The sequence below is a fragment of the Cupressus sempervirens genome, chromosome 9 (assembly GCF_028749045.1).
Source record: "Cupressus sempervirens isolate cs-2001-9-10 chromosome 9, ASM2874904v1, whole genome shotgun sequence".
Lineage (NCBI taxonomy): Eukaryota > Viridiplantae > Streptophyta > Pinopsida > Cupressales > Cupressaceae > Cupressus > Cupressus sempervirens.
The window spans coordinates 525,439,501-525,511,589 of NC_143126.1; the positions used below are offsets into that span (position 1 = coordinate 525,439,501).

General features: G+C 34.5%; 1 long non-coding RNA gene across 1 annotated transcript; it reads left to right on the top strand.

Annotated features, from left to right (window-relative positions):
* Positions 1-20,948: 20,948 nt before the first annotated feature.
* On the top strand, positions 20,949-47,327 carry LOC149539661 (uncharacterized). Its single transcript, XR_016356282.1, has 2 exons — positions 20,949-21,384; positions 46,916-47,327. It is a non-coding gene; the product is annotated as an uncharacterized LOC149539661 (long non-coding RNA).
* Positions 47,328-72,089: the final 24,762 nt, after the last annotated feature.

A 72,089-nucleotide genomic window follows, 5' to 3' on the forward strand; every position in this document is an offset into this window, starting at 1 on the left:
CATAAGGAATAAGGCAATATTAGTTTGTAAAGGATATGCACAAGAAGAAGGGATAGAGTATGGAGAAACATCCACTCCTATTGCAAGATTGGAAGGAGTAACAACTCTACTTGCTTACTCTGCATACAAAGGTTTCAAAGTTTATTAAATGGATGTTAAATTTACATTTCTAAATGGTTTATTAGAAGATCAGGTTTATATAGAATAGCCAAAAGGATTTGTTGATGCTAACAACAAGAACATGGTATGTAGACTACACAAAGTTTATATGGTTTGAAGCAAGCACCAAGAGCATGGTATGAAAGGCTTCATAATTATCTTGTGAAGATTGGATTTGAGAGGACTGATGATAACAAAAATTTATACTTGAAGATAGAGAAAGGAAAAGGTATTTTTCTATGTAAAAATTTTGTTGATGATATCATATTTGGAGGTCAAGATACTTTATGTAAAGCTTTTGCAAATGAAATGAAGAAAGAATTTGAAATGTCTATGTTTTGAGAGATCACGTTCTTTGTGGGTTTGCAAGTACATCAGATGAAATATGGTATATACATCACTCAGTCAAAATATGTAAAGAAGATACTAAAAACTTTTGGATTGGAAGATTCCAAGCCAATAATCACACCTATGGTGATAGAACATAAATTATCAAAGAATGATGATTTAGCTTAGGTGAATCAAACATTGTACAAGTCTATGATTGAAAAATTACAATATGTAGTACACAAAAGACCTAATATTGCATTATTTGTTGGGATAGTTGCAATATTCTTTGTTAATCCCAGGGAGAATTATTTGATGGTTGTTAAGAGAATAATGAGATATTTGAAAGGCACAAAAGACTATGGTCTATACAATAAGAAAAATGAGAAATTTTAATTGAGAGACTATACTAATGCTAAGTGAGATGGAAATATTTATGCTAGAAAGAGCACTAGAAAAGGAGCATTTTTCTTATGAAAAAGGCTGGTTACATGGACTAGCAAGAAACAAAACTACATATCTCAATCTACTGCTAAAGCTAAATATGTTACTGTTGCAGTAAATTGTACAAACATTGTATGGATCAAACATCTAATCAAAGGTATGAAGGAGGAAATCACTAAACCTGTGATAATTTATTATGATAATACAAGTTCTATAAATATATCAAAGAATCATGTGTTGCATAAAAAGACTAAGCATATTGCAATCAAGTATCATTACTTGAGAGAGTTAGTTTAAGATAAAGAGGTGAAGATGGAATATGTTAACAAAAAAGAGAAAATAACTAATATCTTCACAAAAGTATTTCCTAAGGATCTTACTTTAGGAGCTACCTAAAGTAATCAAAGAGTTGGAGCTATAAATTAGTCACAAGCTAGGTGACAGAGGTAGAAACTGAAAATGTTCATATCTACATACTAAGATGACAATTTTTTTGCGTTATTGCCAAAGAGGGAGAAAGCCAAAGAAAGAGAGAAATAAAAGAGAGATATAATATCTACTAAGGGGGAGATAGTGCTAAGGGAGATATAAGAAGTAATCAAGAGGGAGTCATAAGGATAAGTTGATTGATTGTTTGTTGAATCAGAACAGAAGATGAAATTTGTCGATAGAGGGAGAAACTTCAATACAAGGAATTATTTTCTTTTTGGTATTATTTTTGGTTGTACTGATTAAGTTTGGTTTTCCATCAATGTCAAAGAAGGAGATTGCTGAAAATAGATTAATACAAGTATGAGAATATGTTTCAACCATTGTTTTGTCACTAATATCAAAGCTGCTACTTTTTGGTAAGACAATTGCTTAGATGATTTAAGTACTATCATTTATTTCATTGATAAAGAAGATTTGATCAAATGAGGTAACAATAGCACCTAGAGGAAAGGTTGAGTTATGATATGGAAAAGGAGTACAAATATTAGTTAAGACAATGAAATTATAGTGAGTTGATTATCTACTTAAGGTTGTAAAAGATGGATACATTGATTAAGTTCAAAAGAACAAGTAAAAAAAATGTGTCTGTCAAACTTAACAATCTACATAGTAGGTGCCCAGAAAAGTTAGTGTAAGCTGAGCAAAAAATTAGTTGGAGCTAAGAAAATTCAAATTTCAATTTATGCCAAGTGATACAGTGTTAGCCGAGTAAAGTTTAGTTGATGTCAAGCACTAGTAAACTTTAGTTTGTGCAAAGTGATTTGATAATGGATGTCGAGCAATGTGGTACGTGTCAAGAATTAGAAGCAAGTTAATGTTGAGTGATGAAATTATGAGAAAGATCATGAATTTGATGAATTTGAGCTAACAAGTTTGATTTCATAAATTGTGTGAAAAGTGTGGAAGATAAGCTCGATGAGTTGGTGGCACAGAATTCGAGATGAATTGTTTTGAGATGAATTCAAAATGGATTGAAGAAGAAGCTTCTAGAAGGGAATAAAATAAAAATATGGGTAGATTCATTGAATCCTACATAATCCTACCTAACCCTAAAATGGATGATAAAGGATGAATGGCAAAAGATCTAAATTTTCTATTTATAGAGATGGTTGGTCAGAAGCAAATGTTGTCATGTGCGATAAACTAAGGAAGACATGGAGTCTAAGGTATTGCTTCATTCAATGACCAAAGAGAAGAGATTTCTATTGGAAAGCAAAGCAAGAAGGCTTAAGGTTATAGATGCTTGAAGGGTGGACAAGCTATCATAGCTGAATTGTGTGAAATCTAAGTAGAATAAAGGATTGAAATAGAGATCTGTAATCTACAAAATGAGTTGGTTGGCCTTTCATAGGGAATCATTTCAGAAAAGTGAGAATGAGTAGCATGTTACTGGTGGTTTTTTCCAAATTAGGTTTTCACGTAAAATCTTTGTGTCAAATGTGATATTGAAAATATTGTGTTTCATGCTTACATTTTTGCAAAGTTGATTTGACCGTAACCTACAAAGTTTAAGTGATTGTATGATCTAATGGATGCATGCATGATAAATATGTTTTATGGATATGGGTACACTAAGCTATAAAATTTTTTATTTTTACATTTGGACCTTGGATAATTGATTACCCCCCTTCTTAGTTATTCTAAAGAATTCCAATAGGCAAGAGTTGAGAGGGACAAGGTTTGACAAGTTAGCCAAGGGAGCATTTGTGAAGATTGAAAGCATGACATAAGATGTGTGGATTCATGCTTGTTCACATGGATTTCCTGGATGTAGATATGGCTTTAAAGGCTTCCATGGTTGTATTGCAATGGTATTTGTTGAATAATACATGGTGATGGATGCTTTTGGAGGCTTATTTTTTTCCCTCAATAAGGGTTTCCCAGAATATATCTTGTGTCATATTTTTTGTAGGTATGTTGTCTATTCTCTCGTATGTGGATTTTGTTTACATATTTATTTCAGATCTATATGGGTTATATGGAAATAGTTATATTCTTTGTTGCAAGTTTCCTTATAGGTTTTCTAGTTTTAATCTAGTCAGTAAAGATATAGTCTCTCAAAAAGCAGTCACATTTCATTTGCCAAGATACCATGACTTTGGCTTGTAACATATAGAATCCTTCCTCCCACCTACGTTTGGCACTAAGCATCCTCTGATTTGAAATGACAAAGCCCTTAGCTTTCCCATGTATATTCTTCACTACACAGTACTTGGAGAAAACTAAGAAAGCAACACAACTTCTCATCTCTTTTACTGTAGCTTGTTCACCATTGATCTTAACTCCATACAATGATTATTCTTTGTGCACATTGAGTTTGGAAAAGAAAATACTATTCCATCTCATTAGGAAACATCCTTAGAATTTGATTTGGCATAACCATGTTTCATGTTAGTCTAGCACATGAAAAATTCAACCATAGTTATATGCAATACCTCCACTTTTCATTGCACATAAGAAGTCAACAAACATCTTAGTTTTAGCTCATATAGTAGCATTTGCAAAAAAGGGTAAGATGGCATTAGAACATTGATTGTTTCCTATATCTGTCGAGCACTATATAAAACACTTCATAGATATGGCTTATGCAATCTACAATGGTGCTCAATATACTAAATAATGTCTTTAACAAACAATGTTTGCATAGCCTGAACTTCAACTGATTTGGTGACTTGCCATTTCATGGATAGTGCATTTGTTTAAGGTTGCATATGAGCACAAAACACTTCTATCATTAAATAGTGGTAGTCAAAATGTATAATGTGGATCTAACACCTCAATTCCAATTGGAAATGTGGTACCTTTTGATCACACAATATTTATGATTAGAATTTACACCTGTTTGTCGACCTTGACCACATGAGAGAAAATTCATCTTGTTTAGTAATGGATAGCCACCAATCAAATGCATCACCATTTTTCCTCAATTATGTTGTCATCTTCTTGTTCCATATAATTGTTGACATTCAAAACCATCCATTTGTCTTCCTGAGTTATTGAGTGAAGAAATAATTTCCTATTCTAGTTTGTCATTAAAATAATTTACCCACTTTTGAATCTTCCCATAGCTTAATATTGCCCTTCTCATCATCAAAATCATTTTACTATTACCTTTAAAATGACTCATTCACAAATTTGGGGAATTGACAATTTAACAAATTTTCATTTCTCAAACCATTTACTAAGGCAATCTAAAGCTTCATTTTCTTCTTCAAAACCTTTTTTCTTTCTTTTTGAAAGATACGAGCATTTTATTTGTGCAGGCCAACCAGGCTTTTCTTCATAAGAATGGATATATCTATGAGAGGCTTGTTCACTTAAACTCATTTATGGTGCTCATCTCACAACTTTGGATAGGTAGTACATTTCACTCTAGAAAAGATAATAAGGATTCATCGAAAAATCACTCAAGACTTCTCATCGATAGTGAAATTTCAAGGATAATCATCTATCTAGCATTTGTCTATGAGATTTGACTCCACACTTGTAATTTAATTTAACTAACTCTTGAAACCAACACATTGAGCTTCTTACATTAGTTAAATTCAAAAAAAAATCATTGTCTGAATGTTTGAAAGTCATCTTTTATCTTATCTGTGAACTCATCATTTCGTGTTAGGAGGCCCTAAAGTTGGCCTTAAAAATTGACAAAAATAAACAACCAAGCCATGAAACTTTTCACTCTTGTTCTCTAGTATACATACTCTTACTCTACATATTTTTAGTTGATGAGGAGTTCCCAATCAAAAGATATCAACTATCAAAGTTCTCATTTTCAAACTATCATTCAAATGAATATGTTAGAAATATAAAAGTGCATTTGGTTTTAGCTTTGAAAATAGGTCAAATGACCACTCAGAGAAATGAAACTTGGGTTGTAGGTTTAGTTTAATATTGTAAGAATTTAGTATAGCTCTAATACCATGTAAGAATTTGCCTGGGGGAAAAATGATGCCAAGTTCAAGAAGCACGAGACAAAGCACAATATGGACCAAATGATGTATGATTGTAATAATATGAGAATGGATAACTGATTCTTTGGATATCAGATTATTCAATGATAGATAATTTCCTCATGTATCAATGTTTTTTTACATACACTAGAAGTGCTTGTATATAAAGGCCTCTAGAATGACTAGGAGTTAGTGAAGAGATAAGCTCAACAACTAAGCACACGTCCACTAGAAGTGGATTATCCTCCATTGAGCACATAAGTATGTGCGATGATGAGAGGATAAGTATGACAAGGTGTATCTCGTATAGGGATGTTGTAGACACCATGTTCTTAAATTAGATGCTAACTCCTATGTTGTCAACAAGACAACTCATATGAGTACACATACTCCTAGTTAATGCATTAACCTAAGTGAACTCAAGTAAAGTGTAAATAGTAATTAATTGTGTATACTAACAAATATGGAGAGAATGGATGCTCAATTTGCGCTCATGGCCAATAATTGGGAAAATTTGGAAATTTCTCAAATTTAGGCTGTGGGAAATGCAGAACTAGGTACACTAACAAAATAGTGATTTTTGCAAAAGGAATAAGCTTGGGAAAGTGTGCAAATGGATTGTCAAGACTTACAAATTAGCACAATTAGTGCATTTTTAGAGTAGATCATAGTGGTGAAATCTATTTGGCTTCATCTATAATGGTCTCAAAGTTATAACATCCTAAACATGCCTCTTGATCAATCTATAAATCTGGTTACCAGTAAAACTTTAAGAAATTGTATTTGGAATCACGTTTGAAAACTAGTGAAATGGATTCCTCATAAGCTCAAATTTGAAACATAACAAGTCTTGGACCCCTAGAATGTAGCAAAAAAAGAATTTATTCAATAGGGTCAATTGAGTCAAATATTTGATCAATCAAATATGGCTACTGATAAACTATTGCAAAGGACAACTGGGCAAATTTGAGTTTACAAATTGAATCAGCTTAGAAAACTCATCAGACTAATTCATTAGAGCTTGAAATTTCAAAGATAGTATTTATTCATAACTAAAACACAATGGTATGACTATTTCTTCAAAATTCTTAATAGGTCACAAAATATTCACTATCAAACAGGGCTTCCTAGAATTCTAGACAAAATGCAAAATCATGATAGAGATGAACAACCAACTTCGAAGGATTCAAAACCTTGTCAAAACATATCAAAACAACTTGACATCTAGAACATAGGTTCTTTGATATGCATATTGAGAACTCTCAAAGTGGTGAGTCATGACACTTTAACAGGTGCAAGATGTTCAATCACAAACTAGGCTTCCCATGGTTGTTTGACAATTAGAAAGAAAATACATATTTCTCAAATGCTCAAAATGACACTTCACAAAATGACTTAGAATTGCAAATTATCATCATGGGATACATGCATATACTAAATGAAAGGTGACAACCATTTGAAACTCACCATAGGCCTCAAAATGATAGTTGGGCATATATGCATGAATGCTTCTATAGGGATTCATTTAGCAAAGTTTCTCAATATGGTACTCAAAATCCTATTGCAATTTTGAGTCCCAACAATATAACGTACATTGGGCAAGAAAATCAACAACCAAGAACAATGTCCAATTACAAAAAACATTGTTATACCAAAAATCATTACATAATAGCTCTAAGACCATCTCTACACCGTGAGGCCACTCGCCCTAAGGAGCAATACCAAGCATCGCATCTAGATGAATAAATGTGCTCTGAATATATTTACTAATGTGTATTTGCATCAATTAATTTTCATAGGGTAGGGCCATAACCCCAAGCATACCTATGAGGTAGTTAGAGGTGTCCTTAGCCAAAGGCTTAGTAAATATATCTACTACCTTCTCTATTGTGGTCACAAATTCCAATTTTATTTCCTTCTCAGTAAATTTATAACTCAGAAAATGATATTCAATAGAAACATGCTTAGTGTTTGAATATAAAACTAGAATCTTGGACATGTTAATCATACTTATATTATCACAATGCATGGATGATAGGTTCAAAGAATGTTATACCAATATCTTTTAGCTTTTATTTCATCTACATTAAGTGATTATATTTATTTGTTGCTACTAAATATTCTACTTTTATTTTAGATTGTTATATTTAATCTTGTTTCTTGCTCAACCATGAAACTAATCTTCCTCCAAGGAAAAATTCTCCTCTACTAGTACTCTTTTTGTCATCAACATTTCTTGCCCAGTCATTATCAATATAGGCATATAATGTGAAATCATTTGAACTATCATACCATAAACCAAATTCTAAAGTTCCCTTCAAGTATCTAAATATTATTTGTACTACTATTAAATGTGATTCCCTAGGATATGCTTGATATCTCTTTGCAATACCAACTACACTAGCTATGTTAGACCTATTATGGGTCAAATATCGTAAGCCACCACTTTTAATATTGACCATTCATTCAAATGTTGAGCTTCCCACACAATCTCCTTAATCATTTGATTTATCTTCATATCTCAATAATATTTACCTTGACCACATTGACCTTCAACAAATTCTTTTCTATTCATTACTTAAGATAGTCAAAATATATTATCTTTCCCTTTGCACCACTTTAAATTGCCTTATATCGGTCCAATTATCCAATTGATGCCAACTTAATATCTAATTTCCTTCACTCTTTATCGTCATATCCTCTAATAGGATCTCTCATACTAAACCTTTTGAAGATCTTATTCTAACTATCCTAGAGTGTTCTTCCTTTTCTTGACATTTGTGATAATGAAAACTCTTTACACTAGTCCACCAAGTAGGTTTTACTTGTCACTATCCAATGTGATAATCACTTGGACTTGATTTATCTTCTACCTCAACCACTACAAAGGCTATTTTTATATTGTCAACTACTCTATTGTAATCATTGATATCATAGGCTTATTTACTAGTCATATTCCTGCCTTCATTCATCGTGTTCCTTTCTTCACCAATCATGTACTTGCTATGACTTTTATACTATAGTTTTCATAGTTTCTATCAATGATGACTATACATCTTCATTATGCTTTAAACTAATCTTCTACCATAATTCCAATAATATCTCCATTTGGTATTGATAAAAAAACACCTTAATCTAAACAAACTATGTTACTTTTCTTCTTTTTGATGTACTCTTCCTTAGCTCATTATCCCAATCTCTTTAAGCTTATTCTTCCTTATCTTATTTTGAACTTATTCTCCCCTTTCATTTCTTCTTCTTTCTCTTTCCTTTTCTTATTCCCCTCCTTTCACAATGATGCTAAAGGTTTAATACTTGAAAATATGTAAAACTGATTTACAACCTATCAAAGATTACCTTATAGCTCATCCTTGTTTCTTCCATATATGTCTCCTATATCGTTTGTAAGGTGACTCATAGAAATAGTATTCTCATGTAATTTTGTAGTTGTCTTATCCAAACTATCTATGGACTCAATATCTGAAAATGGAAGTGTTTCTTCAGCCTTCTTCCAGTTCTATTGCATGAAGTCCATAGTTGGGGATAGATAGGATTGTAACTCGAGTATATTTACCACTTTTTTACCTTGTTCTTATTTTATTTGCCTAAAATTTGTATAATCTTCTGAACTTCTCCAATACATGTAGTTGAGATCGAAACAAATCAAGCTAACTACCTAGGTTTTTCAACTCCTTTTTATTTATTTTCCTTTATTCAGTTCTAGGTCCTCAACAAATTCTAATATGTTTGATAAATTTGTGAATAATATTTCATTTTCATTCAAAATAATTATGATATCTTTCCCTAGATCTAGTAGCTTCTCCTAATTAGTAGTAAATTTCTCAACTAGTCTTCCTATCAATTTTTTCTCTAGACGAGACTCAACAATGTTCATTGCAACTGTTGTCATGTCCCCTAATTAGGGAAATATAGGTGAACAAAATAAAATAGTTTTAATTATTATAAATAAATAAATATTAAATTATTAGAGTAATATTGTTATAATTTCATGATGAATAAATAAGATTATAAAAATATCTTTAAATAATATAAATATATAAATATATAAATATATATATATGCACACAAACATATTTATTTATTTATTTTTGATCAGTAAACGACCGAAGCCTTGAATGATTTTATTAATTTAAAAATAAAAAATTACATGAGCTTGACTCCGTTCAAATAGGCACTGGTAGGAAAGAATGGAGAAGAAAACCTCCAATCTTGCCCAGGATATATAGTCCTATATAATTACATCTTAAAAGGGGCATACCCCAATGAGATCATGACCTATTAAATACAATTTCAAAATAACAACATAGCGAGGGGCATACACCTACCAACATAGTGTCTGTTATAGATATAAATTTTTAATAGAAATATCATAATTCATATAATTTGATGTCCATAACCACCTCTAAGTGCATAGAACTTTTGACTAGAGTAACACTCCTTCCATAAAAACTTGATTGGTTAATAGGTTAGTGTACGAAATAAACAATCATTAGAAAAAACCACCCCTATGAATCTGAGAGTTGGATAATCTTGTACTAAAAAATGGTGGTTAGCTAAGATAAAATCAGAGTGCTTAATATTTAAAGTTCATTTGAGCCTATGCATTTACACAAAATAGAGTACTGATAATCTCATGGAGAAATAACAATCAACTCTAATCCAAATGATGCCTCGAACCCTAACCTCTAGTGGAGATCTTCGTAAGTCTACAAAATGAATACAAATTGAAGTCGGGTTACCCCTAACACCAGTTTCAAATTCATATTCAAACTACTCACCATACCGAGTCTACTAAATAAAGATTAGACAATCCTAACAACCTCTTTTTTTCATTCTCAACACTGATCATCAAGGGAGCCCAATAAAGATTTAGTTCTAAATAATGAACTATAGAGACAATTTGAACCAATACTAAACCCTAGTCTTATGGGGACAAACCCTAATCTGAGACTTTAAATAAGGAATAACGAATCTGCCATCAAGCTGGGGAAATGAGACTGAAGCTGAAGTTGTATCACCTCCTCTAGACAAGCATAAAACCAAGAAAACCCCTAGCCACCATCTAGCACCACAAATTCAAATGATTACATCATAGTCAAGTCTTAAAATTTCTTAGAACTTGCCCTAACAATAGAGCATCACAAAATTGAGACAAAATTCCTGAAGAGCTCTAAAATCCTAATCCAACATACAGTAAAAAATGAAGGAGAACTTGTAAAGCATAATACTAGCTAAGAATTCTGAATAGATAATTTAAATCCAAATTTAAATTTTAAGCAATTACAGACATAAAGGGAAATATGCATTCGTAATTAAGATTTAGAATGGAAAACCAAACAAATTTAAATCCTAAAGCATTCGTGTTAAAGATTAATAGACAAACAATAATAGAAAACATACATCTTATATTCTGCCAAGTATCAATACATATTTATATAAGAGGGTATAACTACTATTGTTTACAATATAGAGCTACATACATAGACTGAGCTTATAGTATAGAAGGTATATAAGCCATGCTCAAAAATCTTAATATCTTTGGATCAGATTATAACCCACCCAAACTATACATAGTACCTTATCTATCTGCTTATAAACTAAACCCTAACTATACTTTATCAAAACCCACAAAAAACAACAAAGGCCACACCTTATTTCCAGACCACCATGATGACTTCAAATATGTCATTGGGGTTCTCAACATGAAATTTAGGAGGGAATTCGAAACTAGTCTTAGCCCTGCTAGACTTTTTCGAATTCGGTGTGCAAAACTCTAGAGCATCCAGGTTGTCAAAGTTCACTCCCAATTGTATGTAGGCCTTGGATAGAGTAAGTTAGTTCATTAACCATTCCTTGTTATCATTAGCTATGATTCCTCACTAGTGGAGAAAAAATGGATACTTGTGTCCATTTTAGGCCATTCACAATAAAAAGCCAAGCTCTTCCGAATTACTAGAGACAGACGGCAAAAAGTAGTTTCCAAGTTAGGGGCCCCCAACGGCAGTTTCATATACTTCTCTAGTAATAGAATACATAATTTGTCATCAATGCTTTTGACGGCTTTCTCCAATCCCTTCCTCCACGTTGGGACAAATATATCAGAGCAAAGTCTTATAATGGCCTTAGCATCCACCTTTGCCCTTACCATGCATCTGATGAAGGACTCGATGATGTCGTTGTCGGTCCTCCAAGTGAATTGGTAATTGAAAACCCCTTCTCCGATGGCTTTGCTAATGGTGAGTCATGACATGTTGTCCATCGGGTAGAGGATCCTATTCCATCGCTTTGGTTTTATGTTTCCACAAAAGGCCATAGTTTGATTTTTGGATGCATGAAAGAGACAGATATTTGTTTCCATGTTTAAGAAATGAGGTCGACAAATGATAGTGTGAACAAGAGATCCTAGATATAGACAAATGAAGCCTTTGGAAAGGTCTCAGTAGTGATGTCATCAATGATGTAAATTGCTCTAGCTCAACATTATTTGGCCTTAGCTTCACTATGATGGGAACATCACTGAAGTGACCAAAGCCAGCAATGCACATAAAGGCTAATGAAGGGCCATCCCAATTCATGACGGGGAATAAACTCTACAAGTAGACCCTTGCATCAAATGAGTTGCTAAGAAAACTATAACAAAATCAAGACATTCTGCATGGAAGTGAATCAATAAGATTGATATTACTAAGATAGACATATCACGAGAGGATGAGGTGAGACATATATATATATATATATATATATATATATAGAAGAAAAAATATATGTGTCTATATATATATATATATATATATATATATATGAGCCTAAATCAATAAGAATGCTACTATCTTATACCTTTGAAAGATCATAGACGAGAACAATAAATGTGAGCTAATGAATATATATATATATATATATATATATATATATATATATATATATATATATGAGGGAGTATCAAAAAAGGCATTTATAGATATAGATGAAGACAATTGAAACTGAGAAAATACTTGAAGAAGAAGATAAGATGAGAGGATAGGACACAAACCAGAATGAGAAAACCATCAATATTCTGGCAAAGGAAAATGGTCCTTTATGATTAAAGAATTGGCCCCATCTACCCCCAAATTTGCTAAACTATCTGCTATATGATTTCCTTCCCTATATATGTGACAGATCCTACACTCTATTAACTTATCTACAAGAGAAAGGGCTTCTTCTAGATTGGAGTTGAGTACCCAATTGGGGGTTGTTCATTTTCTAATCGCATTTAATATGATTTGTGAATCTCCCTCTATAATAACTTTGGTTAATTTCAATTTGTGGCACAATTGAAGTCCTTACTTCAATGCTTCTAATTCCACAAGATTATTAGTAGTAGGTTGAATAGAAATAACTTTTTTGGCTATCCAGTGATCATCCTCATCATTAATGATGCATCTAATGTGCTAGGATTGCCTCGGGCAACACCATCAAAATTCAATTTAGTCCACCCATTTGAGGGAGGGACCCATCTACAGTTAGCTCTAGCCTCCTTAATATTCTTTAGATAAAAAAGTGGGGGGTTGATCAATTTAGACCAATTCTTCTTCATTTACTCATCCCATATGGAAAAGGAGACTTCCTCTTTTCGGGTATTTATGAGATGTGAGTTATTAGTTTCCACAATACTAGCTTCGATATTTATAATTAATTCTTCAGGTTCCAATTTTTGGTTGTGGAAGATACACTGATTCCTTTCCTTCCAAATTTCCCATTTCATAATGGAAGGACAAATGTTCCATAGTTTCTTGTAAACACCCTTGACCTAACTAATGGGCCATCCCTTGAGCAAGTTAAGCAAAGAATTCGGGAATGGTGTCAACCATCCTAACATAGTCCTTAGCCATTCCCAACACTTTTGAGAAAAGGGATAACTAAATAGGATGTGATTAGAGTCTTCATTGTTATGCTTACATAAGACACATCTAGATGGACCTTGCAAACCAAGCTTCCTCAACCTATCCATGGTCAGAATTCTATTTTGAAAAGCTAGCCATAAGAAAAATCCTACTTTAGGAAGACACGAGGGGTCCCAACACAGCTTGAGCAAAATATCCACATTGTCCCATCTATGAGAGAGGCTAAAATGGCCTTATATCCATTTTTCATGCTATAATTACCATTGTTAGAGGTTGCCCATATAAGTTCATCTTTCTTCTTGGATTGCCTAATTCTTCTACCTTCTAGCAACTTTTCATAGACTTTAATTGATTCGACATCCACATCTAAGCCATCCAAAGATTTTCACACCCATTTTGGTTTACCATCTTCATAAACCATGGTCCTATAGTCACGAACTTGAATTCCCCATAGAGAAATTAATTTGTCTTTGAGATTCATAATAGTGCAACTAAGATGCAAAGGGGGGTGACCATCCCACAAGTCTTCCCAAAACAAGGCCTCTTCGCCCTTACCTACAACCCAAGTCAAGTACCTTGAGATCAAATGTTGACATTTTAGCATAAAGTTCCAATATTCTGACCCTTTCAGAGGGTATTCCATTCTAAAAATTGATAGATGATCCTCCTCATTTAGATATTTATTGTATATAATCTTGGCCAATTTGTGATCTCTAACCTTATAAAGTCACCAAATGAGTTTTGCCCCTAGAGCTTCATTTTGCCATTGTAGATTCTTGATCCCTAAAGCACCCAAGTCCTTTGGTTTGCAAATTTTCTCCCATTTAATGAGTGCCAGTTTTTTGTCCTCTTCACAATCTTTCCAAAGAAAATTCCACATTTTGGATTTGAATTCAAGGAGGTTCCGTTTGGACAATGGCAAGCAAGATGATGGGAAGGTCGGAATAGCTGATAATACTGATCTGCTCTTTGTACATTTTTCAGCCTTTGTTTGCCATCTATCCTTCCAATAGCCAAATTTGGCATCCATTTTTTCCAAGGTATTACACCACACCTTGCTAGATTTCAGCCCTTTTTCTATGGAAATTCCAGATACTCGCTAGGGAATTGACCTTTTTTGTATCCCATGATTTTGTAGATTTGTTGTTCCAATTGAGGTTTCGTATTCATAAAGTAAATCTCAGATTTAAGCTCATTATTTTTGACCAAAAGCTTCCATATATGCTTTAATAATGGATTTTAGACCCAGAGCCTCATTAATCCTACTTTTTCTCGACAAGATGGTTTCATCAACATATTGTTGGTGAGTGATATTGGGCATATTTTTAGTGACCGAAATACCTGACATTTTTGGCTATTGTATGCATCAGTCACCGCTCTCCCAAATGTTTCAGCCATGATGATGTAAAGGGAGGGGGATAATGGGTCTCCCTATCTAATGCCTCTAGATATATCAAAGTAACCTTCCGGTGTTCTGTTAATGAGAATCGAGATTTTGGCCGTAGATATGAATTTGTAAATAAGGTTGATCCATTGATGAGAGAAGCCAAAAGCTTCCAAAACCTTATAGAGAAATCTCTAATCAACCATGTTGTATGATTTTTGAATATCCAATCTCATGAATATACATTGCTCTTTGTTGATATGTATTGAGTGGATTGTCTCTTGAATGGTAATAATACCATCTAGAATAGATCTGCCTGGCATGAAGCTCATTTGTTCTTCTGAAATAATTTTAGGAAGTATATCCTTTAACCTGTTAGCTAGAATTTTAGAGAAAATTTTATACACCGTATTGCATAACACAATGGGTCTGAAGTCTCCTAGAATTTTAGGTTCTAACTTTTTGGGAATCAAAGTGAGGAACAAATGATTGATCTCCGATAAAAGAGCACCCCTATTTCTAGATGCTTCAATTACTTTCTAGAGGTCTAAGCCTATGATATCCCAACATTTTTGGTAAAAGAAGGCTTGAAAGCCATCAGGGCCTGGGGATTTATCCAGATTCATATCAAAAACCACTTTTCTAACTTCTTCCAATGAAATAGGTTTGTTTAGAACCTTATTATCTTTTGGTGTGACAATTTTAGGAATCACTTTAAGTAGATTAGTTTGTGCTGATCTATTAGACCCTTCATAGTTGTTTAAAGTATTCTAAAAATATTTAACGAAGTTTTCCGCAATTTCACTCAATTTATCTATTATAATGCCCAAATGATTCTTAATAGAAGTTATTTTACTCTTTGATTTGTTAAATAAGGTGGAATTATGGAAGTATTTCATGTTTTGATCTCCTTCATCTAACCATTTTTCTCTATATTTTTGCCTCCATAAAATTTCCTCTTTGGTTAGAATATCCTCTTGCCTTGCTAATAGATCTTTTTCTCACATATAGCTAGCATTGTCCATCCCTTTCCTAATCACTTCTGAGTTTAAATCCTTTAGTTGTTTTTCTATATCTAATTTTTCTTTAAAAATGTTATTGCAGTGTTCCTTATTCCATTTGAGGATTCATTCCTTTAGTATCCTCATTTTGGCAACAAATACAAACATCTTAGATCCTTCAAAGTTGTCCCGAGCCCACCATTCTTTGATATTATTAATAAAGCCAAAATCTGAGAACCACATTTTCTCACACTTAAATGGATTCCTAGTAGGTTTATGCAGTTTTGAAAATTCAAAAACCAAGTGACTGGTAGCATGGAGGAGTGAAAATTTAGGTTATTAGCATTAGGGTTCTTTTTTAATAGGAACCTATCCAATTTTTTAGCTATGTATGCAAAATCTTGTCTCCTATTGTTCCATGTATGAATACCATTATTGATTGGTATATCGATCAAACTATGAGAGCTCCACCATAACTTAAAGTCCTTAGAAGCTTGCGATAATTGCTAAATACCACCTATTTTTCATTAATATCTAAAAATGTGTTAAAGTCTCCTCTTAATAAAAATAGATTATCTTTAAAATTATTCAAAAAATAACCAATTTCTTCCCAAACTAATTTTTTACTGAGGTTGGTAATAGGCCCATAAACATTAATGAGGATGAATTTGAGATCAGATTTTAGGCTCTGAACCTAGCCACTCATCCAATTGTTACTTATATTAAGGATATTTATGTATACCTTCCTTGGGTTCTAGAGGATCCCTAAACCCCCAAAATCCCCTATTGATCCTTAAAGTACTGAATTCCAGAAACCTAACATTTTATCTAATTTAGAAATTTCTAACTTATTTAGTTTAGTTTCCCGAATGAGAACAATGTTAGAATCAAAGGATTTGAGGTTATTTTTTAATAACCTCTTTTTTCTAGGGGCATTAAGTCCCCTAACATTCCATGTTGTGATCTTCATACCTCCTCAGGAAGGCACTTCCCCTTCCCAACATTAAAAATTTGGTCGATCTTTTGTTGTTCTTTGTTGTGTTCGTCTGCTTCTCTGAGTTCTTTTAGTGATCGTCTACCTCTTTTGCCTTTTGCTTTGCCACAGATAAGAGATTTAAGCCCTTCTTGGTTCAAGTGAATCCCCAGCTAATCTAGGTTAGATTCTACCATGTTAGCTACATAAATCTTTTCTTTAGGGCTCCTTTCTATTTATTCCTATACTAGTTCTTTAAGAAACTAATTCACAAGGCCAGATTGATTCTCTAAGTCTGCATTTGATCCCACTTTGTTTCTTTTGTTGATATCTTTGTCCTTTTCCTTTTGCACTAATCCTTGCTCTTTCATTTGAGATTGGCTCAGATTATTATCTTCCTTCTCAATATTTGATAAGCCTTTCCCTAGATCTTCATATGTGTAGTTATTCCCTCCTAATTTGAGGATTTCTTGAATTAATTCCTCTTTTTGTGCATCTGTGCTTTCATCAGTATTTTCAACACAAAAAAATTGAACCAACTGGTCGATAAGATGGTTCAAAGTCAAACTGGCTTCTTCCGATTTTGATATGCTCAAATCCCCCATCACTGGATCCAAGATGCTATCCTTATTTAAAAATCTTGAAGTTCTTTTAATGGTACCTTATCTGTTGTCCTTGTATTCATATCTATGCTCTGATTGTTGCTGCTAGGGGTGAATGGAGAACTCTTTAAAGATGTTGGTGTTTTCCAGAACTTGTAAAGCTTTTTGGATGCCAGAGATGGTAATCTGTCTTCCATATCTTGAAGTTGAATGTGCTCTAGCTCACTTGTTTCCTTCTGTATTTTAGAATCCTCTACAATTTTCTCTTCAAAGTTGAATAGCAAATGATTCTCAATATCCTCTATATTACTCCCTTTATTATCCCTTTTGATTTTTGCTTGTTTGATACTTGATATCTTTTCCTGCTCAACACCTTTATTTGCAAGGTTTGAGTTAAGTTTAGGATGCTTTTCCTTTGGTGCATTCTCTGTCTTTTTCAAATTTGCCATCTCGAGGGTTCCATTTTCTTTTCCTTTATTTATTTGCTGCTGTTGAGGAAGTTAAGGCTCTTTATTTCTACTCTTGAGTCTTTGTTGCTATCAAATGTTTTCCTTTCCCTTTTTCCTTTCTATTTTTTGAGGGGCTAGCCATCAATTACTGCATCTGCTGTTTCCTTATGATCAGCCACTATTATTGATTTAAGCCTTCCTTTGTCTGCTGGAGGTTCCTTTATCCTTTTGGTGTTTGTCTCTTTTGTGTGGAGTGGCTCTGTCTGAAATATATACTCCTCCTAAGTTTGCATGAAGATGGTGCTTTATATATTTCTAATTCCTTTTTTTCTTCATTATTCTCATCCAAGGAAACTTACTTCTGAAATCAAATTACTTTCTTTTGAATCTTTGTTGGATGATTGAATTTGGTTTTGATAAGCAATTTAACATTATTGCAGCAATGATAAGAAGAATCAATATCGATGATTTCCCCCAAAGACGATCCTATAGACTTAAGAATATCTAATTGAAGCAATTCCAGAGGAAGAGAAGGCATATTAAACCAAATTGGAACCGTACATTCTAACTTTTCTATGTAGAAATCATGAGACCATTCTATGAATTTGATTATATGACCATTAAAAAAACACTCAGAGACTGAAATGAATTCTTTCTTTACAGATTCTTCCTCACATTGTAAGTACAGAATCCTATCAGAGTAATGAAAGATACTTACCTATTCCTCGCAGTTTTCTTCAAGCCAATTAGATAGAAGAGGGAAATCTCTCAGGGGGCCATTCCAAATCGTGAAGATTCCTCCCTTTTGGCATTCCACCAGGTCTCTTTGACTTCTTTATTGTTAATTATTATGAGATTATCTGTGGGTTTAATTGGGGAAAACAAACTAGACAGTACTTTGGGGTTTGGTGGGGGGAGACATTCGAAGGTGCTTTTTGATGATGTGGAGGAATGTAAGAGGTCGAGGATTTCAAATCAGATGGAGACTGACTCCTTGAATTTCCTAGCTGGGGCGTTGCGATAGAAGTATGACAATCTGATATGAGGGAAGACTTTCGTAGATGTGGACGCACATACTTGGTTAAATTAAAGATCCTAAATTGGTTGTCTAAATGTTTAATTGTGAAGAAAAATTGGTCGATGTGGGTACCTGAAAGGTTTGAGCATGGGGGAGGACTTTTGGGTGCGGCTTCCTAGCAGCTGTTTATCATTCGTTGTGTTTGAATCCCCTCTTTCCATTGATGACTATGAAAATCACCCTCAGATTTTTCCAAAATGTCGAACCTATTTGCAATTTCTACTGCAAATCTAGTTTTATGCGGATCTTGGACAGCCATGGTGGACCATCTACGACTATTATATGTAGATGCATTTTGCCATAGATTACCATTCGAAAGTGAATGCCCGGGGTTTTTCCTTCTTATTTTTTATGAAAAGTCTACCCTATATTTTTTGTGGGTTTGTAGAAATTCGGCATTTTCGCTGAAATCTTTTTTTAAAAAATGATATAAATATTATTAAAGAGTAAATAATAATATATTATTGATATAATAATAATATGTTACTAAGGTAATAACTGATAAAATAATAAGGTCAAAATTAATATTAATAAATAAAATAGTAATAATAATATCATAGCAATAACGTTATAGTAAAATTTAGTATCATATTATGATACTACATTAATCTGAGAATTAAATATAATATTTAGATTAATAATCTAAATATATAAAGTAAATATATAATGTAGTATAGGAAATAATATTGATATTATAAATATATTTGACTTTATCTATATTATTAATATATTGTAATCATATTAATGATTATATTATCAATATAATACAATTATCATTGGAAAAGACACAACTTTTCTTATTTTGAAATATATAAAGGAGTACTGAATCCTATGAAAAGATATAGAAGAATATATTAGAGGAAAATATAGAATAATATATGCAAGAGTTAGGATTTATAATTTGTGGACATTACAACTGTCTACAAATTTGGACCTTGATTAGAAACCACTTTGATTAAAGTGTCTAACTAATCTATTACTAAATCTTCTTCTATGTAGGATGTATCAGTAACTAATTCTGATAATATATTTTTCGTTTGTCATAAGAATCTTGCTTTTTTCTTTTTGAGTTTTTCCTTATCTCTTATGACCTTCTACTTTACCTTATTTGAATATTCAAACAGTTTTTCATAATTCAACTCAGTGATGTCTACTGGGGTAGGAATTTTGTCTTCTTATCCTAAATCATGTTCTTCTTCCTCTAACATCCAAACTAATTTGTGCCTTTTCTATGTATTTGGCTCAAACATTAACTTTATTTTCACAAGATACTATTCCTTAACTTTGCATGCTCTCTCTTCTTGCTAACGCTTTGCAATCTTATATTTCTTCTTCTTAGGTAACATTGCTTCTCTTGTACCATAGGGGATTATTGTTGGCTGGTTATGTCAACAACTTCACCTTTAGTTGTACTAGTTGGTGGGATCTCTTTACTTTCAATCTCACTTACCTATTTAGTAACATCATGGATAAAATCATCAGCAATTATCCATTCAACTATGGATGTATCATTTACTTCAATAGGTGAGGATTGATACTTTCAACCTAGAAATGAATTTGATCTAACAAGTTTGAATTTGAGCAGAGCTGTTTACCAGATCTTCCTTTTTGATATTTCTCCAGAATACAAAACTGACTCTTTGGATGATTGGAGTTTGTCCTGGCAAAGTTCTTCGCAGATCAAAACAGGTTAGAACATAGGAGGGTAAAGAATGGTGAACAGATAAGATATACTTCTCTTCGAGAATTGAACAATTTCGAACGCGAGGTCCGAATCTCCTCCAGTAACTGAGTTGGGCTTCATGGACTCTGATCATGGTCCATCTTAACTCAAACACATTAGTCCAAATTCTCAATCTACTGCGTGAGTCATCCTCAATATGCATATGAGCTGGACAGCCAAGAAAATGATACAAGAACTCAACATCTTCTAATTGAGTGGAGTGAATGCTATACAGAAATACCTGATGTTTGAAAACATTGAATTCACAGACATTCCCGAATTGTTGATTCAAGAATGTAACCAAATCTTCTGGAATTGGCTGGCTTTCTATTCGAGAGTTGAAATTGGCACCGAGCTGATGGTTCATATTTCTTTCCCATGGACTGGCATTGGGAAATTTTGCAACTATCTTTCTGTGGATGAACACGGCATCGCGCTGGCTTTCAAGCTGAGCGGCCATCATACAGATTCTTCCTTTAGCTGGGAGTTGCATCTCTTCTTTTAGCAGATGAACAGCACCTTTGCGACTGAGGAAATCTGCAAGCACATTCTCCTTTCCTTCGATAGGAAAATGGTTGATGAGAGTGGCCCACCTCAACAGTCTATTTCTTTTTCACTTTATCCTCCGACTCATTCTTCAGGAAGGATCCTAAGTGCTTTAGATCAGATCGGGCAATGAACTCCCTATCTGCAATGAACACCTGGAATCCGATTAAAGAGCGCACTAAGGCCAAAAGCTCTTTATGTGTTGAGTGGTAGTTCTTTTTAGATCCTTGAAATATGCCACTTTCATATCGGCAGACAATTTCCTTATCATCTGCTCTTTTCTCTTTCAGTACTCCTCCCCAACAACATTCGCTGGCATCTGTTTCAACAATCTTCTTACCATCTCCTGGTAGGTGTAAAGGGGGTAAAGTGGAGCACCATCTTTTGATTTCAGCAATGATGTCATTGTGTCGTTCCGTCCATTTCTCTTTGTCATTTAGCAGAGGTGTCAGCTTGGCTTTAGCTTCAGCAGCATGCTGGTAGAATTGGCTGCCATAATTGATGAGACCAAGAAATCTCTGGAGAGACTTCTTATCAGTAACTTTCACATTTTGAATTTTTGACAAGATATGATCTTGTGGAGAGATCTTGCCATCTTTTTGGATACGCAACCCTACATAAATAACTTCTTCAACTGCAAGCTTAAACTTGTTAGGGTGCAACAGTATTCCCCATTCTTCACAGATCTTTCGAAACTTATATAAACAGTGAAGATGAGATTTGTAGTCTTTTTAGAAGATAAGAATGTCATCTATGTAAACAAGTAGCCATTTATCATAAAGCCTAAATATCTTATCCATAAAAGACTGAAAAATACTAGGAGCAGTTTTCAATCCAAATGGCAACACATTCCATTCGTACAGACCTTGTGGTACCTGAAAAGCTGTTATGTACTTATCTTCTTCTGCAATTCCTATTTGCCAAAAACCTTTCAATAAATCAAACTTGGAATATACCTTTGAGTAAGCAATCTTAGTTAAGATGTGCTTAAGGTTTGGCAATGGATGCTGATTGCTTAATAACAACTTATTTAGTGGCTTGTAGTTAACTACTAACCTCTCTTTTGGCTTTAAGTTCCCTTATTCATCTTGTTTGGGAACGTACATTGCAGAGCAGGCGAAACGAGACTGGCTTTCTCTGATAATGCCTAGCTGGAGTAGTTCTGCAATTTCTTTCTTTAAACCTTCTTGCTCTTCTGGCGTCTGTACAATGTAGTTTGTTTTAACTTCTGGTAGCTTGGCTGAGTCAGCTAGCTTGATTCTATAAACTAATCCTTTATCCCTTCTCTTCTTCTGACTGACAGTAAGGTCCTTTGTCATGACAGGGTTAGGATGAACTTTCTTCTTGTTGCAGACATGATCATAATCTTTATCTGGGAAGGTTTGCAATTCTTTTGAAATACTATCAGGCTCCCCCGCCCCTAAAAGTTGATGAAGGTATGAATCAAATGAGTGAAAAACATCTGATTGCGTATGAGCAAGTTTAACAGCTGGGGCTGAAGTAGGATACTGGAAAGGAGCATAGGTGACACAAGTAGCAGGTTGATGGGTGTAAGGTGCAAAACCAAAAGGGAATTCTATACCTTGGTTATGCAACTGAGTTGGTAACCATTCAGGAGGAAGACCTCGACCGATAATACCATCAACACCAGAGTTAGCAAATTGGTAAAACAAAACATTACTTTCAAAGACATGACTGCTGTTAGGATAATGATATTGAAATGGAATAAGAGCAGCAGTAGTAATGGTGGTAGATGTGTCATTATCAAAAGTGATTACCATATTTGTGTCGATGTTCCAGTAGTCTTCTGGAAATACTTCTCTGCGGGCTGTGTTAATTGTGGCTCCTGTGTCATACAGAAACTTTAACTGGTAGTGCTTGAGATGCGGCAACTTGATTGGCAGCATTATGGTTGTTTCACGTTTTAACCATACTTTGGATCTTAGCAGCAGCAGCTTCTTCTTCATATTGAACTCGTTGATGCATTGTGGTAGCGAAGCTTTCTTCCATGGCCGGGCCAGAGTCGGGACATTGAAGTTGTTGAACTGAAATATGTCCTGCTGGTCCATGCAGACTTTCAAAACTTTCAATAGTATGATGTTGGGCTTCACCATAGGCTTTCTCCTCTTTCCTGAGAAGACTGATTTCTTCTGATGCATCTGAGATTACCTTCTGCAAGTAATCTACTCTGGAATTCCGCCAATTGGCTCGTTCCTTTGTGTGAGTAATTGGAATGAAACATTTATGCCAAGGAGTTGGCACAATCTGATTACTAGACCTATTATGTGGGACAGATATATGGTCTTTGTGTTGACTGATGGATTCCTGTTTCCAAGCTGGCTGATCAACAGATAATTCTGAAATATTTCATTCCAACTTCTTGTTCTTGGAAAATTGCTGGTATGGCTGATAAGCTTCTTCTGGTTCAAAGATACTGACCCTTGGTCGTTCTTTATTCTTCTGTGGGTTATTGTGCCCACCTGCTTCTGCCATAGTCTTGACAGGTTCTTTTCCTTTTGAGAGCTGATGTTGAGCAATAATTAACTTTGCCTGAATTTGTTCTTCCCTTTGATTCAACCAGATCATTTGAGTATGATCTATGCAACATTGCTTAGCTTTAGCAATTAGATCCAAATGTTGCTGTAGAGAAGTATCCTCATGCTTTTCAGGATGGAAAACTGTATCGGTTTCCTTTTCTGTCAACTGTCTTTTCTTTCTATCCTGAGTCAGATTAGGTTGAGGAGAGTAGGTAACGAAATTTGTGTCTCCTTCTGATCTCAGGCCTAGAGACTGCATTGTCTCATCTATTAATTCATCATCCCATTCTTCTAAAATCTGAGAGTCAAAGTTGAAAGGACTCAACTCTTCTCCTTGTTCTTGATTATTCATCATACGAATTTTCCCTGAGGTGGAAAACATGAATGGGTGATCTTGTTCCGTATCACTGCTTAATGATATATTTGTTGTTCTTGAGTAGTGATGACATTGCAACATCCTTGTTGCTCTTCTTCTTCTGCTTCTGCAGAATGTGAACATTCTGAATCTGTATCTGATATTTCTTCTTCAGTTGATGATTCTTCTGAGACATAGTATTGTCTCCATATGATATCTTCTGGATATGTCAAAGATTTTCTCCTCTGAGTTGATAAGCTTTTGCTTTCCTCTTCCTTTCTTTAAGGAAGGTCTCTGGGGACATTGATTGGCAAAATGTCCTTTCCTACAGATATAACACACAGGTTCACTGGTATTTTTTCTTTTGACCCTTGTTTTCCTGAAGGCTTGATATCTTTTCTGCCTCTTAGGCTTCCATTGTTTCTGCCTTCTATATTTTTTGAAACCTTTTCTTTCTTTCATGGTTTCAGAACATTCTTTGCGAGGACCTTTCTTGAATCGTCCTTTGTTCTTCTTGCCATAGTTTCTGAATGTGTCACTAGGCTGACAGTAACTATCAAATCGGTGAGTATACCTACACATCTTGGTGGTGATTGTCTCTTTAGCCAGCTTAGCTTCTTGTCTTTCCTTTTCCTTGATACAATCTTTTAGATTTGTGATCTGAAGGAAATTAATACATTCCAAGAATGTGGGAGTAGTTCTCTGATTGGTCTTGTTTTGAATGAAGTTTTCTAACTTCGGAGTATAATACCTAGCTAATTCAGCAGGTAGACCATTCAGAAAGATATTAACCCATTTTGTAATCTGATTTGGATCGAGATTACATTTCATGTAGTGCTTCGTCTGGATTCTACAATATTCATCAAAATCTCCAGGCTTACAGAGCCTTTTGTTCTCAAACTTTTGCAAGGCTATGTAGGCCCTTCCCATTGTATGTCCTGCAACATGCCTTCTTATCCATTCTATGAATCCAGATATTCCAAATGATGTGATGGCTTATTGTTCTGCTGTACCAAAAGAGGTCCAGAGTGTGAGCAGAACTCCTTGAAATGATTTAGCAAGCAAATCACACATTTTTTCATCAATGGCGGCTGCACCATGTTTTTCCTTATGAACATTTTCCCAAGCAAAGTACATATCAATGCCTGCCTGATTTTCATCAGGGTCCATCCTATCAAAATTGATCAGTGGAGGATCCAGAGATGGATTTTGCATAAAGCTGGCATTGTAGGGCATTCCTTCATTTCCCCTTCCTCTTTTCTGAGAGGGTTCCCCTTCTTGTTTGATTCCTATAACCTTCTGAGAACCTCGTTCTTCTTGCTTAATCTTCTCAGGGTCTTGCCTAGTGATTACTGGCCTAATTGGAGCAAAGTCTGTATGTAAGACTATTTCCTGAGAGCTAGAGGGAATCTTAATATCTTCTATTTTCTGGGAAATGTTTAGCATCTGGTTTGGGACCAGATCTTTGGTAGACTGAATAGCAGCTGTATTAGCTTCTATGGCCTGTGCTTTAAGGTCCATAGCTTTGACATCTTGTCTTACCTCCTGTATTTCAGTCTTTGTTTCTTTAACTGCTTCTGTGACTGTTGTTATTTGTGCTGTCATTACTTGTTCAGCCTTTTACACGGATTGTTGCATTTGTTTAAGCTGTTGTTCTTTTCGCTTTTGTGCTTCTCATTTCCATCCATTGTTGCGCAATCTTAACTTGTTCAGCAGCCTGTGCTTTGATATAAGCATCTTGACGGGCTCTGAATTCAGCTTCTTGTTGTTCAATTTGGTCTAACTTCTATAGTGGGGTCACCTTAATGTTAATTTTAATAATGTAATGAGTTGAAAAAGATTAACTATGAAATATGATTATAGATAATAAACCTTGTGTTGGAGGGCTTCAATTAAAGTGCGAGGCATCTCTTAAACCCTAGGGAAAAATTTGGATATTCATAATTTGGGGACATTTCATTCAGTCAAGTTCCTATGATCATAACTCATATAGATATGATTATTCAGTTTAGGATCTTCTCTACTTTGTCTTAAATGGAACTCATAAATTTGATTCATTGACATTGACATTAAAGCATTGGCTTAGATGAGGAGAATTATGCTAGTGCCTTATTTAGCTTATACAAACACTTTTGTCAAAACTTGGTTCCTAATTTAGTTGCTCAAAGCTTATACTAGGCCTTTGAGAGAGATGCTCACTCATTACGACTGTGTTTCTAGTCATTTCTTTAGCATTACTAACTTCTTAGGTCTCAGGTTAACACTAGTTATCATTTTAAGACATAAGACCATTTAACATCTGCATATGGTTGTAGTCATGGGGCTTGAACTTTACATGGGTTATCATAAGGCACTTGTGTGCCACAAGAAAGGGTTAATATCATCTTTATTTGATTCAATACTATCAACTATTCATGATTTATCATAAAGCACTTGTATGTCACAATGAAATTGTTGATTTCATCTTTATTCAATCAATCATACCCACTCATGATCTTTATGAGGTGCCAGTATTGGCAGACTCTATTTTACCTTCAATTTTGAAGCAGAATATTAAATTTCCTTATCTTGGTTTCGATATTTATGAACCGTTGATATCTTTTACTGTTAAATCTTTGTGGCATAATGAAAGTGGCTCATATCCTTGTGTGTAGGTCACAGATTGATCTTTGCTTAATGTTGGTACTTAGAATGAAGAATTGTGACTATTTATTCATTCCCTTCAACACACCTTGTAAATACTAACATTCCTTTGTATAAATGTGTACTTACAGTCTGAACCAAGAATTTGGGAACTTGATTTATGCAATTATACTGTTTATGTTGTTAGTGTATCCAACTGTTCCTAATGATGATATGCAGAATGAAGAATTGTGACTGTTTAAAATTCCCTTAAACATACTCTCTCTTGTAAATACTAACATTCCTTTGTAATATTGTATTAATGTGTACTTACAGTGTGAACTGAGAGTTTGCAAACTTAGATATATGCAATTATACTGTGAATGTTGTTAGCATATCCAACTATTCCTTGGGAGTTGTCATTTGTGTAGGTGCCGAAACTTGAGGAACAGTTTTTTTTTTTAAAGATTTGTAATGCAAACTAACAATTAGAGATGTATACAGTTACATATTGAATGTGTTTGTTGTTTACGAATGATCATAAACAACAGCCTTCACTATGAAAAGTAGATTTGCTCCTGACTTTGTGGTATTATTTTGATGGGCCTTCACTATGAAAAGTAGATTTGCTCCTGTCTTTGTGGTATTCTTTTGATGGGGTTTATGATCTTCACATAAACTGCAACACATTGAATATGTAGCTGCGTACAAGTGTATAAATGTTAGAAGGAACAAACAATGAGACCTGACATAAACTGCACACACATTGAATATGTAGCTACGTACAAGTGTATAAATGCTATAAGGAACAAACAATGAGACAAAATCTGACAGTTTCTTTCATGCCCTCAACACTGGTATAGTGATGAATGTTCCAGGTGTGGCTACTGCAACACTACCTGCAATGGCCATTCCAATTTCTCATGCATTCATCTTTAATAACGGTTTCTTGATTGATGATTGTTCTAACTTTTGTGGTCTTTTTCTGTTGCTAGTGAGAAGAATGATTGTTTAGTTTGTATGTCTGGATGAGTTATCCATTCCAGAGAGTTTGTTACAGTAGTTTATATATTTCAGATATAGCTCACATATCAGGCACACCATTTGAGTGCTTAGGAAGAATAAATAATTTGATTATCCTATTGAAATTTGCTGAGGAGCACTTAACAAACAGAATTTCCACCAAAAAATACCAAGCTAGACCCGAAACTTGCCCATCACATTAATCATACGAAAAATAATGCCCAGTGATTATACAGAAAAAAGGCAATAACATAAGACCTGAAACCGCCAGTCAATAAAGTAACAACACCCGTCCAAGAATAACTAAGATTCCGCCATGCCGGAAGATAGAAGGAAACACGATGGCACATATATATCTATCTATCTCTATGTATCTATCTATATATCTATCCTATGTCACAGAATACATCGAGTTTCATCCATTAGATTCAAATATCAGCGAATTTTTACACTTTCTGAACTCTTTGAATTTTATGCAATTTAATACAATATATTTTATTTTAAAATGATTTTGAGTTATTTAGTTATGTTAAACTATTTTGACAATTTTGTGGATATATTACTAATATTAAAAAATACATAAATATATATTACTTAAATATAATGTCATTTTTTTTTCCTGAATTTTTACCCTCGCCAAATTTCATTCAAATTTTATGATAGACGAACTCGAATTCAAATATAATCCTTGTGACTTAGCTTTAACCCATCATAACATCATCACACAAATACTGCTCATCACCAAGTTCTGAATTGATCTTCCACACTTGTCAGTAAGGTAGGTACACCTGGGTCTTGTGTTTGCTTGTTAATTGGAATGTCTTTAATGATTGTTGACAAATTACCCAAGGCTTTAGTTTTGAGCTGCCTACAAGTATTTAAGAGTTTTTCTTGCTCACTTGTTTGTTGGTTCGTATTTGCACATTTCCATTCAATATTTTCCAGCCACATATTAATTTGGTCATCTTCTTCATTTGGAAATAATTTGAGAGATCTCACTGTGTTGCTTCTCATATCTCTTATCTCTTTGAGATTGTTGACTATCTCCTTCCAGAACATTTGCTGTTCGTCGATACTTTCCAACTCCTTTAAGATCCCTTCTTCAATTTGATTTGCCTTTACATACAAATTAGAAGCCTGTGATTGATCGAGTCATCTATAATATTTTTATCAAACACCTTTTTGGATCAGCAATTGCTTTAGTGGAAGAAGATTCAAGGGCTAAAGATGAATCCTCTGCCACCGATTGGAGTCATTAAGATTTAGCTCGGACTTGATGTTTTAGCTGATCCTTTGTTTAACTTTGTCTGATTGGTGATGTAACAAACGGAATTTCATAACAAAACAAAGAACTAAAACTTGGTTTCACATAGAAATGAAAGAGTTTTCTTTAACCAACTTTCGAAACAAAACATCTTAAATCCTTTTCAAGAGACATTAACTGATTTAACTGCTAACGATTAACTGAGATAACCATTCAACTAAAATAGCTGGAATAACGATTAACTGAAGTAACTGAAATAACGATTTAACTGAAGTAATTGAAATAACGATTAACTATCTTCCCTTGCATATAGTAAAGTAAATACATGATCAGTTACAAGAGGAATATAAATGCATATCAAGAATGGTAAGAAGAAACATACAAGAAGTAACTGGCGAGTCTTTAACTAGTTGCGCAAGCCTCGACTTTCAGTAAGAGGAGAAGCATTGACTTAGGCTTAACTTCCCAACTTCGGACCATATTCATCCCCACACAATCTATTGAATAGAAAGGCCCTCCCTACCCCAGGATTAGGCTTGGGATACTTCTAGTCCAACCACCTGAGCATTTCCGTTGTTTAAAATGTCCGCTTAGTTATGGACGAACATGTCTGAATAACTGACACTACTGACACCAAGTTATCATAGATGGCAAACATGCCTTTAACAACTTTGGCCAAGGTTTTCGGATGGGTTCACCGTTCAATTACCCGATCACCACTGCTCAACTTGACAATAGGAGGACAATAAATATGAACATGCATGATCTATTAAATGATTTATGTCATGCCTGATTTTTATTTCCATGTTATTGCAGATTTCTATCTCACCTCTTCACCTCTTCCTTGGCTATACAGCCGGGTGAATCCCAGGTGTTTGAATCTCAGAGCAACTAGCTCTTTCTATTGATCCTCATTACATGTTTTCAGCATATCACATTTTTGTGACCTGAGAAACATAATCTTAAGACTGGCAAAATAAATACCATTTGATTCTAACATTCAACAATAGAATAAAGATATGATATCATGACATGAATATTTGATCTTGAATCATCATAAGAAGTTGTGACCTAAAGAGGAACTATTTGATGATATTAAAACAGGGATGATGTGCAGCATATCCTAGAATTGTATCTTACTACTGTAATTACGAATGCAATAGTATCTGATAAAACACATTATAATCATTTGGATATGGGAAGGCAACCACATAACCTGGGAAATTTGGATGGTAATTGAGTCTTGGTTGGACGCTATCAACCAGCTCCTTCATAGAAAGAACTCCGAACGCAATCTCAGTGTGATTACCAATCACCTATTTCAACAAAAGTATAAATGAAATGGGAATACTGCAGCAAGAAAATATGCAGAGGGAAAGAATGTAAGGAAAATTGCAGAGAGATATATCATGAGGAATGAGACTCAATGGTCTTATATCATCTTGGTTTCTCACAACTTCCATAATAAAAGGCTTTCCAAGATCGTTAGCCGTAACTCATGATCAGTTTAAAAAGATTTGTTTTGTTGATCCATCGAGAATCAAATGCCAAATGTACATTTTGGTTTCAAGTAAAGAATTGAATAGATAAGGAAAAGAATTTGAAGGATATGAATCAATGATAAATTATAATATATTTATCTACTTGTAGATAGATGTATTTATAAGATTGGCATCATATTATATGTTTTTATCCAAGGTTGTATCTCTTATTATATATATCTAAATACGTGCTTTATTTGGAAGATTATTTTATCTTCATGTACATGTATTTAAATGTACATATTAGATAGAATCTTGTATAAAAAACTATATTATGTTATCTTTATTTCTATATCTATGTGCACGTACATAAATGTGTTACAATAAAATGATCGAAATGTCAACCATAATCTGGTAAAGGTATGTATTTTAATTAAGTTAAAATTTTAATGTTTATAAAATAGCTCATGCGTGTTCAAATGATTGTACCTTGCTATACAAGTCGCTAGGTCCTTACCAAGATAGTTAGAGGTCATACTTGTCGAACATATAAGTGGACTAAGATAGTACCCCATTCCGTTGATCCAGTTTAGCAATGCTTCTCCCCTTCATTTTCTCCCGCAATCACCCGTGCAACATTTTCCACAATAATAACAAGTTCCATGATAAATCCATAATAACATTTAACGTAATTCCGAAACCAAGGAATTTAATTTTTAACCATTACTCCGAAACCAAGCAACTGCTAACTACTATCATCATCATATGACAAACAATGGATAACGATCATCATCATTAAACCATTAAACAAATAATGAATACAACGCATATATTTAACTACCCTTTTCACATGATTATGAAGGAAAATCCATTCAATTCAACGGCTATAAATAAATTTAAATTAAGTCAAAATTTGGGATGTAACAGGTGATCCTTTGCTTGTTAATTACCCAAGGGTTTAGTTTTGAGCTGCCTAATAGTATTTAAGAGTTTTTCTTTCTCACTTGTTCGGTGGTCCATATTTGTACATTTCTATTCAATATTTAAAATTTTTAATCTTTTTCGGATCAGCAATTGTTTTAGTGGAAGAAGATTCAAGAGCTAAAGATAAATCCTTTACCACTGATTGGAGTCATGAAGATACGGCTCGAACTTGATGTTTGAGCTGATCCTTTGTCTGATTGCTGACCCTTTGCTCATCAATCACCCAAGGCTTTAGTTTTGAGCTGCCTAACAGTATTTAAGAGCTTTTCTTGCTCACTTGTTTGCTGGTCCATATTTGTACATTTCCATTCAATATTTTCCAGCCACATGTTAGTTTGGTCATCTTCTTCATTTGGAAACAATTTAAGAGATCTCACTGTGTTGCTGCTCATCTCTTTTATCTCTTTGAGATTGTTGTCGATCTCTTTCCATGACATTTGTTGTTTGTTGATACTTCTTAACTAATTTAAGACCTCTTCTTCAATTTGATTTTCCTTTACATACAAATTAGAAGCCTGTGCATTTATGCTAGTGATCCAGTCATCTACCATTTTACCATTTGTGGCGTTTCTGTATGCTCTATATAATATTTTTATTAAATGCCTTTTTTGGATCAGCAATTGCTTCAGTGGAAGAAGAATCAAGGGCTATAGATGAATCCCCTACCACCGATTGGAGTCATGAAGATAGAGCTCAGACTTGATGTTTGGGCTGAACCTTTGTTTGTCTTTGTTTGATTGCTCTATTAGAATAGCTGCTGAAAATTGGAAATTATGAACGACACCTTCATGTGTAACATGATCTAAATCCACCCGAGACACATTAAAATCAGATTCATTGGTTTTATTAATATCTTTCTTTGTGGTAGTTTGTGCAACTTTAACAAACAAGTTGCCTGTAGCTAGAATCACTGCTAATCTGGAATCCACTTTTGTTTTTTTCATCGTTGTATCCTTATGCACCAAATCTGCAACTGCATTTATGCTTGATGTTTCTAGCTGAATTACCCTCTTCGTCTGCCTTCATAAACTCTGCTGAAGTCAAGAGGTTGAGAATGCTGATGGAGAAGATTTTACAACTAGGAACATTGAGAACCATACGTGAGATTGCTTGATCATTTGCATTATCCATAACTAGAATTTCATGAGACACATTATATTATGAGGAGATGGAGTGCCTGTAAGAACGTTCAGAGAACAAATCATTTCATCTACGAATGATGATGGCAATGAGTTCATTTTGTGGGCTTCTTCCACCATTTCTTATGTTGGATTCAGAATATTCTCCTTTGGTTTAGACCTTCTCTTTCTAGTTATGGAACTGATTTCACATATTGCAGCAAGATCTACTCCTTTGTTAGTATCTTTATCATCACCGCCTCCTTGTACATTTTGCTGCGAGCTAGTGGTGGTAGGTGAAGTGTGAGAGATGGCTATTCTAGGTGTGTCTTCCCTTTAGAACAATTACCTTTGCCTTTTGTTCTACTAGCTGTGACTTCTCTGTTTTTCCGTAGTAACCTTCTTTTGTTCCTTCAGATTACTTAATTTCCTGAATAGCACGATCGATATAAGGTAATCCTAGTAATTGAATCTTCTCGAAGTAGAAAGGATCATTCAAATCCCATCCATCTTCTTGTATGCCCATCACATCCCATCCTAGTTTAAAAGCAATGGTTTGTTGAGCAGTAAACCTTATCCAATATCTCTTCCTGACTTCAAATCACAATCTTCTGAGTAATCTTCGATTGTTGGACAATGAAGATATCCAGACCTGAGTTCTAAATTGTTTTTGATATACCCTTTATTATCAAATGGAAACCTGCCATTATAGGAACAAAGGGTGAGCTTAATAGATCTCTCTGTATTCTGCGCATCCAATGAAGAGCTACAACTGTAGTAACCTAAGCCAATCAGGAATGGGATGTTGTCCACTCGTTTATTCTTACCCTTCTTATTGACCTGACCAATCTGCATGCAAAACTCTATGGGCACCAATTTATCATTAACAGAATGAGGCAACATGAGTGAAGTCTCTCCAATTTGGATGTAGGTAAAGTGAGGAACCTGTATGAAGTAGCTTTTATATTTTCGGACTAGGCTGGCTGCTTCATGAGATATCTGAAGTCCAATGCTTCACTGTAATTCCCTAACAGTGAACATTGTGAAAGCATCATTAACCCTGCAGAAATCCACAAAACTTTGCTTCAATTGCATTAAGTGTAATAATTATAGATTTCAGTTGATTCATTGTATTCTCCCTATGGATTAAGACCGGGCCAAGCTTTCATACTGGTAATAGCATATGAGGTACGAGGACATGTAAATCCTCTAATTGTCCTCAAAATAGGTTAACTAGCTATGAAGACAATCACTAATAATCTCTCCCCATTCTACGAATCGCTAGTAGTTACTGTATTGATGAAGTAAAACATCCAATTTAAAAAATAGTCAACATTTTTAGTTCTACCGAGATGGTTAAGAACTATCATATCCAAAATGTCCTCCATGAAAAGTGTCATGCGAAGTGCTCCCTGTAATTATGATTGGCCTTTTCTTGCTATGGTATTTAGACATTTCTCTATGTCTTGATTGAAATAGATATCTGTAATTTAATTCTGCTTGGCAACTTGAAAGAGATGGAAATGGTATGGGATCAAGTCTTGCTACTATATTGCCTTCTGGTGTTTTGATCTCTCTAGTGTTCTGATCATATGCTTTCATGAATTCAAGGACTAATTTGGGACACTGAACTGACAATGGGTGTGACCTGCAATATATGCTAGCCTGTTCTCCAATATTTTAACTAGCTATGGTGTCCTGTATTCTGTGTTTATCGCCTTCCAAAAATCTGTAATACAAGTATGTCCCAATTTTATATTTGCTCTTTCCAGGAGGGTGCATTTGAGGATTGAAACTGGTTCCTGCCCTTGGCAATTTTAGTTCATGATGTTACTATGTCTGAATTCCAACCATGATTGAGATAAACATTTCAATTTATCTTTGAGGTCAAGGAATTACTGCAACTTCAGTGGTTATCACTCTGTCATAACTTGATTCCATGTATCTACAAATATTTAATTATACTCCAATAGCTGCCCTTACATTTCTTTGTGTTTACCCATTGCATTTTGTCGTATAGTGTGAATTTCTCTGAAGTGTTTTGTTGAGTTCCTTATATATTCTGTTACGATGCGAGCATATTTTTCTGATCATTAATATCAATGAGAGATTGTGTTTTTAGTTCTGAAACTTCCTTGCAGCTACGGTGTGTTATGACAAACAAGAAGTTGGTACTTCTAGTATGATTGTACACATTTCATACATGTCTGTGGTGGCATTTCTCACTAATTGTAAGAAAAAGATTCTTCATTCTCTATACTTTGAAGAGTACTTACACTCGATTCCAAAAGTTCATACATATGAGGAGAGGCGTGTCTACAATTATTGCATATTAATGTCAGAGTGCCATTCATTTATTGGAATTCTGTTAAGCATTTCATGTACATTGTCTATGCTCTCACATCTGCATGTTTGTTGAGCCGCACATGGACTTGAAACTTTTAAAGCTCCTTCCATCGTCACTCTCCACACATTGGGATGTTAGAGGGGCTTTGTTTAACAGCTCATTGCCTCCTTTGTGCTTTCACAAATGATATGTGCTCCATGTTACACCATCATCATAAGGCATTTTGTCAAACAATTAACAGCCTGTTAAGTGTCGATACCTTGTCATATGGACATGCGCCAGTGAGGCTCATGGAGCTCAGTTTTGCATTTTCTATTAACACTCTTTTCAACATATGCATATTTGCCGCCAATCTTAAAGACCACAATAGCTTGCAGCAAATTGTTTAAAATCTGCATGGCTTGATCAAGATCTTTGCAAATATCAACTCAAGTTCTCCATCGGTTTCTTAAACAGATATTTGCTGCATTTTCCTTGATTTCCCATGTGCTGATGAATTTGTGAAGTTTACCTTCACAAAAATCACTTTTTTTGATTGAAAATCTCGAGGCGACCTGATTTAATCTGTTTTATGACCTGGTATGACATGTATCTGAGGCATTAGATGCTAAATGCATGTGTATTAGAGCATTTGAAGTGTCTTTTCTATTGAAAATGTGGATTTGCGATCTTCTCATAGCTTTCTTCAAAATAATCTCTCCCTGGCATTCAATCAACAAGTCAAGCATTTTGTATATGGTGCCACATCTTGCATTTGTGTCAGCATGTCATTTCCAACTATAAAATTTGACTGAAGTCCCCTTGCTCACTTTGAGGAGTGTCCATATGGTTTTGATTTTGGCACAACAGAGTGAATGATAGTAACAATTGTGAAATTTGGCTTTGCATCAATTGACTGCATTTGCCATATGGTTTCTCGAAATAGAGAATTGGAAACACCTATAGTTAAAACTCAAACCACAACTTAGGAAAAGTTAATGTTTAGGGCAAGAAAATTGGAAAAGTTAATGATTTGACTAAAAGTTTGTGAAAGGTTAAGTTGTGGACCAAAACTTTGTAAAAGTTGGCGTTCTAAAATAAAAACGCAAAATGTTAGCGAAAGTGTTTGAGAAACTTTTTGTGAAAAATCTAGAGTTTGTATAAAATGTTCGTGAAGAGTTTGGGTTTGAATCAAAGTAATGAGAATCGGAATTGGCAAGGCCGAATTGAATCACAAATCGGCCATGAATCAGAATTGAATCAGCAAACTTAAAAAACCCTTGAAATTTAGAGATTTCAACAATTTAAAACTTACTTCATACACCCTTTATTGAATATAACTTAAACACACTATAACATCATCAAATAGAAGTTAACATACATAAATATGGAACATAAATGATAAATCCATCACAGACATAACTATGTTACATGTAAAATGTAAATTGTAGGTTGTAGCTGACGTAAATAGAAATTATAGGATCATAATGATTCATATCATAGAATGAATGTAAGATGAAGATCCATAAGACATCAAATCATAAATGTATGTAAGAATCTAAGATGAAGATCCTCTCTTCTACTCATGCTAAACAATTAGAAGGCCCTAAACAAAGAGGAAAGGCAAATTTTTATTTATTTAAAAACATGTGTTTTATTAAAAAAATCTCTTCACTTTTGGCTGTTGGCGTCGATTCATCAAGCCGATTCATGACAAAAAATCGGTGATTCGATTCACTAGCTCCAAAAAAATTGTTAGGCATGAATCGAATTGCCAAACTGGCGTTTCTGGCAATTTTAGGGCGATTCTCGAAACTTTGGTTTGAATATATTTCTCACAATTTTTTTTTTGCAAGAAACTAACTTTTCAAGGCTTTCATGCATGGGAGGGAAAAATATCCCAACACTTTACATTTTAAAATTGGCTCCTACCTTTTTTTCATTAATAATTAGATAAAAAACTGTATACTTGAGCAACCCAAAGATCATGCCATAAACTCCTATAGACTTCTAATTGTGTATACTCTCACTAGATGAGGCTAAGCGATTTCGAAAGCACCTTTAATGGGTGAGGCCAGCTAGGCCTGAAAGCACCCTAAACCAAAGGCAAGTGGATTTTACAGTTTCCTAACTGCGTCCTAAAGGCACCATGGACTTGATTGTAAAACATACAGAATAAATATCCTACTTCAAATAATCTTGGGTAACAGGAAATTCAACATAATAAATATCATAATCACAGATCTTTAAGTAAATTTGGTTGCACCCTCAACTAATACAATCTAGTGAATTTGATTCTAGTTCGAAAAGAAGAGTCTAGATGCAAGCATTGTGTGGAATTCATTTGATTAGCAGCCTACATAGATGAGGCACCATGGATTGACAAACTTTAATTATGATCAGTTGGACTTGACTATAGAACTTACAGAATAAATATCCTACTTCAAAGAATTCTGGGTAAATTTGACAAGAAATTCAACATTATAAATATAATAATTACAAATCTTTAACTAAATTTGGGTGCACCCTCTACTAATACAATTGGGTGAGTTTGATTCTACTTTGGAAAGAATGGTTTAGATGCAAGTATTGAGTGGAACTTAAATGAATTTGATTGTACCCTGAATTTCAGATGCGTGGAAATTTGATTGTATTATGAATAAACGAGGCCAAGCCTATATGACAGTGATGCAGTGCAGAACTGAATGAACCCCAATGGAGTTGATCCAGTTCCCACCAAATAACCACACAACGGAAACACAACACAAGATTTGATACCAAACACCAACTTTTTATTTATAAATCAACTGATTACATGCAATGTGTTTGGTTGTACGACCTTCCCAGTTATGGCCAATATATAAAGCACGTAATAGTTCTGCAAGATCCCTCAAGATCCAATCCCAAACACTAGCTAGTCCAGGTCTGTAGCACAACAACACTCTGGTAGAAACCTCCAACAAGATCTAAACTTGTGCTCGTAAGCCATCAAGCAATTTCCTTGTTTCCCAAGCCCCAACTACTAGCTGTTCTCAATTTCGCTCCTCTCAGCTGCTCCATCATCTCCATGTTGGATGAATAATAACTCTAGTCTCCACAAGACCCTCTACTTATGCCCAACGTAGCCACAAGCTGGCCTAGCAAGTTACAAATTAATAAACCCTTATATCAAATACATATTTAAGCCACAAGTCAGCTTGCAACAGATATTGAATATCAAATGCCTTAGAAGGCTTACAACATCCATTAAATACACATAGGACAAACAAACAAGACCCAAATAGGCCCACACAAACTCCTACGATCGCTCCATGTCAAGATCACACTCCTCATGCATTAAATGCATCAAGCCAACTGATCAAATTTGCAAGAACTTTGTTTAGCAATCCCAAACTGCTGAGTGTTAGCAACCACCATGCATGACCGAGCTCCTATAAGCATTGCCTACCTCCTTTAGTTGCCGAGCAACCAACACATGCCGAGAAACTCAGAATAAGCCGAGCTACAATATAGATGCCGAGTAAGCCTCCAGCGATCGGGCTCCTTGGCCAACACTACCCCCAAGAACTGCCCAATAATGACTGAGCACTAGTCCTTCTATAACCGAGTTCTCCAACTCCAAGGTCCAATCACTTCGCCATGTAGGATTTCCACTAGCCTAGGATGCTCTTGCATCAGACAACCCAGGTGCGAAAAGATGTTCTTAGTACCTAGAAGAACATCTTCTATGATTCAACACATCAATCCCAAACTAGTTCTTCACATATATCCTTTTAAGTCTTCAACTTGCATACTCTTCCCTTTATTCCACTTTTGTTGATCCTTTCTAGCAACAAACAACTATTTGCTCTGCTTCTTATCATCCATCCTCGATGTTCCACAGGTTTTTTTTCCACGCTGATCTCTAACCCTCTCAGAATCCTTCAACTCCACTTGGCTACCAATACTTAGGTTCCTCCTACCGAGTTCTTTATTCTGCAAAGGAATCAGGGAATGCTTCCTGCCACTTTTCTCAACAATAATCACATTCTTGACACAATCATGCGTAGCCCTGCAATCATACTACCAATGTCTACCAAGCAATATGTGACAACTACTCGTGTCCACAACATCACACAACACTTGATCCTTATATTGCCCAATTTGAAAATCAACAAGACATTGTTACCTCACTTCCAAAGCATGTTCATCTTGCAACCAACCAATCCTATAAGGACAAGTATGTCTCATTCTCTTCAAACCAAGTTTTTGAACCATCTCCTCACCAACAAGGTTATCCGTACTACCACCATCCACAATCACATTGTAGAGTTTACCGCCAGACTTATAACGAGTCCTGAACAAATTACTCCTTTGACAAGGTTCCAATACCCTTTTACCAAATAGTATTTGTTGAGCCAACAAGTTCTCCCCTTCCTACTCAGGTTCATTGACACAGTCTTCAACTTCATTCACTACAACTCTCCTATCACCAGCTTTTTGTGAACACTTAAAAGCTCTATGACTTTTACCACATTTGTAACAAGTACCCTTAAATGCACCTATACTTGTACTTCTCTTCTGCTCAACAGGTTTTGGTTCATCTTCTACACTTGGTTTATCCTTTGCTGAGTGATTCTACTTCTCCTTCCCTCGAGAACTACCTTGATTTCTTCTCTTCAACTTCTCTTCTATGCTCAAAGCATACTAATAAGTATCTTTAACAGAAGCAATATTCAACATACCAATCTCATCTTGAATATTGAATCTCAAGCTATTAATGTACTGAGCCACCTTCTCCTTAGATGGTTCTCGATGTCCAGACCGAATAGTCAACTTGTAGAACTCCCCGGTATAACCCTTCATAGTCATATCCTTTTGTTTCAGATTCTGCAATCTCTTAAACAACTCAAGTTCATAATCAACATGAATGAACTTAGCCTTCAATTTTGTAACCATCAACCTTCACCTAGTGATCTTCATTTCACCTTCTTCTCTATCTCTTTGTAATTCTTTCCACTAAAGAGCAACATGTCCTTTCAACTTAGTTTGTGCCAACCTCACTCTAAGCGGATCACCAATATCCTCTAACTCAAAGTAGTCTTCCAATTCGCTAATCCAATCAATCAGGTCTTCAGGATTCTAAGTACCCGAGAAATTAGAAACATCCATCTTGTGCTTCAGCTTCAATTGAGTGTCAGATCTAGCAAACTGACCAACCCTATCTCCCATAAGTCTCTCTATGTGATCAATTTTGTCTTCGCTAATAGATCCAACAACTTCAAAGTCTTCAACGACTTCCTCATAACCATCTTGAGTACCCACATGCCGAGGTACACCAGCTATGGCTATCATGATTTCATTCTTCATCAACTCCATCTTAGATCTGAAATCTATTTTAAATTTTTAACCTTCTCTGAGATCCTTGCTTCCACAACATCACAGAGATCTTCAATTGCCGTAGGGTTCAATCTTCTTGGAGGCATCTTCCAAGATCTTCACAAACCCTCTGCAACAAATCTTCACCCATATCAAACTCTCGCTTTGATAATCTCCAACTAGGATCTTGGTGCATACTGCCTCACTATCGACGATCTGTCTACACGCTCAAGAAAACTTAAGCTTTGATACCACTTGATGCAATGTAGAACCAAATGAACCCCCAATGGAGGTGATCAAGTTCCTAGCAAATAACCACACAACGGAAACACAACACAAGATACAAGATTTGATATCAAACACAACTCTTTATTTATAAGTCAACTGATTACATGCAATGTGTTGGGCTATACGACCTTCCACAACATCACAGAGATCTTCAATTGCCCTAGGGTCCAATCTTCTCGGAGGCATCTTCCAAGATCTTCACAAACCCTCTACAAAAAATCTTCACCCAAATCAAACCCTCGCTCTGATAATCTCCAACCAAGGTCTTGGTGCAAACTGCCTCACCTTCGACGATCTGTCTACACGCTTAGGAAAACTTAAGCTTTGATACCACCTGATGCAGTGCAGAACCAAATGAACCCCCAATGGAGGTGATCCAATTCCTAGCAAATAACCACACAGCGGAAACACAACACAAGATACAAGATTTGATATCAAAAACAACTCTTTATTTATAAGTCAACTGATTACATGCAATGTGTTGGGCTATACGGCCTTCCTGGTTACGATGAAATACAGAGCAAGTAATAGTTCTACAAGATCCCTTAAATCCAATCCCAAACACTAGCTAGTCAAGGTTTGTAGCACAACAACACTTTGGTAGAAACCTCCAACAAGATCTAAACTTGTGCTCGCAAGCCACCAAGCAATCCCCTTGTTTCTCACGCTGTTGCTACTAGCTCTTCTCAACTTTGCTCCTCTCAGCTACTCCATCTTCTCCATGCTAGATGAATAATAACTCTAGCCTCCACAAGACCCTCGACTTATAACCAACTAAGCCACAAGTCAACCTACCAAGTTACAAATTAAATAAACCCTTATAATAAATACATATTTAAGCCACAAGTCAGCCTGCAACATATATTAAATACCAAATTCCTTAGAAGGCTTACACCACCCATTAAATACACATAGGACAAATAAACAAGACCCAAATAGGCCCACACAAATTCCCACGTTCGCTCTAGGTCACAATCATACTCCTCACACATTAAATGCATCAAACCAATTGATCAAATCCGCAAGAACTTTGTTTGACAATCCCAAACTGTCGAGTGTCAGCAACCACCAAGCATGATTAAGCTCCTACAAGCATTGCCAACCTCCTTCAGTTGCCAAGCAACCAACACATGATGAGCAACACAGAATAAGTTGAGCAATAGTGTAGATGCTGAGCAAGCCTCCAGCAATCGAGCTCCTCGGCCAACACTACCCCCAAGAACTGCCCACCTAATGACCGAGCAGCAGTCCTACCACCGAGTACTCCAACTCCAAGGTCCAACCAGTTCACCATGTAGGATTTCCACTAGCCTAATTGAGCTCCTACAAGCATTGCCGACCTCCTTCAGTTGCTGAGCAACCAACACATGACGAACAACACAAAATAAGTTGAGCAACAATGTAGATGCCGAGCAAGTCTCCAGCAACCGAGCTTCTCGGCCAAGACTACCCCCAAGAACTGCCCAATAATGACCGAGCAGCAGTCCTACCACCGAGTTCTCCAACTCCAAGGCCCAACCATTTCACCATGCAAGATTTCCACTAGCCTAGGATGCTCCTGCATCGAGAAGGGTTTTTGTGGGTATTTAACAAAGCATTTTCAAACTTAACAATTTCACATCAACTAGGTGGGCAGACTTAGGTCTCCTTGTGCATTTTATCAACACCTAACCAGTTTTCTTCGTAACCTTGGCAGACTATCATTCTTTGTAGAAATTACCCATACCAAATTTTGTAGCCTTATTGAGTGTACCTCAATAATTGTGGAAACTTCCTTGGCAGGGTGGAATTGATGATGATTTCTGGAATGTTCATCCCTTAGGAAAATTCCATGCCCTTGGTTTGGGCAGAGTCGAGCTTGGAACGAGGAATTTTCTTCTACTTTCCATATTGGTTTTTGTGTAGAACTAGAAATTCTACCCCCTGATCAGACTTCATCATAACTTGAGGATTATCCCTTTAGGACTTCTGTTGGATAGAGGATATTTTGCAACAGTTAGCAACTTTTAGCCTCAAGACTATATTTCTTTATTCTATTGACATTTTCGTCAATCCTTCATAAATCTGTCCCAATTGTAAGGTTTACGTAGCAATATTTAGTCTCAAGACTATATTAGTCCCAATTGTAAGATTTCTAGATTGAAAATTTGAATTTGGAATGAACAATTCTTCAACCTGCAATTAAATGAAAATTCTTTTGAAATCTTCAATCTGGGCTAAGGAGTGATCTTCAACAAGCCTGATATTGTCTCTTTGATCATCTGAAAGTCATTCAATTTCCTTCACCTTCCTCTGAAATCTCAAAAATAAGCTAAGAGGTGAACTCCCAAAGCCAGCGATTTCTGACTTAAGAATGAATGCATTGCCAAGTCTTGTATTTATAGGAGTTATGCATAGTAGAGGAGGCTGATTTCTTTTGTCTTATTGCTTTCTTTTCGATAAGATCTTGCTCATGCAGATCAACTTTCTCCTCTTAAATTTTTGTTTTCTTCTGATCTGATGAACTTGGCTTCGCTTTCGTCTAAGCCTTGGCCAACCTTGCTTCCATCTAGAACTCATTCTAAGTTGACCTCCTTGCTTCTAGAACTTTCTTCAAGTGTGGGCGGACTTTGCAAGGGATTGAGGACTTTTCCAAGGCTTAATGAGGTTGGACATTGCTATGACTTAGGGAATTTGCCAACACTAAGCAATTTTGTAAAACTTTCCCCAAGCTAGGTGGGCTTTGTGCCTTAACAAGGATTTCCTTGACACTTAACTGCAATGCCTCCTTGACTTGGTCGGACTTCACCATGGATTGTTGATTTTCTATTTCTCACAGGATCGGACTTGGTGTGGCATTAAGGATTTCCAAGCTTCATAGAGCAGGATATATATAAATGATTAACATTTAAATATAATACCTTTCTTATATTTTAAGTTATATTTAGTATATACACTGGTAGGATGTTTGAGAGTGGTCTAAGATCTCTAGGAGTTATAACGGAGATAGTAGATTTTGGAAGAAACTTGAAATTTTTGGACACCCACAAATTTCAATAATCAGCATGCTTTTGTCAGTGCTGTTTTTAATTTCAAATAATAAATCTGATACTAGAACAATGATTTTCCAAGAATGTTCTCACCTTTTCTTGGATTGAGTGATTTCTCACCTTTCTCAGTTGCAGATGAAACCTTTGGCCTTCCCAAATATAAAATTTCTAATCTTTTTTTGAAAAAGCAAAAAATCAGGCGAAAATAGCAAACCCTACTGGCCTAAAAGCAAAAAAAGCAGAAAAAACAACTTTCCCTGAGAAGTAGTAGTTGTGAAAATTGACTTCACCATTCTCTGAACCCTTTTGTAGCATTAGAATACACCTTTGGTCATGCTTTCTCTCCTACTTTTTGAGGATACTTCTGAACTGGGTAAAACTTTAAATTTTGAATGGGCAAGAGACTGAAGATTGGAACAGAAACACCTAAACAAAACCCTACAAAGTGAAAAACGGGGGGTCCCCATTTGCAATGGGATGATGTGTGAAATTGTCACAAGACACAAGATTGCCATGCTTTACACGGTCAAAAACACTAATTGAATGCACACAATCAACATGGCAAAGTTCATTGTTGCCTTCGATCAAACATTCAATCTCAACACAAGGGCGACAAAGGAGCCAAAGATTGGAATGGGAGTAACCACACCTTGTGGGACGATGTGTGAAATTGTCACAAGACACAAGATTGCCATGCTTTGCACAGTCAAAAACACTGAATTAATGCCTACAATCAGCATGGCAGAGTTTGTTGTTGCCTTCGATCCAACACTCAATTTCAATGGAAAGGCAACAAAGGAGCCAACAATTGCAATGGGAGTAGCCAAACCTGTCAGTGGAGTGAGGGCGAATTTGTTTAAGTGGGCTCAACATCTTGTGCTTCTGTCATGATTTGATTTTCTGTACTGAAAATATGAATTGCGAGTCAAAAGGTTTTCCTCAAGAAATTTTCCAGTGGGAGTTATTGGTGTTGGATACTTAATTGTGGAGGACAATTCGCACAAATGAAAACTTATTGGCTAGTTATTATTTTATGCTTAATATATATTTTTAACTTGAATATTTGCATATTCATTGTTAGCATTTTTGGAAGAAAAAAGTATTTTTGGGTGTTTCTGGCAGACAACTGAGAAAGGAGCATGACATTCATCCTGTCCCAAATATAGCTTGTCCTCAACCAATGGTGACCTCATTCATGATCACTGCCCATTTCATGTCAATGATGCTTCTTGATCCTGGGTTTTACTCCCTCTTTCCAATCAGCCTCTGCTTGGTTGTTTTAGAATGTGGTTTCTAGTCATTAAATTTCACTCTCAAATAAGCTCCCATCACGGCTGTAACTGCCTTACCCATCTGTTTGCTCTGCACATTGCCCCTGCTAGATTTTCCCATATCTTACAGTTTCACTCACCACTTTCCTTCGCAGTAATGCCGAAACTTTCAGTCATTTCTATTATATCTCCTCTTAAATATGCAGAAAGAAGTAGCTTAGGAAGTGTGAAACCATATCTTTAACTACTTGATCCATTCTTTGAATATCCTCTTTGCTTCTTCACCATCTCCAACTTTTGTCTTCATGTTTACTATGCACTATGTTGATTAAATTATCTTAGAATTTTTTTTATCATGTTTCTCTCTGTTCACATCATATTTTCTTGCATTGTGATTTCCAAGTTTCATGACATATGAACCTATGCCAATGGGAATACAACTCTCAGAAGATATGACGTGGCTCTGTATTGATCCTGAAGTATCATGGGAAGATGAAAAGCAGGAAGTTTTGGTCTCCTGATCTTTTTTTCGGTCTTCTGATGTGGTAAAGCATCTTGCTCGGCAGGGAAAATTATGCCTGGTTTCATTTTTGATGTTGAGAGGAAAGACCAATCACCAAGTTGCCAATTTGTAGGGACACTCGTTGACTTCCTATTAGAAACCATATTTGCTACAGCAATCCAGTAAACATATACAGAAGCACCTTGTTCACATTGACCAGGATAAACCAGTAAAATGGGTACCTCCAAAATCAAATTAAATTCTCAACCATAGACAATAGTTTTGGATATCTCAAAACAGATGTCTCCAAAAATATGTTTTTTGCTGCAGAACTCAAATAGATGTTATTTTTCCTTCCTATCAAAGTAGAAGACTGTCACAGACTGAGTATTCAAAACCTCAGATAAGCAAGGGAAAAAGTTAAAAAGTTGAGATTAATTAGAAGAACCATAAGCCAAAAACCCTTACACCCACCATATCTGTACAATTAAGATTGCTTGTGGTGATACCAAATGCATATGTGGAGAGAAAGATAGAAAGCCATGTAAACATTAGCAGTTTGAGAAGACATTTGGCGTTCCCTGCCCCTGCCAATATATTTGTGTATTCATTAAGAAATCAGATCTCAGTAATTTCAGGATTTTTCATTTCCAAGATATTGTTTTTCAAAAATATCTTTTGAAAAATCTAAGAGCCAAATTATTTATATATCTTAAACAAGCTACTAAAATCTTTTACGAGAACCTCTTCTGATTTTGGTGCTGGCTTTATGAAATGTGGATAGTTTGTAAGCAAGTCTTGGTATGTTTGATTCATATCATAATAATTTTGGTGGCTAACTTGTTCTCTGTTTCCGTCTTCTCACTGAAACATTGCAAGGAGAATGTGAACGTGACTGTAGGAGTAAGATTAATTATTAAGAACAAAAGACATTTTGGATGTTGATCTTCTGATTTTGGTGCTGGCTTTATGAAATGTGGATAGTTTGTAAGGAAGTCTTGGTATGTTTGATTAATGTCATAATAATTTTTGGTGGCTAACTTGTTCTCTGTTTCCGTCTTCTCACTGAAACATTGCAAGGAGAATGTGAATGTGACTCTAGGAGTAAGATTAATTATTAAGAACAAAAGACATTTTGGATGTTGATCTGCATTGCAAACTCTGTAAAATGAGCTGATAAATTGCGAATTCTTGTGGAAAGGAAAATAGTTACTAAGAAGAAACGAATCCAAGTCATACTAAATAGTTTGCTACATACATTCATTGTTATGAGGACTCTCTCACACTCTTGGCTTGAAAAACATTTGTTGAACATCAGATTGCGAGATTTCCTTCTGACTAGAGTAGCAAGCTAAATGAAGGAAACGATGTTGGTATCATTTGTCAGTATCATGCGCTGTTGTAAGAATACCTCAGAAATCTCTGGCTATGATACATCTTCGTGGATTTGTTTTTGTTGACTCCATGATGAATTGATAAGAGTAACTTATTATTCTGAATGTTAATAATCATAGCTTAGTTTGGATATTGAATAGATTGTGGGTTTGAAGACATGAATTGACAAGAGTAATAGCCTTTAGCCTTTTGGAACTGGTTAATATCCCTTTTTAAAGATGGTATTATTTTGCTGTATTATATTAGTTTCTTTGAAACTTACTAATATCGATTTTTGGTGAAAAAGCTAATAGCTCTGTAATTAATTTACACTGCAATTGCTTGCAGTATCTACAACAAGTGAAGCAGTACTGTATCCCCCAGCAGGAGCTCCACAACGCTGCTCTTAAACTCAAACAATATATAAAATGCTAGCTGAAGGTCAATGATGCATTTAATACAAGGCTGATCTAAAGTTCTAAAATGGGTTTTGGTTTAGTTGGAGATTGAGAGAGAAAACAGTATTATGTCTGTTTTTAACATCTGAAGCTTTTATCAAGATCAATGAAAGGTCAATATTTAAAAGAAAGTCTCATTTACTATCTCATGTTTTGCGAAACTAATTAGAATAGCTAGTTGTGTAGGTTGCTATTAATAAAAGATCCCTGGAGAGTTTCAGAAAGAGTGGAGCGTGTCTCACTGTACAAAACAATTGAAAGCTATGAGCTTCCGTAACTAATTCCAAAAATTATTTCATTTCTGGATTCAGAGCATATAAAAATTTAGTTAGCCATCATACCGTCCCATCATTCAGTGCAAAGTCCAAAATCTTGATCTCGGCGATTTCTTGGCAAGGCCAAAAGAAACGTAGCGGAGATAAATCGGCAACTCGAAAAAATATCATGAATTTTAAAATTGATTTAAAATTTAATTAGAAATGCATTTTTTTTCCAAAATTCAATAAGGAGTAATGAGTTAATGAGTAAACAAACCAAACAAGTTGATCAAGATATATATAAATGCAAGTGTATTAAAATCACATCTTCATGCGGAATTTGGCTGTCAGCCATAGTTAGAGACTTTGAACTCTGAAGCAAACTAAAAATGGCAAATTGTCTTTGAAAAAAGATAAGCAAATACAAATGTCAAGTACAATACCAAAGTAGTCTACATCTTCTTCCCCCCTTCCCTATAGCTCTAGTAAAAACTAATATCTATCAAGCAAATGATATACACATTAATGTTTGATTATTGAATGAATTTATTATGCATTTTCTTTCATAGAATAATCTTGTATCATGCTCATTGTCCATATAACTTCTTTTTCAGACAAGAATTATGTAAATCTAGTACAAAAAATGAGACTACAAGCAAACATAAAATGATTGAATAAAATATTGTGGCAAAGCAATTCATAAGAATGTCAAGAACTTTTACTCTGTGTTAAAGATGATAGCAAATAACTTTTGATAACACAAGATCTAATAACTTTACAACAACATGCATCCATGACAAGTTTCAAGTTATTGTGAGAAGTTACAAATTTCTTGTAGAGATATCTTTGTTTTCTCATTGAGAATTTGTAGACTTCTTAACATCAACTTCATGTATCTTTTGTAAACGAAAAAAGTCATAGTGAATCAAATCAACTAATGTCTTCCATAACTGCTAAAATTTACTATTAATCATGGCTATTTTTGCTCCATAAGTGCAAAAATTTATTGTTAATCATGGCTATTTTTGCATTAGGCAGGCATCCAATTGGCAACATAGTAATTGTTGTTTGAATGTAACTTATTGTTTGCATGTACCTTTGTTTGATTATATATATCACGCTTTATGTGATTTTCATTTCAATAAAATATAATAAGTGACTGATATTTAGCGCAGCCAATATTGGTAGACTAATAGTATTGATCTTTAATTTTGAAACAAATGATTGAACTTCCTTATCTTGACTTGGACTGCTAATATTTTGTACTTTTAAATCATTGTGGCACAGTGAAAATTCTATAACCTATAGCAATATTGCCCCACTACTACTTTCGTCATATTTTTATTATAGAATGTCGATCGTAACTAGTCCATGTCCATAGGATTTTTTAGTCTGCTAATACCATCAAGCTATATATGTATAAACTTTCTTACCTTGTCTTGTAGTATTAATGTCTTGTATTGCTACATCGTTGTGGCATATAACTTTTAGCAGTATTGTTCAAGTAGTGAGAGTACTCGCATCATATTTTATAACTTATCCAGGAGTTGATCACATGTTCAGAATTCATTCTAGAAAGATTAGTTGCAACTAATCCATATCCATTAGATTTTTTATTTTGCTATTGCCATCAAGCTATGTGTTTATTTCATATCCTTTGCTAGCCTTAGGTATGAACAAAATCAGTGTTTCAACTAAATAAAATGGTAGAAGACAATGAATTGACACTCTTTAACTTATTCTATTTGGGCAAACTAATGATGGAATTGATATATATTTTGACCTTATGATCTTCATTTATTTTCAAAATAGTAGATAAATTCCACTTATGGCAGCATTGTATATTCTAGTATTTAAAATCACCAGCTCCAAAAATGTCCTTTTATCTAATTGGGACACACAGGAATCCATATCTATTAGCTTTATTTATTTGTTATGGTAGCATTGTATCTTCTAGTATTTTAAAGCACTAGTTCCAAAAATGCCCTTTTATCTAATTGGGATACACAGTAATCCATATCTATATAATCTTTATTTATTTTCAAATAGTAGATAAATTCTATTTATGGTAGCACCAGCTCCAAAAATTGCCCTTTTAACTAATCCATATCCAATAGATTTTTTACTTTGCTAATGACATCAAGCTATATGTGTCCATGGTAATAATAGATAAATTATATTTATGGTAGCATTGTATCTTCTAGTATTTAAAAGCAACGGTTCCAAGAAGGCCTTTTTGTCTAATTGGGGTACAGAGTGGACCCATTTTAGTGCAAGTGCTTTTGATGCTAAATTTTTAAGTTCTAGCTCTAAAAAATGTGAATTGAGTTCCTTAATCATTATCTTAGGTTGAGTGCTTGTAGTGTCCCTTTTTTGAAATTGCCCTTAATTTTGCCCCAAAATGGGAAAAATCATTAAACCTAGAATTGTAAGATGATTATAGATATAAGCTTACTAATAAAATGCCTTAACAAGGTAAACTTGATTTAGTTCTTGTAATCGTCAATTAAGGAACAAGTGCATATATAGAATTGCTTATTTGATAACAATATTTAATGCATATTGAAGAATTTCACCCGTGGCCCCTGATGTCCAATGGAGCATCTTGGGTGTAAGGGCAATCTTGCATCACCCAAAGATATTTCTGTTTTGTCATTTTTCAATAAGGGCTATTCAATACAGGGTTATTATTTGTGGACACTTGGTATTTTTAGTTAGTGGGTCATATGATCTCGAAATGTTTTGATTTCACAAGTGGAGGTTTTTCTCAGTCATATTAGCTTGCTGGTGGAGTTGCATTGTCATACCATATGTATTGTAGTAGTTTTTGAGGCTTTTAGGTATGGAACCTTTGAGATTAGATTTGAAGGCCTTAGAGGCTCCAAAATGAGATCATGCCTGGGCTAATTGGCACTTGCGTGTGTTAGGCAATGTAGCTCAAGAGTTGGCGATTTAAAAAAATATTTATAGCTGTAAATTAGAGCTCGTATGTAAAAGTTATGGCCTTCAAAAGTTGGGGTACCTAAAAACATCGTTATGGCCGACCTTATGTAATAAATTAGAAATCAAAAAATTAATTGGGGTTTTGTCGACTTCAAGGGCTACGGTTAATGTGTAGAATCTTTCGGGTGGTGAAAAAAATTGCCTATATAAGGAAGACCCGTAGTGATGTCTAGACAGTTCTAGGTGGTAGTTCATGGCTCTATGTTGAACAATATTGTAAAGAAATTGCCCATGTAGCTTTTCATATTGTAGTTCTGAAAATTTGTAATTCCACATTTGTAGAGGTAATAAGAAGCCCATTTTTGTTCCTGTGAAATTTTTGTTGTTCTCTATATTTGTGTATTTGTGGTATTAAGTGGAGCACACTTTATCAAGTGGTATTAGAGCACCCTTGACCAAGTGGTATCAGAGTAGAAGTTCTTTAGTGTCTAATTAGATATTGATAATTGATTGGGAGACAATTTGCACTAGAATTGTGGGTTGGGCTGAGCGTGTATATTGATAATTGATTATGAGATAGTTTGCACTAGGGTTTCAACACAAGTGCAACAATGCCTCTATGAAGAGTGTGTGGTGTTAGAGGTGTTACAACTGAGGGTTTTAGAGTCCTTGAGAGGCAGATACAAGTGTTGCAAGAACATATGCGTAGAGTGATGAGTCTTGTTGTAAGAGATGAAAGTGATGATGAAAGAGAAGGAGAAGTTGATCAAGAAGAAAAAGATGAAGTTCTGAACTTAGAAAGACTTTTTAAGGCCATTTCCAAGATTGGAAAAGACCTAAGTTTGAGGTTCCCACATTTTTTGGTAATGTTAACCTGGAGGAATTTATCAATTGGATCAATGAATTTGAAGAATACTTTGAGAATGAGGATATTGAAGATTTGTATAGGGTCAGATTTGCAAAGGCCAAACTGAAGAGTCACATGAAGATATAGTGGTTGCAAATTCAATTGGAGCGAAATAGAAGAGGAAAGGATAGAATCACCACATGGGATCTGATAATAGCTAATTGAAGTGACAATTCATTCCTATAGATTAAGAGCTTGATCTACTAAAGAAAACATAAGGTTTGAAGCAAGCGAGAGATTTGTTTAGGAGTATATTGAGGAGTTCTAATCAGAATAGGCCATGCAAAGATAAGGAGAAAGTTGCACATTATCTTAATGGGTTGAGGCCAAGCATTCAAGAGGAATTGAGTCTGGAGAAGCATACTAGTTTGACCCTAATAGTACATGAACAAAAAGTTTGATAACAAGAATAGTGGTAGAGGTCGTGGTGGAAGATCTAGTAGATGACCTCATGGAGGCCAAAATGAAGATGAGAAGAAGGATGAGGCTAACAATAGCGATTAGAACCAAAGGGGAAACAAATCCAATTGTTTCCTTAATTAGAAAAATAAAGATCATAAAAGAAGAGGAAGAGGGCAAGGATCTGGTAGAGGAGGCTTTCGTGGAACATGTTTTCACTATGGAGAAGAAGGGCATAAGGCATTTGAATATCCCTAATGCCAAGGAAGGACAAATAGGAGAACTAAAGTCCAGGTCTGATCTGTACATGTTGATGAAGATTTCAAATCCTCACATTCTAAAGAGCTAAAAGAGGAGAATTACTCGTTAGTAGAAGAGTTATTTTGAGTGGTGAAAATGAACATGATCAAAGGAGGAGCTTGTTTCTCACAAGGTGCAAGTGTGGAGATAAGTGTTGTGATGTGATCATTGATGGTAGAAACACTAAAAATCTAGTGTTAGAAAAGATGGTCACAAAGTTAAAGCTCAAAAAGCATAAACACTTGCATCCATACCGTATTGCCTACATGCAAGATGACCAACCACAAGGTCATGGTCAATGAGTAGTGCTTAGTGAAGTTTAAGATTGGAAGCTACTGAGATGAGGTACTATGTCATACCTATGGACATATGTCATATGCTGTTGGGTAGGCTGTGGCAGTTTGACAGGCATGTTGTACATGATGGTCATGCAAACACCTACACTTTTACAAAGGATGTAGTGAAACATAAGCTGAAGTCATTAAAGGATGCATATGAAAAGGTATATAGTGTTGCTAGAGTATGTTTTGTTGATGGAAACCAATTCCTAGAGGGTATGAGGCATGAGCATACGTGTTTTGTTGTACTAACAAAAGATAGTAAATAAGAAGTAGAAGAGGTGCCTACAGAAGTTGCAAGTTTGTTGGATGAGTTTCTAGCTATTGTATTTGATAATGTACATGATGGTCATGCGAACACCTATGCTTTTACAAAGGATGTAGTGAAACGTAAATTGAAGTCATTAAAGGATGCATATGAAAAGTAATATAGTGTTGCCAGAGTATGTTTTGTTGTACTTCCAAAATATGGCAAAGAAGAAGTGGAAGAGGTGCTTGCAAAAGTTGTAGGTATGTTGGATGAGTTTCCAGCTATTGTATCTGGTACTTGATGGATTAAATTCACAAGAGGCAGGAATGTCCAACCACCTCTAGATCCATCTTTGTAGTAACAATCCCACAAGAGATAGGAACATCTAACCAGAAATAGATCAATCTCTTGGAGTAACGAATCCCTAAGAGGCAAGAATGTACAACAAGGACAAGTTTCATCTCTTAGAGTAATAGATCCACAAGAGGTAGGAGTGTCCAACTAGGACTAAATTCATCTCTTGGAGTAACAAATTCATAAGAGGCAAGATCACCCAACTAGGATTAGATCCATTTCTTGGAGAAAGTATCTCAACATAATGTCCCTCTGGCAGACAAGAACTTTCTTTAATACCATTTGTAATGTCCCATATTTTACGATTGCCTTTATTTTTGTCCAAAAATGAGAAAAAAGTAAAATAAGAATTGTAAGATGGTTAGATATGATCTTACAAATAAAAATGCCTTGTTACAAAGTAAATCTTAATTTAGGTCTCACAATCACCAAATAGGGAACAACTGCATATATACAACTAGCTATTCAATTGCATTCACAATTCCCCATACTCTTACAATCTAGTGATATGTAATACTCATCGTCTTTTTATGAGAATGTGAGAATGATGTTCCATGCTTTTGGAATGAAAATTTATTCCTAAATGCCCAGTGACATCTTTTGACAAGAGAGGCACATCTCATATTAAATACAACCTTTCACATATGAATTAATGTCTTTTGGAGTAAGGAAAATTACTATCAATATTTTAACATATGCTTCTATTGCTCTAATCTAGTTAGTACTAATCACATGATTGATATTAAAATTGTTGATATTAGATATTAAATATCAAATATGAAATATTGTATATTAAAATATTATTATTAATTATAATAATTAGAATATTAATTATAAAAATATTGACTCACATTAAGATTTGAGTATTTATTTTATTAATATTCTACGTAGTTATATGTTTGGGTGCAAGAAGTTGAATCCCACTTTTGGGCAAAAAGTGGAAGTGTTTTCCTATTGTTTAAATTTCATATCACTTGATGTCCAAATTTGAGGCAGTTTAAGATTGAATCTCAAAAAACTTCACTACTAGAAAGTGCAGTGCTTGGAGTATAGGTTTCAAATAAGTAATTTTTTCAAATACCCATATGGTATAAATTACACTTTGGTAGGCATGTCTAAAAACCACTTTATCAAAATGCCTGTTTTAGGATCATACCAGATGTGTACGACCACCCTTTTTTGGAGCGAAAAAATGAATTTGTGTGATTCCTTTTGGGGGAAAGGTACCTAACACACCAAAGATTGATGAGAATATATTTTCTTATGTTTTTATTGATTTTTTATTAATCTTTATTGGACCATAAAGTGGATTTTGAAAACCTTTAGTGTATGACCAACATAATTTGATGAAAACTTCACCTTTTAAAATTTTTAATTTTTTAAAAAAATATTGAAGTGCATTCTTTGTAGAATGATGACATATAATTCAATTTTCAAAAAATAAAAATAAAAACGTTATCCATATTATTTGAGGTTTACGTGCCACTTTGGCTTAATAAATATTGTAAAAATATTAATAAATCATATCACTATACAATTTATATTTTTAGAATTTAGAAAAAGAGTATTATATTGGGTTTTTGTCTCGTCAAAAAATTCATTCAGATTGTCCTTCAAAAAATTAAGGCAATGCAAAAATTTCATATTTTTGTGTCTTATCCAAACTTTTGTTGGCATAAGCACAAACTTGGTCCTACCAAGCCTGTCTGATGAAGGGTGCTTGCCTTAATACCATAAACACATAATATAAACAAAGAAATAAAAACAATTCACGAGAACAAAAAATGGGCTTCTTATTGTCGCCACAAATATAGAATTACAATATGCTAACCCACATGGGTGCCTTCCTTACAATAATCTGCAAGAAAAAGGTGTGAACTATGACCCAAAGCTATCCTAGACAATGTACGAGGATTTCTTAAATAGGCAATTTTATGCCACTTGGGAAGGTTTTAGACACTCAAACTTAATATCTAAGGTCGATAGACCCTAACAATACATATAGAGTCGACCAAATACACCTTTGACATTTATTTTGGAAGTTTTGGTTGGCCCAACTTCAGAAGGCCATAACTTTAAAATCGTTGCTCTGATTGGCTATTATAACCACTTTTTCAGAATCCTCAACTTCTGATCTATAGGCTTAGATCCACGCAAGCATCCATTCGTCGGGGTTTCAGGCCTCATCCGAGCATGTTTAGGCCTTCAACAGTGACCTAGAGCTTTTATACCAAAATTACACACCAAGAATCTACAATAAATTCATGAATATTCATGATATGACACTGAGCCTCAATTGGTATATTGATATATCCAAGATGAACATCCACATCTGAAACTAGAACATTTTGAGCTTGTATGATTGACTTACTAAGTAGCAAGCCTCTAGAAATAACAACTTTGCATTAAGACAACCCTTATTGAAGAAACAAAAAGGAAACATTTTTGGTTGATGCAAGATTGCTCTTACACCCAAGATGCTCTGGCATCATTGTCCCAAGCCAAAACCCAATGCAATATGTGGCTTGTGAAATTTGAGTTTAAAGAAATGGGTACCCATTTCTTAGAGTGGGTAAAAATGAGTTTTCAAGCACCAAAAATTAATTCTTTTTTTAAAGAAATAGGTCCCCATTTTCAAATGTCTACTCATTTTAAAAATAACAAGTATTCATTTTGAGAAAAATGGGTGCCCTTTTTTCGAATTTAGGATCTATCACTCGAGCCTATGGTACCCACTTCTGGGAACAATATTTTTTCCTCAAGAACTTCTACGATTTTGGTACTCAACTTCTCGCATTTACCCATATATGTATTCCAATTTATTTTTATAGTAATTTTGTATTATTATTTATTATAAGTCCTATTGTAAAGAGGGGACATCACAATGCTTTTGATGCTACATTTCTAGCTCTTTGAATTGTTATCTATTTATTCTTAGTTACCAAGCTTCCAATTATTTAGTGCAAATATTCCAAGTAAAGTGTGATGAATACCTATATTGTTGTGATATGTCTACAATAGAGTACAAATTTGGGCAACATTTTAACCCAACCACACAATAGAAGAAGAGGTATGAAAAAATGAATCTCTTAAAGGAATACTCCCTACAAGTATGCACAAAGGACCTCATGATCCTTGCAACCTATGTAAAGTCTCCCTTGGAAAAAAATATATCAAAGTAAGAGATATTATGCATAGAGTCTCTTCCCTTTGCAACGACCTAAACCAAAGTTACATTTATATAGGAATCAAAGACAATAGTTAAGAAAATACTATGACACAACTATATGCAATAAATTAGAATTCCTTTTAATACCTATCGAAAATCAATATTTTACAAAATTTATATTTTCTTGTATTCAACTATTTCTATTAGATAATAATTCAACATGAAATTAAAGATTCATGCAATAGAAAAGAGAGCCATCTAACAAAAAATAAACACAACACAAAATATTAAAATTGAAAATAGAAAGTAAAAATACAAAAGATCACGTTCTTGCATCCCTTATGTCCAATCTCCAAATATATGTTATTTGTAACACAACCCAAATAGGCTTTATTGTGCTTTCCTACCAAAATAGAAGACTATTAGAAATTAAGTAGTACTCAAAGCCCCACCAAAGGAAGGGAAAGAAAGTAAAAATATTAAGATTCATTAAACAAAAAGTTAGTAACAATGAGTGTTCTCCTATTTCAAAATGAAGATTTTATCATAGAATATTAGGGTCTCAATGGATTCCACAAACAAGATATTCTAAGAAATATTTGTAGAGATCATTGGCTGAATATTTTGTTTATTTAGGAAACTAAGATGTCAAGAGAGAAAGTTGAAAATTTAATGTTTTTAAAACATAATAGGGTTGTGGGCAGTGATTCTAATAGAGCTTTAGGGGGAACTTCCATTATTTAGAAGCCCATAAACATTCAGGGAGAGACTCTTCTCATTGGAAATAATATGATTTTTTTCCTTTTAAACACTCCGGAAGTTAGAAAAAGGACAATCATAGGTATTTTGAGATGTGGTGTTTAGATGTTCCCCTCCACTCATTTGGGGTTCCCTTTAGGTATTCAATTTTTAGAATTCTTTAGTTGATAGATTCATAAGAAGTTGGTTGTTTGGAAGGGTATGTTTCTTAGTTAGGCTGGTAAGTTGCAGTTGCTAAAATCTTCTCTTCATAGTCTCCTTGTCCATGCTATGAGCCTCTTCAAGATTCCTCCTAAATATGAGGACATTATTCATACAATCCAAAATAATTTCATGTGGTTTGGTTATGAAGATAACAGAGAATTTTGGTTATTGCCTTAGACTCGAGCTGCAAACCTTACAAGTTAGGAGGATAGATAATAAGAAATATTATAGCCTTTAACCATACCTTCCTTGCTAAACAAACTTCGAGCGTGTTCTATGATGATCACAAGGAATGGAATATAATTCGAAAGGATAAATATCTCTTCAACTGCCCTAGTCTAGAGGAGTTTGTTTCTTCAAATGACATTGGTAATGGTTTTGTCATATGGTCCAATGTTTAGAGTGCTAAGGAGCATATATGAAAGTGGTTAAAATGGAAGGTTGAGAATGAAAGGAGAATTCTATTCTAGGATGACAGTTGGCCTATGGATGAACCTTTGAATATGAGACATGATTTAGCAGAAGTTATGGCTATATGCAAAGAGAGATTTATTTACTTTATTTTAATTTACTAGATGGATCAACATTGGGTGAATATTAGATCTATCAATGAGAAGTTTATTGTGATTCAAAAATTACTAAATGGTGTGATTCCCAGGGAGTTTGATTATGATTCTATGGTTTGGTCATCTTCTTCCAGTAGTTAGTTCTCTATTTCTTTTCCTTTTCTTTTAAACTTTGGGGATGCTCAATCCCCCGTCTAAGATAAGGTCAAGTATAAGATTCTTATCCCCAAGATTAATATTTTTTTCTAGATTTTTGTTTGAAATAAATATCTCACCATTGATAATATTTGCAATAGAGGTTTTATGATCTCAAATAGGTGCTTTCTTTGTTTAGAGAATGAAGAATATGCTTCTCATCTCTTGTTAGAGTGCCCATTCAAATCTGAAGTTTGTGCCATCTTATTTGATAGACAAAACCTTTCTTGGACCATGCTTGATTCTTTGGAGGACTTTGTGAAACAATGGTTTTAACGGAGAACCTGAACCTATTATCTCTTAATAAGTTTTGGGCACATGCTTAGGCTTCCTCTAATGATTTGGAGATTGCTAGGCGATGGAATCTCCCTATCAATATTTGTATTTCAAATAATTTTGACCAAATGAAGAGGGAGGGCCAATTTTGGATGTATCCTTCAAATGGTTGGATGAAAATCAACTTTGATAGGGTGGCTAAGGGAAATCTTAGGTCAGCTAGATGTGGGGAGTGGTTAGAGATATGAATGGTATTTTGATTTTTGCAGTGATATTCTATTTGGATACCCAATCTAACCACCTTGCAGAAGCTACAAGATCCCTTCAAGGTATTAAATTGGCTAAGGATATGAAGCCAACTAAAGTTTGGATTAAAGGAGACTCTTTAAATATTATTATATGCTTGAAATGGGAAAGTCCAGAATGTTCGACTATAGAAAATATTATAAATGAAGAAAAAAAACATCATACATGATTTTAAAAGAGTTCATATTTCTCATATTTATTGGGAATATATATATAGGTGGGAGACTATATAGCTAATTTGAATATGAAAAACAATAATGAGAAAAAGTGGACGATGAGGAAAGATTTAATCATGATTTTACTGGCCTCATAAATCATGATAGAGTTAAATCAAATCAAGCTAGATTATTATGACATGATGTAGCATTGATTTTAGTGATCTGCACATTTTTTTTGGGAAGGATGATGGTGTTTAATTATGATAACCTTTTGCATGTTTTCTGGGTTACAAATTGGCTTTGGGTTTGGAAGAGCATTGACATTTCTATCTACATTTGGAAAGTGTTTTAGAGCTATGGATTCATCATGGGAGGCGATCTTAATATACTTGAGCTTGCTACTTGGGAACATGTTCGTACAGACTTGAAGATATGGAACAAGTTGGTCAAGGGCAGGGTCACACCATTTATGAAAAAACTCAGAGGATATGAGAGAAATATCATAGAAATATTTGTGAGGGAATGGGATAATGGGTCTATTAACATTGAGGTCATTAGCTTCTTTATTAATGAGGATTTAGTAGTAAAGGCTACATGAATGTTGACTACTGGAACAAAATACTACAATGACAAGAATTTGTAGACAAGGCATTCATAGTATCCCAAAACTTGCAAAGAGAAATTTGTTTGGATAAAGAAAACAATTCTTTCTATGACCATGAGTAGCTCAAACCATTCTAGAATATGGTTCTATTCTATTTTATTTTCTTTTGTTTTTGAATGTGAGTATATTTGTGATCATAAAAAGAACCCTAAGAAAATGGTGTTGCACCAAGTGCTTATCCTTATTTTGTATAATTATTAGAGAAGTAAGAAGGTGAAAAACCCCAAATTTGGGAAGATAAAGGGACTTCTCATGTGGAAATTGAAGTGAGTATTATGTCTTAGAAAATAGAGGATGAGCGTGACTAGGGGAAAGAAAAAAATTAAAAAGAGTAATATTTCTCTAATGTAGGGGAAGGTACCGAGGATAGTGATTCTAAGCTATCCAAGAAAAATAAAGTCCCTCCCAAATCTTCCCTTAAGAAGCCCAATTTGAAAGAGGATGAGGGAAATCATATGTATGACAGTGGAGACGTTCCCTGTACTAAAGGGTCCCTAATGGCTAGCCTGATCAAGATGTCTTCTGTGATATCTATGAAAGATACCGTTGTGGTGACGCTCATGAAAAATAATGATGTCAGTAGTACTAGGTTTATTTTGGGAGATATGTGTATTGGCTCCCTATTTTGAAGACCATTGAAGAGGTAAATATTGACATTGGTTCTACTGACAAGGATATGAGTATGACTAAGGATGGTAAGGAGAGAAACATCCTTCTTCTCAAGGATTTCACTAGTAACATTATTCATGGCATGTCTGCCTCTTTGCCTCATTCTCATAGGAGGATGGGGTGAGACCTAAAGATGTGGTGGTGGATTGGTGGCATACATATTTATATGACAAAAAGGAACCTTCTTTTGGTGTGCTACAAACCACGACTATTATCTTTGAGTTCTTATAGTGTTAATAGGTAGACCTTCCATGAGATTAAGAACCTTAATCTTAATTTTAGTGCTCTCTCTACCAAATTTGATGAGAGAATGAATGTGCATGATAATGCGACATAGGAGGATACAAAGAACTCATAGTAAACTACCCAAAAGAAAAAATTATCCTCAATTCTGTAGAGGCAAAGGGTAATGCCAAAAGATTATTAGAAAAGAAGATTGATGTTAGAATATTTAGAATAACTGAGGGTGTGGGGGGGGGGGGGGGGGGTGAATCAATTATCCAAGGTCTAGATGTACCACTTGAACTTTTCAACCACATCATATACTTGAGATCTAAACATTCAATAGCCCAGTCTCTATATTAAACATTCAGTAACATAAACTAGCAATCCACTTTCCTAATACTTATCCAACTTGCAAAATGTAAGACATTAATAGTAAAACATCACAAATGACATCCACACAAGTTGACACTAGGATTTAATGTGGAAACCCAATTTGGGAAAAACCACTAGTAACATGTCACCAATCTTTCACTCTTCTAAAGTGATCTTTGTTAGGAGCAAACCTTGTTAAAGGTTACAAAATACACTGATAAATGTGGCCTTGTTAAAGGATTTAATCACCTTGTTAGGAGTGACCTTTTTGGAGGACTTAAAAAAATTCCATTAGAATGCCACCTTGATTAAAGGATTTATATATGACTATTAGGTCAGCCTTGGATAAATGATTTCAATACTAATACAATGGTTAGAGAGTAACAGTAAGTTTGATCTGACAAATACAACTCACTTCAAAAATACAGATCATAGTTCGATTTACATGATAATCCATTGACTAGCCTTCATTTTCATATTAGTCTCTGATATGCTTAGCACTCCTTCAAGTAATTACACTTCAACTCTTCACAACTCTTCTCAACCTCCACCTTAAGTTCATCAATTAATAGCATCAATAGCTGCTCCAACCTTGATTAGCTCTTCACCAGTTTTGCTAACCTCAATAACTTCTCAAGTTAGCCCCATACACCTCCTTCAATAGGTAATTATGATCTTTTGTCGCTTACACACCACCATAGATTTTAGGGCTTGGTTATATTCGTCAAATTCTTCCAACATTTTGTCTCCTCTTTTCTTTTCTAGAAACTTCTCCAATCTTCACCTTGAATTATTGCATAGAAAAATTCAAACACAGTTTCCCTCAAATTAAATGCTCCAACTCATCCATCCTTATCTTCCACACATTTTACATATTCTAAGAAATCAACTGTGTCAGCTAGAAATCATGATTTCCTCATAATTTATCAAATGTTGTCCCTTGGCAAACATTGTGTTTTGACACTCAGTCATCACTGGATTACTCGGTTGCTATTAACTTTTCTGTTTGGCACACAAGCTATTACTTGGTCGATGCTGATTCTCAGTCGACACTAAATTTTCTCGACTTATACTGGAACTTAGTCGACACTAGCATCACTCAGAATACATTTCAAGTTTCATAATCTTCTACTCTTTGGCTTGGTCAAGCATACGTATTTGGTCAATCTTTGATCACTTCTTCAAGGCTTCAATACAACTATCTTCTTCACATGTAACATGTTTAAACAATCATTTTATGTTTTCAAAGTCTAACTAATCAAGTGCTCATTATAATTCCTCTCATAACTCAACCTTTCCTCTAGGTTCTTTTGTTATGTCTATCTTGTTAAATCCTCTTCATCAATCATCTTGATATGAAACTCAAATCAAATAGAAAACTGTCCTAACAATTAGGTTTGACATCAATGACAACATAACAATTGTCTCAATTGTAGTTTCCAACAATCTCCCTATTTGACATTGATGACAATACCTCTAGTTACCATAAAATCCAAAACATGTAATGCCTAAGCAATCTCCCTCTATTTTTTGTAGTAGATATTCATTACTATCCTTAGTTTAATTCTAATTCCCATATCTATCTCCAAAAATCTCTTTCTTTTAGTTTCATTCTGATTCTCATCCATTTATCTCACATGAGCTCCCCTCTATCAGATCATGAATCAATCAGATTGTTCTGTGAATTTTCCCTCTTTACAACATCTCCTTACTGAATAACTCTATCTTCATATGGTAATTGACATACTCTCCCTCACTCTTATTACTTCATGGTAACTATCATATTCTCCCTCTTTGACAATAATGCCAAAGACACTACATCTATCTCACAAATAATTATCATGTAGATATCTTAATGTCAATACATAATTCACCTTTTTCATCTAGTCTATGACTGATATAGCATTATGTTCTTCTTCCTTCACTACTTTACTCGACTCCTAAAATATGACTTTTTACATCAACTTGTATAATATTCTGATCAACATATTTGATGCAGAGATTTATCTCAGCTTAGGTAGCCTTTGCTAGGGGAATTACCCCTCATTTACCTCTTACATATTCATGAGAATCCTAATGTAAAGCCTTAGTGAAAATATCATCTATTTTCTCCATAGTGTTTACATACTCAATCTTACTTATTTGTCTTGAATTATCTCTCTCAAGTAATGCTACTTGATAGAAATATGCTTGGTCTTTGTGTGCATCACAAGGTTCTTTAATATGTTTATAGAACTTGTGTTGTCACAATAGATAACAACTAGATCAAAAATCTCTTCTTTTATCCCTTTCAACAATTTACTACTACTGCCACATATTTAGCTTCAACTATTAACTTTGAAATACAATTATGTTTCTTGCTTGTCCATGATATTAGTCTCTTTCCTAGAAAGAAAGCTCCACTACTTGTACTTTTTTTGTCATCAACATTGCCTGCCCAATCAGAATCAGTGAAAAATTTTAGCTAAAATTTGTCATACTTCTTGTAATATAAGCCATATTCTTATTTTCCTTTCCAATATGTTAGTATCATTTTCACTGTCATAATGTGATCCTCTTTAGGGTTTGTAAACAATCTTGCAACAATCTATATTAGGTTTTTTGTGAATAATATATTATAGTTTCTCAATCATTGATTTGTATAATGTCTGGTTCACATCAGTAGAATCATCATTCTTAGATAGCTTATGTCTTGTAGGCATAGGTGTACTAACTGGTCTTGAATCTTCTATTCCAAAAGTTTTCAATATCTCGTTAATGTATTTTGATTGAGTAATGAAGATATCTTGCTTCATTTGATATACTTGTAAACCAAAAAAGAATTTGATCTCACCAAACAAACATTTCAAATTCTTTCCTCATCTCATCTGCAAATGATTTTCATAATGCATCCTCTCCTCCATAGCAATATCTCATTGTTACCTCCAGTCTTCAAGTACACATTGCTATTATCATTAATTCTTGGAAATCCAATGTTCACTAAATAATTATGCAATCTTTCATAACATGCTCTAGGGGCTTGTTTCAAACCATATAGATCCTTGTGCAGTTTACATACAATGTTCTTCTTGTTAGGATCTGCAAATCCTTTGGGTTGCTCAATGTAAACCTCTTCTTCAAGTGTTCCATTTAGAAATGAATATTTGACATCCATTTAGTACACTTCAAATCCTTTATAAGAAGAATGGGTAAGTAGTGTTCTAACTCCTTCCAATCTTGCAACTAGGAAAAATGTTTCCACATAGTCAATTCCTTCTTCTTGTGCATATCCTTTGCATACTAGTCTAGCCTTGTTCCTTGTGACTTCTTCTTTTTCATTCAACTTGTTTTTGAATACCCACTTTGTTCCAATAAAATTCTTGTCCTTTGGTCTAGGTACGAGTGTCCAAGTTTTGTTCTTCTCTATCTACTCAATTTCTTCATTCATTACATGAATCCAATCCTCATTCTCCAAAGCATCTTTTACTAATTTAGGTTCAAACTCAAAAAGTAATCACTTCTATCTTTTCCTTGTTGTAACTCCAAATTCTTTGTCTTCAATAGTTTTCTCAGGTGCATGTTGTCTTCTCACATACTTTACTAGTTTAGGTTCTTTCCTTCTTTCTTCTTGCCAAGGTTCATCTTGAACAAATATTTTAAAGTCATTTTTAAGTTTAGGTTTAGGTTTTTCTTGATTGACATTATCTTCCTAGTGTTCATCATCGAATACATGTCTATCAACATCCTTTAGCTGATGCTCGACACTTGTAGTCTGTTGCTTGGTAGCCTGTTGTTGCAACTCGACATTCATTCGTTGTTGTTGTTTAGTATCTTTACTCTCTCTTAGGTAAGGTGTAGGGAACACCTTCATCCACATAATGATTGTATTGTAATCTTCAGGTTCTATCTTTCATTCAACTTCATTCTTTTTAGTTTATTAATCAACTTTTATATTTGCACTTTCCACAAATTTGTTAGTGCTAGAGGTCAAACACCTATAAGCTTTACTCTTAGTGGAATATTCTAGGAATATAGATTCATCACTTTTAGCATCAAGTTTTCCATTTCTATTATCCTTTAGTATATATCATTTTCTTCAAAAAACTTTAAAATACTTCGCATTTGGTGCATACCCGTACCGTAATTCAAAGGGTGTAACATTTGTACCTTTCTTGACTTGTACTATGTTCAAAGTATAAACTATTGTACTTATATCTTCTCTCCAGTATTTCCATGGCACATTCTTCTCCATCATCAATGTTCTAGCACAATCCATGATTGATCTATTTCTCCTTTCAACTATTCTATTTTGGGGAGGGGTCCTAGGTGCTAACATATCTCTTTTGATTCCTCTATCATTGCAAAATATATTGAATTCATTAAAGATAAATTCTCCTCCTCTATCAGATCTCAAGCACTTTAGACTCTTACTTATTTCCTTTTCAACTTTGGCCAAATGCCACTTAAACAACTAAAAAGCATCAATTTTTGCTTTAAGAAACATCACAGTCATCATTCTAGAATAGTCATCAACAAATAGAATGAAATATTTGTCCCCATAGTAGCTCTTTACTCCAATAGTTCCATAAAGCTCAGTATCAACCAATTTCAAAATATCATTAGAAGTGTATGTCTTGCTCTTGAAACTAGATTGTCATTTTTCCCAATTGACATTGTTTACACATAACATTATTAGGTTTCTTTAATCTTGGTAACCCTCTTACTCTTTTCATCTTACTTATGCTTACCAAATTATCAAAATCCACATGACATAACCTCTTATTCCATAACCATTTATCTTCATTTTGTGCAAATAAACATGTCTCATCAAATAAATCTAAACAAAATAAGTTACCTCTTGTCTAATCACCACTTCCAATTAGTTCACCAGTAGCATCAAATATCTTGGCCTTCTTGTGATGGAATTCAACTCTGTATCTCAACTTTTTCAACTATGGAACACACAACAAATTATAGTTAATTCCTTCAACCCAATAAACATTATCACACCTAATCTTATCAATCAATTGTATTGATACATTACCTTTCACAAGACATGGTGCATCATTACCAAATTTAACACAACTACTCTTGTATGGTTTGATGGTTTCAAAACTACTTTTGTCACTAGACATTTGATATGAAAAACCACTATCAACTATCCATTTATCACCTTTACTCATATACAAAATTAATGCAATTTTCTCATCTTCACCGGAATCTTCTTTCATAGCAACATAGACAACTTCTTTGTCATACTCATTATTAGTTTCTTCTTCAACAATGTAATATAATTTCTTACCTTGGTTTTTTTAGTTCTTTCTTCTCCTATTGTCTCGATCATCTCTTCTTCCTTTATACTTTCTTTCCCTTTTTTCATGCTCATCTTCTTTGTCAGGACATCTTGCAGCAATATGACCAATTTGTTACATGAAAAATAGATTATAAGAATTTTACCTATGTATTTTCCCTTGCCTCTTGAAGGTCTCTTTTCCATCATTGCTTCAAGCTCATCAAGTTCATCAGAAGCATCACTATCACTAGTCATACATTTTCTTTTCTTACTAATAACCAATTGTGATTTAAAAGAAGACTCAACAAAAGTAGGAGTGAAATAGACCTTCCAAGGTTGGGTTGTTACCAGGGGTACATCTCAATTCTTTTATTATAGTCTAATATCATAAATAATAAGTAGAGTTCTCAATACTTTGTTGATCAAAATCTCATTATCAATCTTTCCATTTGTTCCTCTTATAGAATTTACAACCTCTGATTCTTCCACAATAATGAACAATATTCTCACCTTCCATCATTCTCATTTTGTTAAACTTACCTTTAAAGTTTTCTAATTTTTCTCTCAAAATGTCTATCACCTCCATAGATGGTCTGCAGTGTTTCCCACATTTTCTTTGCAGTAGTGCAATCCTTTCTGTCATCAAACTCGACATAGCTAAGGGATGATGCAATCTCCAACATAACCTAGTTATGTTATTGCCACGTATGCATTTTTTGTAGAGTATATTGAACCATCTTGAATTCTAGCTAGTTGCAACTTCATCAAACATTATCATGCATGGAAGTTCTCTTTGTTCAACTTTGGCACCTCCTGTTTGTACATCTTGATCTTTAGCTTAAGTACTTTCAAACTTTTCTCTACAAGCACCAATAATCTGATACCAATTTTTGAATATTTAGAATAACTAAGAAAGGGGGTGAATCAGTTATCCAAGGTCTCAATGTACCAATTTAACTATTCAACCACTTCAAATACTTCAGATCTAAACATTCAATATCTTAGTCTCTATAGTAAACATTTAGTAATATAAACTGGCAATCCACTATCCTAATACTTATCAAACTTGGAGAACGTAAAAAATTAACAATAAAACATCACAAATGACATCTATACAAGTTGACACTAGGATTTAACATGGAAACCTAATTTGGAAAAATCCACCAATAACATGTCACCAATCTTTCACTGTTTTGAAGTGGGCTTTGTTAGGAGCCACCTCTGTTAAAGGTTACAAAACACATTGTTAAATGTGACCTTGTTAAAGGATTTAATCACATTGTTAGGAGTGGCCTTATTAGAGGACTTAAGAAAATTCCATTAGAATGCCACATTGATTAAAGGATTTATATATGACTATTAGGTCAACCTTGATTAATTTTTTTTAATAATGATACAATGGTTAGAAAGTAACAATAGGATTGATCTAAAAAATACAACGCACTTTGCAAATATAGATCACAATTTGGTTCACATGTTGATCCACTAACTAGCTTTCATTATCATCTCAGTCTCTGATCTACTTGGCCAATCAATAACATCAACAACTGCTCCAACCTTGATTAGGTCTTCACCAATTTTGCTAACCTCAAAAACTTCTTAAGTTATCCCTTACACCTCCTTAAATAGGTAATTCTAATATTCTTCCACTTAAACACCACCGTATGTCTTAGGGTATGGTTTAATTCATCGAATCCTTCCAACATTTTGTCTCCTCTTTTCTCTTCTAGAAACTTCTCCAATATTTTCCTTGAATTTTTGTGTGGAAATGCTCAAACATTGTTTCCCTTGAATTAAATTCTTCAATTCATCCATCCCTATCTTTTATGTTGTTTATATATTCTAAGAAATCAATTGTGTCAACTAGAAAGCACAATTTCCTCATAATGTATCAAATCTTGTCCCTTAGCCAACGCTATATTCTAATGTTCAATCATCACTAGATTACTTGGTTGCTACTAAATTTTCTATCTAGCACATCTATTTCTACTTGATCGATACTGATGCTTGGTTGAGACTAAATTTTCTCGACTTATACTAGAACTCAATTAACACTAGAATCACTTGACGTACACTTCAATTTTCATAATCTTCTATTATTTTTCTCGTCCAAGCCTATGTATTTGGTCAATCTTTGATCACTTCTTTAAGGCTTTAGTACAACTATCTTCTGCACTTGTAGCATGTTTAAACAATCACTTTATCTTGTCAAAGTCTAACTAATGAAGTGCCCATTGTAATTCCTCTCATAACTCAACCTTTCCTCTAAGTGATTTTTTTATTCCCATCTTCTCAAATCCTCTTCATCAATTATCTTGATAGACACTCAAATTAGCTAGCAAAATATCTTACTAGAATCAGATTTGACATCAATGACAACATAACAATTGTAGTTTCCAACAATTAACACCCTCTTTGCTCAAGCTCAAAAAGTAGAGGATACCCTAAGGAAGATCCTAGAGCACAGTTTAAAAATTATGAAGGCCTCAACTAACAACATGAACACTCTGATTTAGAGACTTGAAGGGAAGATGGAGAAGATAGTTGTGATAATTAATACTAACAAAGATCAAAATGAATTTGAAGGCCTAGGAAAGTGTATCAGGTCCAATTAAAGGAAGATGACAACCAATGCTCATGTTGATGATTTGGATGACCTTAGGAAGGTGGTAAAGAGGATGAATGATACGAGGGAAGAGGTGGATAACTCCATTAAGGATTTAGTCTAGTTTTGGGTGGTTACGTGTTTTGTCTATGGTTTGTTGTTTTTTTTTTCGTTGCTCTAACGATCAATTTTTTTTGCTGGCCTGTTGGCCTTTTTGTGCTCAATTTTTGTTTTTTCCAATGGAGATGGTTTGTTTGGAATTATTGACATATTATCCATGTTTGGAACTTATTGCTGGCTTGTTGGCCTTTTTGTGCTCATTTTTTGTCTTTTCCAGTGCAGATGGTTTGTTTGGAACTTATTGACATATTATATCATGTTGTATTGGTTTTTGGGTCCTTGTAAAACTCTTTTTTCTCTTAACAAAAAAAGTTAGTAACCATCATACCCACCAACTCTAAAATCTTTTTCTAAATATGGATAGACCTCGTAGTGGAATTCCTTAGAAGAGTTGAAAGGTTTAATTAAATTTCTAATTTTAATACCAATCAAATTATACTATATTTTCTTTGCTTCACTTAAATAACTAACAATAATAGATTATAAAATTTGAATTCGCCAAATGCATGTGGATAAACATATAGAAAGCCATGTAAATATTATTAGTTAGGAAGACATTTGGCTTTCCTACCTCTATCAATATACTTATGTATTAACTAAGAAATCATATTTCAAAATCTATTTACCCTTTATTATGTAACATATAATTCTAGAAAGTTTTACTTCCTATAAATTTGATTTTAGAAAACATATTTTTTAAATTCAAAGAAAGCAAACTCTATAAAAGAATTTATGTACCTTAACTAAGCCATTAACATCTTTTATTAGAACCTATTGTTTATTGGATGACTTTATGAAATGTGGAAGGTTTTCAAATCTTGGTATACTTAAATCATATCATAATAATTTTGTGGTGCTAATTTTTTTCTTCGAAGTTTTTATCTTTTTACAAATTTACAAGGAAAATTCTAATTTTAGGAGCTAGAATAATTTATAATAAAAATGCATTATCAAATGTATGTTGCCGATACTTGCAAAGAACACAAAACTCTTTTCTCATGTGATGCAGGAGCATCCTGGGTGTAAGGGAAATCTTGCATCACCCAAAAATATTTTATTTTCAGTCTTTTCTATTTTAATAAGAACTAGTAGATAGGGTGGTTACTATTCATGGGAACTTGCTATTTTAAGTAATTTTTTCATATGAGCTTGGAATGTTCTCATTTTCTATAGGAAGGTTCATTTTAGAGTTGTAAGCCTACCATAAAAATCTCATTGCTGAAGCATAAGTATTAGAGAAGTTATTGCAGATTTTCGATGGAAATATTTGTGGAAAAATCTTCAGGTTCATCGTTGGAGGCCTTAGATTTCTCAGATGAGGTCCCAAAACTCAACAAAAGGGCACTAGTGCAATGTCAAGATTGTAGATCATGAGCTAGCATTTCTCAAAAGTGGTTATAATAGCCAATTGGAGCAATGGCATGAGTTATGGCCTTTCAAATTTGGGCTACTCGAAATATCTAAAATAATTGTCAAAGATGTAATTGGCTGACTCTATATGTATTGTTAGGGTCTATTGGCTCTAGGTATTAAGTTTCAATGTCTAGAACCTTCCCGAGTGGCATAAAATTGCCTATTTAAGGAAGGCTTGAACATTGTCTAGGACAACTCTGGGTGATAGTTTGTAGCTTATCTTGCAAATTATGGTACTAAAGGCACCCATGTGGGTTAGCATATTGTACTTATGAATTTTGTAATGCCACATTTTTGGCGTAAATAAGAAGTCCATATTTTGTTCTCGCATTTGCTATTGTTTCTTTGTTTTTGATTATGAGTTTATGGTATTAAGGGGAGCACCCTGCATTAAGTGGTATCAGAGCTAGAGTTCTTGAGTGTGTGTATGGATTTCTGACTGTGAGTTAGTACACACCAAGAATATGGTTTGGGTTGAGCATGTAGATAGATCGCCAATTGTGAGGCAATTTGCACTAGGGTTTTAGTGGAAGTGCAAAAAAATGCCTCTACGAAGAGAGTGTGGTGGAAGAGCTTTAGGTGTTACACCTGAGGGTTTTAGAGCCCTCCAAAGATAAATGCAAGCATTGGATGAAAAAATGTGTAGGGGTATAAATCTTCTTGTAAGAGATGAAAGTGAGGATGATGATGAAGTAAAAGAAAATGCCGAAGCAGAGGCAGTTCTAAACCTAGAGGAAAGAGGCTTTTTAGGGCTATCTCCAAGATTGGAAAAAGAACCAAGTTTGAAGTTCCCATATTTTTGAGAAATCTTAATCCAGAGGAGCTAATCGATTGGATCAATGAACTAGAGGAATACTTTGAATTTAAAGATCTTGACAGGGTCAAGTTTGTGAAGGCAAATTTGAAGGGACATGCAAAGATCTAGTGGTAGAAGGTTTAGTTGGAGCAAAATAGAAATAGATGGTAACTAAACTAAAGTGAAAATTCATTCTTTTGGATTATGAGCTTGATTTGTTGAAGAAAATGCAAGGGTTGAAATAAGTGAGAAAATTTGTTCAAGAGTATAATGAAGAGTTCTACTGAGTTCTCATTAGAATTGACCATGTAGAAGCTAATAAGGAGAAAGTCACCCACTATCTTAATGGGTTAAGTCCAAGTATTTAGGATGTGTTGAGTCTAGTTCAAATGAGCAATTTTAAGGAGGCATACCAGTTTTCCCTAAGAGTTGAGGAGAAACTGAGCAAGAAGTTTGATAATAAGAATAATGGAAGAGGTCATGATGGAAGATCTAGTGGATGATCTTATGCTGGATGTAATGATGATCAAAAGAACAAGGATGAGGCTGGAAGTAGTAGTTAGAACCAGAGGGGAAACAATTCCAATCATTTCTATGATTAGAATAATAGAGATCGAAGAGTAAGAGGCAGAGGACAAGGATCTAGAAGAGGAGGCTTCCGTGGAAAATGTTTTCACTACAGAGAAGAAGGGCATAAAGCATTTGAATGCACCCAGTTCCAAGGAAGGAGAAATCAAAGAACAAAAGGCCAAGCTAGATTTGTACATGTTGATGAAGATGTTGGATCCTCACATTTTGAAGATGCTAAAAGAGGACAAGTCCTAGTTAATCAAAGAGTCTTGCTAAGTGGTGAGAATGAACCTAAGCAAAGAAGGAGCTTGTTTTGTACAAGGTACAGATGTGAAGATAAGTGTTGTGATGTGATAATTGATGGTGGAAGTACTACCAATCTGGTGTCAAAAATGATGGTCACCAAGTTGAAGCTGAAGAGGTAGAAACACTTGCATCCATACCATATTGCTTGGGTGCAAGATGACCACAAGGTCATGGTCAATGAATAATGCTTAGTGAAGTTAAAGATTGGAAGCAACTAGGATGAGGTACTAAGTGATATCAAAACTATAGACATATGTCATATGTTGTTGGGCAGGCCATGGCAGTTTGACATGCATGTTGTACATGATGGGTGAGAAAATACCTACACTCTAACTAAGGATGGAGTGGAACATAATTTGAAGCCATTGAAGGATAAATAAGAAAAAGTATATAGTGCTGCTAGAATATGTTTTGTTGATGAAAAAGAGTTTCTTAAAGGTATGAAGCATGCACATATATGTTTTTCTATAATTCCTAAATATAGTAAAGAATAAGTAGAGGAGGCACCTACAAAAGTTGCATATACGTTGGGAGGGTTTTTTAATATTGTATTAGATAATGTACTTGATGGATTTCCCCCAATGAGGAAGATCAGTCACTAGATGGATTTGGTTCTTGAAGCTAGTTTTCCAAACAAGGCAACACATAGATTGACACCAACAGAAAGTGAT